A 72,089-nucleotide genomic window follows, 5' to 3' on the forward strand; every position below is an offset into this window, starting at 1 on the left:
TACTTTTTTCTACTGCAATGATGCTAAGGATATTACACATGTTAATATTTAATTTCCTTTTCATAACAACTGCATGTTATTTCCCATTTCTACAGAAACAATGCTTGCATTGTTACTCTTGTTCAAATTTTCAAAACTTACCTATCAGTCCCAGATTTCAAATTCAAATCACAAGCTATTTCTACTACACAAGTGGTTTCAGAGTGTTATTTATGTATTTATTCTTTTATTTAGGATTTATTTTTTCTTATTGGTGTAATTCTTCTTTTTCTTTTTTCTAGTATGTTGACCTCTGATACAAAACACAACAAACCAACAGAAGAAAAGCTGTTCTGGTTGAAGGTGGGTTGAGGAACCTAGAGACCCACCTGTCCCCCTTCATCTGCAGGTAGCCCCTGAAATCTCTCCACAGATCACCTCCTCCCCTCCAGAAGCCAGGTATACACTCACCAGAACAGAACCACAAGGAAATTAGGGCCTACACACAAGACTCAACTGCAACCAGCCTTGGTTTTCCATTCTTTATCTTGAGACAATAAAAGTCCCCACTGCTAAATGCTAAGTCAGGTCTCCTGGAATTCACCAGGTAGAAAAGTTTTTAAATGCGACATCAGAATGATTAAATGAGTCACAGTCATTAAATGTTCTGCTAGATTCTGAGAGTAATATGGTAGTTACTAAATACCTCCTGGAAGTCCTCACTTCCAAATGGGTTCCAACAGTCATGAGCTTCCTCACTGAATACAACTTCACAACCAGTTTATAGGTCAAGGATGAAACATTGGTCCATTTGTTTTACTTCAGTTCTTGACTATCCTTCTTAATAAGATTTGGTACCTATTACGACTTGACTGTTTCTAAGATTTAAACTCGTCTTACAGAATGAAGTTAAAAACTGTTGGCACATTCAGGCCACCAGTGCACAGGCTGGAGTTAATTCCCAAAAGGTTTCCAGAAACACTGTGAGCCATGCCAGCAGCTCTGGTGAAAGTGCTCTGGCCCCAGGAGAACCTACTGAAGGAGAGGCATCCATTGGGGTGCAAAGGGTTTAGGATGTTTATTAATAATCATTAATTTTTTACAGTGCCAGCTGTGAGAATGTTACCCCAAATACTCCTTCTCATATATATGAACACAATAGTGAAAAAGCAAATCGGTGAGAAAGGAACTAAAGATATTTATCTTTTTTTCTCGAGAATTGATAAACCAAAGTGATGCCTTAATCTAGAGTAAAAGGTTGAAGATTTGAAGTCACGGGGGAAGACTAACCTTATATGTTTTACAACCACTTTGGAGATTTCTTTTGTTGCCCCAACTGAATGCCCCTAACTGGCTAGCCCTCCTCATGTGTTAATTTCTGACGGCATGAGGGTTTTATTGAAAAAGGACATTAAGCCTACTCCAGGCTTATTCCATTTTCCCTTGCTCACAGACTGGCTCATTTCCAAGTTAAAACAGCATTATCTCTGTGATGGTTAATCATGTGTCAACTTATCTGGACCTCAGGGTGCCCGGATATTATGTCAAACATTTTTCTGGATATGTCTGTGAGGGTGTTTTGTGATAAGATTAGCATTTAAATTGATAGGCTAAGTAAATCAGATTGCCATCCCTAATGTGGATGGGTCACATCCAATAAGGTGAATACCTGAGTAGAACAAAAAAAACAATCCTCCCCAGAGTAAGAGGGAATTCTCCAGCAGAGAGACTTCACCCACCCCACTTGCTCTGCTGAGTGGACCTGCCAGCCTCCATAATCAAATGAGCCAATTTCTTACAATAAATAAATAAATCTGTGTGTGTGAGTGTGTGTGTGTGTGTGTGAGTGTGTGTGTATCCTATTGGTTCTGTTTGTCTGGAGAACCCTGACCAATATACACCCCTTTGCCAAGACTGAAGCACAGTGAAGCTACCACTTTGAATCAACTTGCATTGTTGATATCCTGCCATATCCATGAAATGGAACCAAGAGAACATAAACACTTAACACAAAATTCTCCTTTTTCAATGAAATGACATTGGGAGCTGGCCAGAAATGATTCTTTAATTTGTCTGCTGTGTTTTTGTCATTGAAATCCCAGGGTTTTGGCAAAATGAAATTTCCAGAGCCCATGATAAAATAGGTTATTATCTCCAGGCTTGAGAAGTGATTCCAAGATCACTTCTTGGAAACGTGTCTTTTCTGAAAAAAACTGTTAAGTATTTGGAAGTGTAACTGCTCATTCATGCTCATAACAACAAGAATACATATTGGTCTTTGGGCATTAACACAGTAGCCTGACTATTTTCTCACTAATTTTAAAGGTACATTGATGACAAGGAAACCAAAAGAGCAATTGCTTCATTGAGGATTTTTCCAGACTAGTTCATCCATAACCTAATCAATTCCCTGGCATCCAGATACGAACAGGCCCTCGTGATATTAATGTGACGAGTAGCTTCAGAGTGATGACAAAGACGTGATTCTCCCATGCGTGCCTCTCGATGGGCAGGAGCACAGAGGGCAAAGCATTTCCTGAAACTTCTGGCATGGAGCCTTTAGGACTCACTGTGCACAAATATTCCTTATGGGCTCCAAGGTCCAGTTTACTTTCCTTCATAAGAATCCTCTACAATCTGACCAGTGTTGACCGAAATGCTTGAATAAACGTGTTTGGGAAACAATGATTTTTCTGGAAAACTACAAAGAAATACAAGCACTTTTCCTGAGAAAAGGGAAAATGGATTTCTTCCCTCAAAACCTTTCCTAGTTTCTATGAACTGCTACCAGTTGGTATATGTATACTAAAAGTTTGGGTTTGTATTGACCACTTGGTACTTCAGGTCACCGTGAGTGGCAATTGTCAATGGAGAGAATTAGAAATACATCAGGAGGTCTACATCAGGAGGGTGATTGAAAATTAACTTGAGAAGGGAAACGTGTTCATACATACATTGCACATGGTCACCTAATCTATGACAAAGGAGGCAAGGATATACAATGGAGCAAAGACAGCCTCTTCAATAAGTGGTGCTGGGAAAACTGGACAACTACATGTAAAAGAATGAAATTAGAACATTTCCAAACACCATACACAAAAAATAAACTCTAAATGTATTAGAGACCTAAATGTAAGACAGGACACTGTAAAACTCTTAGAGGAAAACATAGGAAGAACACTCATGACATAAATCACAGCAAGATCTTTTTTTACCCACTTCCTAGAGTAATGGAAATAAAAACAAAAATAAACAAGTGGGACCTAATTAAACTTAAAACTTTTGCACAGATTTAGGAAGCAAGTTAGCAGAGTAGAAGGACGTGCTCTCACTCCCTCTTGTGAAAACACCAGAATCACAACTAGCTGCTGGACAATCATCAACAGGAAGACGCTGGAACTCACCAAAAGAGACACCCCACATCCAAAGACAAAGGAGAAACCACAATGAGATGGTAGGAGGGGCACAATCATAGTAAAATAAAATCCCATAACTCCTGGGTGGGTGACTCACAGACTGGAGAACACTTATACCACAGAAGTCCACCCACTGGAGTGAAGGTTCTGAGCCCAACGTCAGTTTCCCAACCGGGTCCAGCAACGGGAGGAGGAATTCCTGGAGAATCAGACTTTGAAGGCTAGTGGGATTTGATTGCAGGACTTCAACAGGACTGGGGGAAACAGAGACTCCACTCTTGGAGGGCACACACAAAGTAGTGTGCACAATGGGACCCAGGGGAAGGAACACTAACCCCAGGGAAGACTGGACCAAACCTACCTACTAGTGTTGGAGAGTCTCCTGCAGAGGTGGGCAGTGGCTGTGGCTCACTGTGAGGACAAGGACAATGGCAGCAGAAGTTCTAGGAAGTACTCCTTGGTGTGCACTCTCCCAGATTCTGCCATTAGCCCCACCAAAGAGCCCAGGTAAGCTCCAGTGTTGGGTTGCCTTAGGCCAAACAACCAACAGGGTGTGAACCCAACCCCACCCATCAGCAGTCAAGTGGATTAAAGTTTTACTGAGCTCTGCCCACCAGAGCAACAATCAGCTCTACCCACCACAAGTCCTTCCCATCAGGAAACTTGCATAAGCCTCTTAGGTAGCCTCATCCACCAGAGGGCAGACAGCAGAAGCAAGAACTACAATCCTGCAGCCTGTGGAACAAAAACCACATTCACAGAAAGATAGACAAGATGAAAAGGCAGAGAGCTATATACCAGATGAAGGAACAAGATAAAACCCCAGAAAAACAACTAAATGAAGGGGAGATAAGCAACCATCCAGAAAAAGAATCCAGAATAATGATAGTAAAGATGATCCAGGACCTCTGAAAAAGAATGGAGGCAAAGATTGAGAAGATGCAAGAAATGTTTAACAAAGACCTAGAAGAATTAAGGAACAAACAAACAGAGTTAAACAATACAATAACTGAAATGAAAACTGCACTAGAAGGAATCAATAACAGAATAACTGAGGCAGAAGAACGTATAAATGACCTGGAAGACAGAAAGGTGGAGTTCACTGCTGCAGAACAGAATAAAGAAAAAAGAATGAAAAGAATTGAAGACAGCCTAAGAGACCTCTGGGACAACATTAAACACAGCAACATTCGCATTATAGGGGTTCCAGAAGGAGAAGAGAGAGAGAAACGGCCTGAGAAAATATTTGAAGATTATAGTTGAATACTTCCCTAACATGGGAAAGGAAATAGCCACCCAAGTCCAGGAAGCACAGAGACTCCCATACAGGATAAACCCAAAGAGAAACATGCCGAGACACATAGTAATCAAATTGGCAAAAATTAAAGACAAAGAAAAATTATTGAAAGCAGCAAGGGAAAAATGACAAATAACATACAAGGGAACTCCCATAAGGTTAACAGCTGATTTCTAGCAGAAACTCTGCAAACCAGAAGTGAATGACATGATATACTTAAAGTGATGAAAAGGAAGAACCTACAACCAAGATTACTCTACCTGACAAGGATCTCTTTCAGATTCAAGGGAGAAATCAAAAGCTTTAGAGACAAGCAAAAGCTAAGAGAATTCAGCACCACCAAACTAGCTCTACAACAAATGCTAAAGGAACTTCTCTAAGTGGGAAACCCAAGAGAAGAAAAGGACCTACAAAAACAAACTCAAAACAATTAAGAAAATGGTAATAGGAACATACATAGTGATAATTACCTTAAATGTAAATGGATTAAATGCTCCAACCAAAAGACTCAGGCTTGCGGGATGGATACAAAAAGAAGACCCATATATATGTTGTCTACAAGAGACCCACATCAGACCTAGGGACACATACAGACTGAAAGTGAGGGGATGGAAAAAGATATTCTATGAAAATGGAAATCAAAAGAAAGTTGGAGCAGCAGTACTCATATCAGATAAAGTAGACTTCAAAATAAAGAATGTTACATGAGAAAAGGTGTGACACTACATAATGATCAAGGGATCTATCCAAGAAGAAGATATAACAATTATAAGTATATATGCACCCAACATAGGAGCACCTCAGTACATAAGGCAACTGCTAACAGCTATAAAATAGGAAATCAACAGTAACACAATAATAGTGGGGGATTTTAACACCTCACTTACAACAATGGACAGATTATCCAGACAGACAATTAATAAGGAAATACAAGCTTTAAATGAAACAATAGACCAGATAGATTTAATTGATATTTATAGGACATTCCATCCAAAAACAGCAGATTACACTTTCTTCTCAAGTGCACACGGAGCATTCTCCAGGATAGATCACATCTTGAGTCACAAATCATGGCTTGGTAAATTTAAGAAAATTGAAATCATATCAAGCATCTTTCCTGACCACAATGCTATGAGACTGGAAATCAATTACAGGGAAAAAACTGTAAAGAACACAAACACATGGAGGTTAAACAATACATTACTAAATAACCAGGAGCTTACTGAAGAAATCAAAGAGGAAATCAGAAAATACCTAGAAAAAATGACAATGAAAACACGATGATCTAAAACCTATGTGATGCAGCAAAAGCAGTTCTAAGAGGGAAGTTTATAGCAATGCCATCCTACCTCAAGAAACAAGAATAATCTCAAATAAATAATCAAACTTTACACCTAAAGGAACTAGAGAAAGAAGAACAAACAAAACCCAAAGTTAGAAGAAGGTAAGAAATCATAAAAATCAGAGCAGAAATAAATGAAATAGAAACAAAGAAAACAATAGGAAAGATCAATAAAATTAAAAGCTTGTTCTTTGAGAATATATACAAAATTGATAAACCTTTAGCCAGACTCATCAAGAAAAAGAGGGAGAGAACTCAAATCAATAAAACAAGAAATGAAAAAGGAGAAGTTACAGCAGACACCACAGAAATACAAAGCATCCTAAGAGACTACTACAGGCAACTCTATGCCAATAAAATGGACAACCTGGAAGAAATGGACTAATTCTTAAAAGGTATAAACTTCCAAGACTGAACCAGGAAGAAACAGAAAATATGAACAGACCAGTTACAGTAATGAAATTGACACTGTGATTAAACGTCTTCCAACAAACAAAAGTGTAGGACCAGATGGCTTCACAGGTGAATTCTATCAAATATTTAGAGAAGCGTTAACACCCAGCCTTATCAAACTCTTCCAAAAATTTGCAGAGGAAGGAACACTCCCAAACTCATTCTATGAGGCCACCATCACTGTGATGCCAAAATCAGACAAAGTTACTACAAAAAAAGAAAATTACAGACCAATATCACTGATGAGTATAGATGCAAAAATCCTCAACAAAATACTAGCAAACAGAATCCAACAACACATTAAAAGGATTATACAACATGATCAAGTGGGATTTATCCCAAGGATGCAAGGATTCTTCAATATACACAAATCAAGCAATGTGATACACCATATTAACAAATTGAAAAATAAAAACCATATGATCATCTCAATAGAAGCAGAAAAAACTTTTGTCAAAATTCAACACTCACTTATGATAAAAACTCTCCAGAGGGGCTTCCCTGGTGGCGCAGTGGTTGAGAGTCCGCCTGCCAATGCAGGGGACACGGGTTCGAGCCCTGGTCTGGGAAGATCCCACATGCCGTGGAGCAACTGGGCCCGTCAGCCACAATTACTGAGCCTGCGCGTCTGGAGCCTGTGCTCCACAGCAAGAGAGGCCGCGATAGTGAGAGGCCTGCGCACCGCGATGAAGAGCGGCCCCCACTTGCCGCAACTAGAGAAAGCCCTCGCACAGAAACGAAGACCCAACACAGCCAAAAATAAGTAAATAAACAAAATGACGGAGGAATTACGTTTAAAAAAAAAAAAAAAAAACTCTCCAGAAAGTGGGCATAGAGGGAACCTACCTCAACATAATAAAGGCCATATATGACAAACCTGCAGCAAACATCATTCTCAATGGTGAAAAACTGAAAACATTTCCTCTAAGATCAGGACAAGGCAAGGATGTCCACTCTTCCCACTATTATTCAACATAGTTTTGGAAGTCCTAGCCACAGCAGTCAGAGAAGAAAAAGAAATAAAAAGAATCCAGATCAGAAAAGAAGAAGTAAAGCTGTCACTGTTTGCAGAGGACATGCTACTATACATAGGGAATCCTAAATATGCCACCAGAAAACTACTAGTGTTAATCAATGAATATGGTAAAGTTGCATGATACAAACTTAATGCACAGAAATCTCGTGCATTCCTATACACTAACAACAAAATATCAGAAAGAGAAATTAAGGAAACAGTCCCATTCACCATTGCAACAAAAAGAATAAAATACCTAGGATTAAACCTACCTAAGGAGGTAGAAGACCTGTACTCAGAAAACTATAAGATACTGATGAAAGAAATCAAAGACAACACAAAAAGTTGGAGAGATATACCATGCTTTTGGAGTGGAAGAATCAATATTGTGAAAATGACTATACTATCCAAAGCAATCTACAGATTAAATGCAATCCCTATCAAATTACCAATGGTGTTTTTTATGGAACTAGAACAAAAAATCTTAAACTTTGTATGGAGACACAAAAGACCCCAAAGAGCCAAAGCAGTCTTGAGGGAAAAAAATGGAGCTGGCAGAATCAGACTCCCTGACTTCAGACTATACTACAAAGCTACAATAATCAAGACAATATGGTACTGGCACAAAAACAGAAATATAGATCAATGGAACAAGATAGAAAGCCCAGAGGTAAACCAACGCACCTATGGTCAACTAATCTATGACAAAGTAGGCAAGGATATACAATGGAGAAAAGACACCCTCTTCAATAAGTGGTGCTGGGAAAACTGGACAGCTACATGGAAAAGAATGAAATTAGAACACTCCCTAGCACCATACACAAAAATAAACTCTAAATGGATTAGAGACCTAAATGTAAGACTAGAGACTATAAAACTCTTAGAGGAAAACATAGGAAGAACACTCTATGACATAAATCACAGCAAGATCTTTTTTTATCCACCTCCTAGAGTAATGGAAATGAAAACAAAAATAAACAAATGGGACCTAAAGAAACTTAGAAGCTTTTGCACAGCAAAGGAAACCATAAACAAGATGAAAAGACAGCCCTCAGAATGAGAGAACATATTTGCAAACGAATCAACAAAGGATTAATCTCCAAAATATATAAACAGCCCATGCAGCTCAATATTAAAAAACAAACAACCCAATCAAAAAATGGGCAGAAGACCTAAATAGACATTTCTCCAAAGAAGACATACAGATGGCCAAGAAGCACATGAAAAGTTGCTCAACATCACTAATTATTAGAGAAATACAAATCAAAACTATAATGAGGTATCGCCTCACACCAGTTAGAATGGGTTTCATCAGAAAATCTACAAACAACAAATGCTCGAGAGGGTGTGGAGAAAAGGGAACCCTCTTGCACTGTTGGTGAGAATTTAAATTGATACAGCCACTATGGAGAACAGTATGGAGGTTCCTTAAAAAACTAAAAATAGAATTACCATATGATCCAGCAATCCCACTACTGGGCATATACCCAAAGAAAACCACAATTCAAAATGACACATGCACCCCAATGTTCATTGCAGCACTATTTACAATAGCCAGGTCATGGAAGCAACCTAAATGCCCATTGACAGACGAATGGATAAAGAAGGTGTGGTACATATATACAATGGAATATTACTCAGCCATAAAAAGGAACGAAATTGGGTCATTTGTTGAGACGTGGATGGATCTAGAGACTGTCATACGGAGTGAAGTAAGTTAGAAAGAGAAAAACCAATATCATATATTAACGCATGTTTGTGGAACCTAGAAAAATGGTATAGATGAACTGGTTTGCAGCGCAGAAATTGAGATACAGATGTAGAGAACAAACGTATGGACACCAAGCAGGGAAAGCGGCAGGAGGGTGGTGGTGGTGGTGTGATGAATTCGGCGATTGGGATTGACATGTATACACTGGTGTGTATAAAATTGATGACTAATAAGAACCTGCTGTATAAAAATTTTTAAAAAAGAATTATATGCCTGTTGAATGCTATCCTAGTCACCAGCTAACTTCTGGTGTGAAGGTCAAGGTGATGTTAAAATATTCCTTTATAACACTTTCCCTCTGAGAGAGAAGTTCGCAGTGGAATATTTTGACTTAAACATTTTTGATGAATATCGTCTCCTTTTCTGTTACTGAATAAGATTACATAAATAAAGAATAATACTATTTGTTCTATTCTTTGAGCACTAGCTTTTTGTACTAGTTTCCTGGGATGATCAGACAATGCTAGGATATTTAGGGTAACAGCACAGATATCTCTGACTCTCTAAGGGTTTATTGTCTCTCTCCCATTTCAGTCCAACCACATAACTGCCAAGTTGTCTCCTGCTGTGTTTTCTTACTCTTTCATTCGTTCATTACATATTTATTATGTGCCTCCTGCATGCCAGACAATGTTCCAAGCAATGAACAATACAAATTCCCTGCCTCTAAGAAGTTTTCATTCTGGTAAAGTAGACAAACAAAACAAAACAAAACAAAAAACATTTGCACAGCAAAGGAAACCATAAAGAAGATGAAAAGACAACCCTCAGAATGGGAGAAAATATTTACAAATGAAGCAACTGTTAAAGGATTAATCTCCAAAATATACATCATTGCACAGTGCCTGACACCTAGTAAGAGCCTACCACATGAGGGTTGATAGGGCTCCTATTTCCAGTATTTTCAAAGCTAATTGTCTCTTTTGGTTACCCCTACAGCCCAATGAGAAGATAAACTGTACTCATACTGATTTATCAGATAAAAATTCTTTCCCACATCTGTTACTTCAGGTTGCTTTTACTGATGAGGTGCCTGTCTTTTAAAAGCATAGTGTTACAATGTTTTATTTTGGTCTATTGAAACTACTGGTTCATTGGGTTTTATTTATTTATTTATTTTTAACTTTAAACAAAATTCACATTTCATTTAGGTTGAAATAAACTCTACAAAATTGATTTTCTTCACCAAAAATAACAGCAATATTTTCTGTATTATTCCTAGATAAATCACAAAACTCTTATTTTTTGTAGGTTTTCTAGGGTTCACTTGTAAATCAAGATGAGGCAGTAGATGCAGTCATGGAAAAAGACAGAAGAAAACAGACAAATCAGTTGTCAGTATCCATTGCCTCTGATCTTGTGTTGACCATGAAACAGAAATGTTCAACATATACCTGCCAAAAAGCTTATGAAGATGTAGGCTCAATAAAGGAATGTAAACAGCAACAACCAGATGTGGAACAACAATGGCAGGCTCTTCCATTCAAACTTTAACTATAACTTATTCCTTTAATTTCATTTGATAAAACAATCTACACTGAAATCCTTGTTTGGCGTGCTCACATGTTTCTCTTACAGTCTGATAATTTCCTTAACTGTCCCTTACAGATTTTTTTTTTTTTTCCGGTACATGGGCCTCTCCCTGCTGTGGCCTCTCCCGTTGCGGAGCACGGGCTCTGGACGCGCAGGCCCAGCGGCCATGGCTCACGGGCTCAGCTGCTCCGCGGCATATGGGATCTTCCCAGACGAGGGCACGAACCCGCGTCCCCTGCATCGGCAGGTGGACCCTCAACCACTGCGCCACCAGGGAAGCCCTCCCTTACAGATTTTTAACAGCATACTTAAAACTACTACTATTCAAAGGTCAGTTGTGAGCTGCATTGTAACACTTTATAAATTGTATTCCTTCCTCCCATAGCTCCTCAAAATTTATTTCTTCAAAGAACTGATAATTCAATACCTGGCAATTGGATCCACAGTGATAAATGTTATATCTAAAATGACTTACCTAATACAATTCCAAAGTGCCATTAGCAAAGATCACACAGAAGTGTAACGTGGTACTTTCAATGCTATCTTCTGGAAGAACAGTTAGGTCTCCAAAGCATGGGAATTCAAATGGGCCATTTAAACAGGCAGATCATCAATGACTAATGTACTCAATGGGAGGCCTACAGGTCAAGATATTCAGTTATTAAGTGGCCTACGTACACCTTACAACTATCCTGTAAGATATTTTCAAAGTTCTTACAGATTTTTTCTAATATCAAATATAAGAGAAAGCCTATTTTAAAAGTCTCTTAGGTATTTTGAATTGTTTCTAAATTATCTGTAGGAAGCTCTGATTTACTTATATAGAGTTTGATATATGTATCCACCATTAAATCCAAATTGTGTTTTATATCAAAATTTATGTTAAGCAGTGCCAAGTTACTTGACCTTTGGTCTGTCAAAGTGGTTTTTAGATATCCATGGAAATATCTGGAGAACAAATAATAGGAAAGAAACAAGTCTTTTGATGAAAACTTTTTAAAAAGTGAAAGTGGGGGCTTCTCTGGTGGCGCAGTGGTTGAGAGTCCGCCTGCCAATGCAGGGGACACGGGTTCGTGCCCTGGTCCAGGAAGATCCCACATGCCGCGGAGCAGCTGGGCCCGTGAGCCATGGCCGCTGAGCCTGCGCGTCCAGAGACTGTGCTCCGCAGCGGGAGAGGCCACAGCAGTGAGAGGCCCGTGTACCACAAAAAAATTAATTAATTAATTAATTTAATTTAATAAAAATAAAAAGTGAAAGTGTTATACTGGGGTCTCTACATATATCCTCCTGCCTAATCCTCACTATATTTCTACAAGGAAATTAGCAGCCACAAGTAGTTAAAGTATGAGGTGTTTTCTTGGTTGACTCTATGGATGTCATCACTATTTCACTGTTAAAAGTAAATTTACACATATTCCAAGGGTATAATTACATCTATAGAGAAGAACAATGCATAAGGTAACTGGTGAAAAGTGTGTTTTTAAAAGATGGAAAGTCCTACATCCATTCTCTTTGCATTTTATTCAACCTGCATTTCATTTCAGGAAACTATAAACTCCTAAAGGAAAACAAATGTTTTGTGACATTGTAACATTACTGAGAAATTCAACCACAGAAGTAATAAAAGAAATGCAAATAATAATGAAACTATTTTCCACCCATTGGATTGGGAATATTTAAAAGACTGACCACACACAGTTTTGATGAGGCCTGGACAATGCCCACTCTCACCGCTGATGGGGCGAGTGTCAGCTGCATAGCAGTTGGAGATGGCAAGTTGATAATAAGTGTCAAAATTTTGCCAGGAATCAATTTTGATCCAGATGATCACTTCTAGAATTTATTCTAAAAAGATAATCAGACAAATCTGGAAAAAAGTAGATAAAGTAATTTTCATTGTATGTTGTTTTACAATAATCTTAAAAATGGGAGAATGTTACCCTTAAAACTGTCACTTTTTCTCTAAATACCATACCACTTTATTGGTCTAAGCCACACGTTCATCCCTTCCTCACCAACAACCAATTTCAAAGTCCTTGAAAGACCAACAAGGCCACATCTTGTCTGGTCCCTCCTGTGTCTCCAGTGCTGGCCATTAGCCATGGTGAGTTTTCTCTGCTCCAAGAAACAGACCAGGTCCTTTACAACCTCAAAGCCTTTTCTGTCCAGAAGGCTCCTCCTCTTTTCCATTTCAGGTCAACTCTGCATCCCCTTTAGGTCTTTATGAACACCATCTCCCCCAGACCACTCTAGCTCTTTGTGCATTATGGCCTTATAGCACCTTATATTGTTCCTACAAAGCACTTACACGTTTCATGAAGCCAGGAGACTATGTCCTCTTGTGTTATATCTATACCCTTCAAGGCTTCTACAAGAACATAGTAAATGTTCAATAAACACTTGCTAAAATAATGGCTAAATTGTAGAACCAGGCTTAAAAATAATCTTAGCACCAGCCGTAATCCAAGCAGGAAGAAGAGGCTCAGGCAAAGGCCACATTCCCTCTGTAGCCTCAACCCCATGGCTGTTCTCAGTTGTGAAGGCTCTGCAAGGTAAGTTTTTATCTTTGCAGCACCTGCAGCAGATAAAGGAGAGCAAAATGTCAATATTCTGTAATAACCTATATGGGAAAAGAATTTGAAAAAATATATATACATGTATATGTATAACTGAATCACTCTGCTGTACACCTGAAACTAACATAACGTTGGTAATCAACTATACTCCAATATAAAATAAATTTTAAAAAATAAAAAGAGCAGTCTTCCCTGGTAGCGCAGTGGTTGAGAGTCCGCCTGCTGATGCAGGAGACACGGGTTCGTGCCCTGGTCCGGGAAGATCCCACATGCCACGGAGCGGCTGGGCCCGTGAGCCATGGCTGCTGAGCCTGCGCGTCCGGAGCCTGTGCTCTGCGACGGGAGAGGCCACAACAGTGAGAGGCCCGCGTACCGCAAAAAAAATAAAATTAAATAAATAAATAAAAAGAGCAAAAAGGGATCGAAAATCAAAACTAAAGCTTCTATATCCACCTTCATCTACCACACAGAAATAAAAATACAAGGACATGTATGATTCCAACTTCTTGACATTCTAGAAAAGGCATAACTATGGAAAGAGTAGAAAGATCAGTGTTTGCCAGAGGTTAGGAGAGAAAGATAAAAGGCAGAGAATGGAGGATTTTTAGGGCAGTGAAACTCTTCTGTATGACACTATAATGATGGACACATGTCATTATACATTTGTCCAAACCCATAGGATATACAACACCAAGGGTGAACCCTATGTAAACTATGGACTCTGAGTGATTATGATGTGTCAGTGTAGGTTCATCAGTTGTGACAAATGCACCTCTCTGGTGAGGGATGCTGATAATGGAGGAGACTATGCATGTGTGAGGGCAGAGGGCAAGTGAGAAATCGGTGTATCTTCCTCTTAATTTTGCTGTGAGCCTAAACTGCTTTTTAAAAAATATATTTTTTTAAACTGCGAGGACATAAGCATTTAATGCAGCACTGTTCATACTGGCAAAAGAGAGGAACTCAAATAAATGCTTATTAACAAAGTAATGGTCGAATAAATTCTCGTTCGTTCACACCACAACCATCCAAAAGGATGAATTAGAGCCATATTTAATGACTTTGGAAGATGTCTATGAGCAATTACGGAGTAAGTAAGACCAAGTGCAGAATAGTGTATAGGTTTTTAACCCATTTTTTAAATAATGAAGAAAAACCCTCTGCATCAGTGTATATAAACACAGGTAAGCACATGTGCAATGAACAATAGCTGTGTACAATTTCATGTGTGCGATGAAAAACAAAGGCCACATCCTGTTGTCACACCTGTGCAGGAGGCAAGGAGGGAGCTTGACAAGGGAGTAAGACAAGAAAAACACAAAAAGAAAAATTTTGAAAAATAACATTGTGTGATCCATTAATGTGTTGATTTAAAATACATACATGTGTTATATGTATAAAGGGGGAACTTCAACTTTATATATTGTCTTCCCCTGTCTGTCACATCAGCCTTACAAGACAATGGCAAATTCCCACTTGTTTTGATTCCTCAGAAAATGTCCTCTCTCCACAAAGTGGACAGAAATTGGCCAGATATCATTTCATAAATGGACTTCCTATGACTATTCTGGATAAGAAAATGTATCTACAGTTGAACAGCCAGTGCTATTTGAATTTCATCAAATGAAATTTTTGTTTCTCTTTCTAGCTTGTGCTTTCCCTTGGAGAAATAACTCTATAAATGTTTAAAATTTGCACTACTTTTCATGCTGAATAAAGTATGGTTGCATAGAAAATTGAGCCCAGTATATTAAAAATCAATATACTTTGAGAACTAAAATAGGATGGAAATTTTTGTGCTGTCTGATATTGAGATGTCCAGACAATGCTAAACAAAAAGAATCACTATCATAAAAGAAAATTACAAGAGAGAACATTTGTCATTCTTGCATGAGAAATGCAATTGAGTGAAAGAGAAAAATTAACCTTGCCTGTGTCTTATTTAAGGAGCCATGGATGCAACTCAGTGTTAATTTGCCTCCTTTGAATTTACCATTCTTAGTGGCAAATTGTTTAGGATCATCCCAGCCTGAGGACATACTCTTCTAATTAAAGATCCTCACTGAATGTTCTGACTTGTCTTCGTTTCAAAGTTACTTTAGTTTTAAAGCTTGATTCAAGATCTCCAATCATATCTTAAAGAGTTTAAATACACTTTATGTTTCTGTTATTAACTATGCAAACTAAAGGATGTTTAAATAATAGCTAAGCCCATGGTTTTAAAAAGCTATACTAGTGCTTATCTCTGGCTCTCACTTCCCAAAAGGGACATGCAAACCTTTGAAAGACAGTTTACCAGCTCCCACCTAGGGCTGCCCCCAGACCCAGATTCCAGGCTTAGGGAGTTAGTGTTGAAGAAGCTACCCCACCGTCAGTCCCGACTGGTGATTCCCTCTCTGTGAGAGGACAGGCCAGGCAGGGAGTGAAGCACTCATCTGCCTTCGTAATCCCTAAACACGGCCTTCCTTTCTGGAGCCCTCTGATGTCCCCTTGAATCGGGACAAAGACCCAGTTGTGGCCCCCACTCTTGGTAAAAGCCCCCAGGGCCTGAGTGGTAGCTGCCTTAAATACACAATAGAAGGCAGGTGGCCTTAGCTGCAAGGAGTTGGATCAGGGCTAAGCCCATGGGGTAGGCTGCCCCCTGGTGGCTAGTCTAACCAGTCCACAGTAATCTTGCATCTTGGCAAATGGAGAAGTTAGGAAATGTGATGATGTGTGTTCTTGCATTTATCATAACTACCTGTGTCCCTGCTAGAGAGAAAGCATCTCTATCTCCTTTGTTCACTGAGGTGTCCCAAGCACCTAGACAATTCCAGCTCATAGTGGGTGCTGAGTAAATGTTTGCTGGTTAAATAGCCCATTGGGACACACAGATAAGCTTTGGCCAGAGATGACCAGCCAAGGACCTCTGGCCTCAGGGCTGGACATAAATATTCAGAATGCCCTATAACTACTTTACAGTGCCATTGGTGGGTTTTCTGCTGCCCTGTGCTTCCAGAAAAATGGTGGGTCAGTCCGTCCCCAAAAGATCCAGTCTGTCCAACAGTGACAATGAACCCCCTACTTATCCATGCACTTAAGATACACAAGATATCTATTTCCTGTAGTGGGGCATCACCCAGGGTGGTTGATTAAAGGGAGACATGAATAAACAATAATGTGAACTCTCAAGGTCTTCTCTCCTAGGCTTTAGATGAACTATTATTAAATGGGTATCATCTTAGATGTTAGATAATGGGTTTAGATATTCTCAAATCTTTGCCTTGGCTCAAATCATTAGATGCTTTGATTATACTTTGGCCATAATAGGAAAACACCATTTTTTGTTGACAATTCAGAGAACTGACATCTCCCCAAATGTACATTTTGTTAGGCTGGGCCACACCAACATGGAAGTGAAAACAAGGTCATATAGAGCAAAGTGTAGAATCTCTGACTTGACCTTTCCCAGCTCTCCAAGTCCTGATGCTTGCCTACATTTCCACACAGATAATCAAGGACCCAAGGACTCAAAATTCAGTGTCCTCACTTTCCCAGACACAAAGCCCACAACTCCTCCAGGCCAGAGTCATGCAAAACTTTAAAGATGTTCCCATCAAGGGAACTCAATAAATGTTGAACATTAACTGCGTGGCGAAAAGTCACTCTAGAGATGATTCATAAGGTTTGGACATCACCCAAAATGTACAGAGTGCATGAAGGCCCAGATAAAGGGTACATTTGCCTTGCCCCAAGTTTAACTTTAGGATTGAGGAGACCTATTTATTGAACCCAACTTTCTCCCCTGTGGTCCAGAGTTTGGATTTCACACGTTCTTCAGAAGCTCAAAATGAGCCTGCACTGACTCTGCCTTACCTCCTCCAGCTTCACCCTACATCTGTAGGCTGACTGAAGGGTGATTTTATCAGCGGAAGCTAATTTATCTTCTGGTTCTACTTTCATTGTACTGGTCCCTTTAATTACTCTGGAAAACTACTAGATTCCCATGTGCAAGCTCCAGGTAAAGAGCATTCAACTCTTTATCCATGGAAATTTTAGAGATGGAATGTGTAGGTGAGCCATTTATTCCTTATTTTTAAAGAATCTGGGGGTACCTAACATTCAGATGACAGGGTCTTCTGTGGGTCGTCTCCTCCCCATACCTCCTCTTGACACACCATGACTATCTCCTTGAGGTCAGCCAATAGCCGGCAGAGGCTGTCTTTCCTTCTGTTTCAGAAACCCATGGCTTGTGCAACCTAGGAAAACTTGCCCACAATTGTCTTCCAAGAGCATGAGTGAGTCAGCCCTCTGCCTCCCTCACCAACTGCCTGTTCTCAAACAAGACACCCTGTCTAGTGGCCGGCTCAGTGCCAAGGTCATGGGGATCAGAGGGAAGGTGAGGCAGACAAACATCTAACAAACACACAGCCCTAACAGGAATTTACCAGAACTGAGGTTATGTAGATGGAGCAGATCTGAGTTTCCCTTCAAGGCTATTGACTAAAGACTTCCATTATGTTATCACATTGAACTTTGATGAACATTTTCCAAGAATGAGCTAAAAGAGTTACCTGTTCCTCTTTACACTGAGAATTGTAGCATATTTTAGGCACATAAAAGTCATTTTCTTTTTCATAAAAACATATCTACATTCATTGTATATCTGTCCTAACTTTAAAAACATTCCTTATTCTAATCGTTGAGGCTCAGATGAGGAAACAAAGGCACCCACATGTGAGTGATTTGCCCAAGCTACATCAGTAGAAAGGGACAGAGTTTTGTGTCTAATCCCAGAAGTTCACCTCTTTGCTACCCCACATCTAATTGACTAGTGGTTCTCACAGTAGTTTCCAGGCCAGGGACATCAGCTTTGCCTGGGAACTTGACATATTCAATAGATGAAAAATCTCGGGCTCCAACCCACACTTACTAAATCAGAAACTCTGGAGGTTGGGCCCAGAAATCTGTGTCATCAGGTGACTCTGATGCAACTAAGTTTTGAGAGCTATTGAACTAAGCCTTTGGAATGAAATTTTCCATTATTGAGTGTTTCAGGGGAATTCTTGGACAAATATCAGAAGAGAGTTGCTAGAATCCTTTCCAGGAACAAGTTAATAAATAGCTTCCCAATCAGGGTACTGTGTGCAATGTTCATAACTCTAAAACTAGATATATATTTATGAGCATTTTAATAAGAAATGTACTCACTATATGAAAATAATATTTCCCTTAGAAAGAGGTTTACATAAAGTTGGTGATTGATCTGATGAAATGCAGACAAGAAGGATACAAGAATCACACTACATTTGTTGTCTCAGGTCAGCCCACCTCTTTCCATCTCACTCCTACTATGGTACAAACCAAGCTTGTCTCTCACTCAGAAATGTACCCTTTGTTCCTAACTTATCCAATCCCTCCCAAGAAACCCCACTCAAGGTGTTCTCCACATTGAAGCCAGAGTGATTTTTCTGAAAAATCTGAACTTGCTTAAAACCCTTAAAAGATTACAATCCCTCACTGGATAAGGACCAAAACGCCTAACAATTGTATGGAACCACAAAATATCTTGAATAGCTAAAGCAATCTTGAGAAAGAAGAACAAAGCTGGAGACATCACACTTCCTGATTTCGAACTACATTTCAAAGCTATAGTAATCAAAACAGTGTGGTACTGACATAAAAACAGACACATAGATCAATGGAACAGATTAGAAACCCCAGAAATAAACCTGTGCATACATGGTCAATTAATTTCTGACAAGGAGCCAAGAATATACAATAGGAAAAAGAGGGTGGGAGGGAGACACAAGAGGGAGGAGATATGGGGATATATGTATAGCTGATTCACTTTGTTATAAAGCAGAAAATAACACACCATTGTAAAGCAATTATACTCCAATAAGGATGTTAAAAAAAATAGGAAAAGGAAAAGGACAGTCTCCTCAATAAATGGTGTTGGGAAACTGGACAGCCACAAGCAAAAGAATGAAACTAGATCCCTATCTTAAACCATACACAAAAACCAACTTAAAATGGATTAAAGACTGGAAATAAGTCCTGAAACCATAAAACTCCTAGAAGAAAACATAGGAGATAAGCTCCTTGACATTGGCTTGGCAATGGTTCTTTTGGATTTGACACCAAAGCAAAGGCAATAAACAAGTGCGGCTCCATCAAACTAAAAGGCTTCCACACAGAAAAGGAAACCATTAACAAATGAAAAATCAACCTAAAGAATGGGAGAAGATATTTGCAAATCATATGTCTGATAAGGGGCTAATACCCCAAATATATAAAACACTCACACAACTCAATAGCAAAAAAAAAAAATCTGTTTGAAAAACAGGCAGAGGAGCTGAATGGATATTTTTCTCAAAGAAGATATAAAAATGGCCAACCAGTACATAAAAATATGCTCAACATCCTCAGGGAAATGCAAATCAAAATCACAATGACATATTAATCACACCTGTTAGAATGGCTGTCATCAAAAAGACAAGAGATAAGTTTTGGCAAGGATGTGGAGAAAAGGGAACTTTTTTGCACTATTGGTAGGAAAGTAAATTGGTGCAGCCACTATGGTAAACAGTCTGAAGATTCCTCAAAAAATTAAAAGTAGGACTACCATATGATATAAGCAACCCCACTTCTGGGTACACATCCAAAGGAAATAAAATCAGTATCTCAAAGAGATATCCACACTCCCATGTTCATAGCAGCATTATTCACAAGAGCCAAGATATAGAAACAACCTAAATGTCCATCAACAGATGAACGAATAAAAGAAGATGTGTGTGTGTGTGTGTGTGTGTGTGTGTGTGTGTGTACGAATATTATTCAGCCATGAGAAAGAAGGAAATGCTGCCATTTGCAACAATATGGGTGGACCTTAAGGGCATTATGCATTGTGAAATAACTCAGACAAAGACAAAGACTGCATGGTATCACATATATGAGGAATCTAAAAAAAAAGTCAAACTTCTAGAAATCAAGATTGTAAAAGTAGTTGTCAGGGGTTGGGTGCAAGGTGGAGAGTGGCGGCAGATAGGAAGAGTTTAATAAAATGGTACAAACTTTCAAATTTAACATGACTACGTTCTGAAGAGATAATGTGTAACATGGTGAGTATGGTTGATAATACTGTATTGTGTAATTGAAATTTGTTAAAAGAGTAGAACTTAAATGTTTTCTCTCTTTCTCTCTCTCTCTCTCTCTCTCTCTCTCTCACACACACACACACACACACACACACACACCACACAAATAAATATATGAGATGATGGATGTGTTAAGTAGGTGGAGAAAATTCCTTCACACTGTATATGTATATAAAATCACTACAATGTACACTTTAAATATCTTACAATTTCATATGTCAATTATACCTCAATAAAGCTGAAAAATTTTAAATGTCCAACAAGACCCCTGAAGAAAGCAGGGAATGATCTGCCCATGCCTTCACCCCCAAAGACACTTAATATAATTATTCTTTTTATTTATTTGTTCCAACCACACTTGCATTCTCTTATTTTCTCAAAAATGCAAAGACTTATATACTCAGGTCCTTTGCATATGCTGATCTCTCTTCTTTAAATGCTTTCTGTCTCATTTAACTCTTTAATCCATTCATATCCTTCAACATTCAGCTCAAATATCACTTCAAGAAACCTTCCTGGATTCACCGGGAAATTTACAGTGTCTGACATCCAATCAAAGATACTAGGCATGCATGGAAGCAAGAAAATATGCCCATAATGAAGGTAAAAATCAACCAAGTGAAACTGACATGAGTGTTAGAATTAGCAAACAAGAACATTCAGCAATTGTTGTAATGTATTCCATATGTTCAAAAAACTAACTAGAGATATAAAGATATTTTTCTAAAAGACCTAAACTGAACTTCTAAATATGAAATCTAGGATTCTGTGATTAAAAAAATACACTAGAATAGATTAGTGGCAATTAGGTATTGAAAAAGAAACTTAAAGACATAACAATAGAAACTATTCAAAATGAAACAAGAGAGAAAAATAATTTAAAAGAAGAAGAGCACCCATGGGTAGTTGGGCACATTAATTAACCTTCATGTTTCTTGTGTGAAGAGCTCATTAAGCTTCTTTCATCTGGCGTTTATAGTTTCATCAAATTTGGAATTTTTTCAGTCATTATTTCTTCAAATATTTACTCTCCCTCCAACTTATCCTTTCTAGAGACTCCCAATATTTATCTATTAGATTATTTATTTGTTTGTTTAATAAAAAATGTAAAGGAAGTCTTCCAGACAGAAGGAAAATGACACCAGATGAAATATGAATTTACACAAAAGAATAAATAGCACTGGGAGTAGTAGCTACACTGGAAAATTTGTAAGATATTATTCTTATCATTTAAATCTCTTTAAAATAAAATTGTTTAAGCAAGACTAATACCAATGTATTATGGTGTTCATAACATACATAAAAGTAAAATGGATGACAACAATGTCATAAAAGTTGGGTGAGTGGAAAGGAGCAGCTAGAAGTCCACTATTGTGAGCTTCTTATACTACAAGGTAACTTAATATCACTTGGAGGTATAGTATTATAACCCTAAAACAACTAGTAAAATAACAAAACAAGGAGTTATAGCAACTAAGCCAACAAAGGAGATAAAATAAAATCATAAAAAATTCAAATAATTCAAAAAAGTCAAGGAAAAAGGAATAGGGTAACACAGAACAAATAGTGCAAATAGAAAACAAATGGCAAGATGATAGGCTTAAACCTAACCATAGCAATAATAATATTAAATGTAAATGGTTTAAACATCCCAATGAAAAGGCAGAGATTTTCAGATGTCAAAAAGCAAGACCCAAGAAACACAAGAAATTTTCTTTAACTATAAAAACATAAAATAACTAAAAGTAAAAGAATCAGAAAGGATATAACATGCTAACACTAGTCAAAGAAGACTGGAGTGGCTATATTAGTATGAGGTATAGCAGATTTCAGAGTAAAAAATACTGTCAGGGATAAAAAAGGAGGAAATAGAAATGACTGTATACACTTTTATATTGTTTGAATTTTTTCAATGAGCATGTACTTACTTGGTACTTTAAACATTCAATAACTTTTCATAAAGCTTCCTTCTATGCCTAGCACTGATTAGGTATTGAGAAGGAATAAAGAAATTAAACAAGGTTCTAGGCTTAATGGGCACACAATATTAGAGAGACAACATACCAACTTTTTTTAAGCTAATAAAGGATGTGTCAAATATTGATTGCAGAATGGGAGTTCAGAGAATCAAGTATTTCTGGCATCACAGCAATTGGGGAAGCTTTCTAGAGGAAAGCAGTGTTGTCTTCAGTTGTAGAATGGGGTGATAATACCTCTTACTAGATCTGTGTGAGGATTACAGATATAACATATTGAAGAACTTACATGACTGTCAGCCATGGGAAGGGCTCCCCTGTAGACATCCAGTCCCCCAATCTTCACTGTGTGTTCAAAGCAAAGCTTTGCAAATCGACCTCACTCAGTGAATGATGATCACACCAATGAGTTCAGGGGAGGCAAAAAACCACTAGTCTGGATTCCAATGCAAGAAGTTACAGAATTCAGAGTCCTCCAAACTAAGAATGTTTCATTGCACTAGCATAGTGGGTGTCAGCCTGTCAAGGAAAATCAGGTGAGCATGTGGAATAGTCAAGTGGAATATATTTGCATGAGTAAATTTGTGAGATGGTTTGGCAAAAAGGAGGGCAGGGGTTTATACAGGCTTCTGAGCAAAGGGGAGATGAGGGTAGGAAGGACAGACATCTTCTGGCAGGATTCCAGGTTCATGGCAGAACAGTACACAGACAAGATCTGAAGAACAAATGCAGGTTCAAGGACCCTGGGAAAGTGGGTTACAAAAAGTGCTTATCTGGGGCTCAGGTAATTAAGTGTGACACAGGGAGGGGCAGCCAGACTGGTAACTTCTCATCTAGGAATATTGCATGGTTGGGAATATATGATTTGAAGGTGCTCAGAGATGTCACCTCTGGCATCAGTTTTCTCTAGGACAAGCCCCACCCTCAAAGGGCCTCTCAGGTGGCAGAGCACAATGAGTGTAGGTGGGAGAAAGAAAAGGGTGGTCCAGGGCCACATGATGGACACCCTCTGGGGTGGGTGGTACAATGGAAAAGGGGTGAAGTTCTGTGGTATAAAGACATGTGAAAGAACCAAAAATATATATATTTGTCTTGAGAGTCAACCTCATTAATACCCTCAGTCTGGAGACATTAACAAAGATTGGAGAAGTAAGATTGGAGAAGCATAAAGAAGTAGGACCATGTTATCTTGCCCTTTCATCATAGCTTTCCACAATGCTTTGTACTGATTTAACCATGGTGGAGAGCCTTAGTAATTTCCCAATGAAATGCTCCAGTTGAGTAAGCTTATTTGCCCCTTAGTAAATGCTCCCTTCAGTCACCCATCTGTGGGCAGGATCTACCTAGACAGGGAGAATCCCGGGTGACTGAGGCAAGAACCCACCATGACTTTTTTCCTCCTCAGATGGAGGCATTGTTTGCATTGGTGACAAAGGAAGCATACCTTCATATTCTTCTTGAATGATGCCACTGGATTCATACATGATTCTGAGTTTATTTCATATTAATTAAGACCTCCTGGCATTTCTCTATTTTGAAAATGTTTGAAAATGACAGAAGTGCTGTCATATGGTTCTCATGGTCTAGTCCAAGCTTTCTGTCAATCCCTCTCTTAAAACATACACCGTGGTTTGTGGGCACTCCCGTCACCTCCTCTTTTCACTCTGGGTGCTGTACTGAAACAGGCATAGTAGTATGTAAGCAGCACCTCTCACAGTCCTCGGACTTTCTGCTCCTCCCTTCTCCTTTCCTTTCCTCTCTCCCCTGCTTTCTTTTTCCTTCTTCTCCACTCTTTTCTTTCTCTTCTGTAATCTTTTTCTTTGCTTTTATTTTGTTTCTAGTTTTCAAACTATATTTATAAAGAGCACACCCCCCTGAGCCAAAATTAACAAAACTATTTCACATGCTTTATCTGGTAGCAGACTGACATCTCAATAGCATGATAGACACTTCAGACATTCCTTTCTTAATATGCCTGCCTGATGCTCAATTTTAAGACATCATTAGCCCTAATGAGTGCTGGTTTCCCCCTAGAAACTAGCAACTAATATAAATTATGTAATATTAATATTAACACCAACAAACTGCCTTGTATTTGCAACATGAATGAATCATCTATCATCTTATAATCTTCAAGGAGAAAGAAAGAAAAACATAAAATATATGATGAAGTTATAAAATGTTTTCTAATAACATCTGATTTAAAATATTCAGTTTTGCTTATTTCTCATTTTGCTTAATACACCAAGCTAGTAACTGAGTCAACATAGCAAACAGAGGAAAGCATGTTACAAAGACCAGATCTGTTCCTGGGCAGACAGGAAGACTATATTTCCCAGTCTCCACAGCAATAGGTTGAGACATGTGACTGAGATCTGACCAATGGAAGCTGGGTGAAAATTGGGTACTTCCAGAGGTGATTTTTAAAAACAACTCTCATGGGCTTTGCTTACTCTATGTAGCTACAAGATGTAGGAGGATTGTCCAATCCATACTGTATGTGTGGTAAACAATATGTAATTTTTATTGTGTTAAGTTACTGAGATTTCAGGGTTTGTTACTGTAAAACAGTCTAGACTCACCAAGATAGCTGAGGAGTGGGAGGATGTGGAGTTCATCTCTCTCCACAAATGCATCAAGAATACATCCATGATGGAACAATTCTCACAGAACACTGGCTGAACACTAGCAGAAGACATTGGACACTGGAAAGGACAATAAAGATCCCCACATAAACGAGTAGGATGAAAGAAAGAAGGGAAAAAGAAGAGGAGAAGAAGCGGGATGAGATCTACGTCCCTGGGAGGGAGCTGAAGCAGAAGCTAGGCTCCCGCATCTGGGGAAGCCCCCTCACCAACGGGGAAATCAGTTGGGACAGAAGGGGAGCATCTGAGGCTGTAGGAGGAGGGTGAAACAGCTGGTCTGTGGCAGACAAGATAGAGTGAGACCTACACAGATGGTCCGCACCACAGCACTGCATGCCCCAGACTGGGACTTGCGTCTGCCAGTGCACATAGGGCCTGAGAGCTGGAACATAGGTATTGGACAGCAAACCCTGGGGTAGGACTGCTGTTGGCTGTGAGGAGAGAGCTTGAGGGGATGGGAAGGAGGACATTCATAATTGGGAATACCTGTGGAGGAAACCCAGACTGCCATAGAAGCAAGGTGCCACAGTTGAGTTACTTGCAAGACACCATTTTAGCCTCTCTCTTCATGCACTGGCTCCCTGCCCCACCAGGCACTAAAAACAGCCCTCAACAGTGCTGACCTTCTTGTGCTGGCCACCAGGCTCTAAGGCCAGATCTATTGCACCTGTAACTTCTGGATTTTCCATGTACCTGTCACTGCCAGAGCCCCCTCAACCCAAGCAGTCATGCCACCTCCGCACCTAGTTCTCACTGGGGCAGAGCAAAGTGCTCCAGGGCAGCCTCGGGAGCAGACTCCTGTGTGTGACCCACATGCAGAGGTGACACTAAAGCTACAGCTAAGTCCCAGGGGCAGGGCGACTAAGGAAGTGGAACAAAAATGTTCCCATGAAGCTGCACAAGCTGCAGATTAAATCCCCTTGATCAGCTTTGTAAACCCTGCATCTGGAGTATCTAAATGGACAATAAGTATTCCCACAAATGAAACCAGTCTAGCTCTAGCCGCTGTGGACTTTGGGGACTAGTACATGAAGGAGTTGGGCCAGGTAAGAGTCTGAGCTGCCCCCACGGTGCCTACAGGGGTACCAGAGAACTACCAAGAGGTTTTGGAGAGCCTGCTGGGGAGGCATAGGTTGGATGTGACTCATGGTGGGGGCAACAACACTGACAACAGAGACTGCAGGAAAATATAATTATTAGTATTTTTTTAAGTTTTGTTTTGTTCTGTTGTTGTTTTATTATTATATGTTTTATTTTTATTTAGTTTTTTTATATTTCTATTTCTTCATTATTTTTTGTTCTGTGATTTTTCCTTGTTTTTTTCTTTTTTCTTTCCATTGCTCTACTTTGTTTATATCTCTTTTCTTTGTTCTATTTGTTCTTATCTTTTGTATCTTTTTTTAAATCATTTATGTGTTTGTTTTGTTTCCTTTGCTTTTTCAGTCAGTTTGCATTCTGCTTTTGCTTTGTTTTTTAATTTTCTGTTTTGTCAGTTTTATTTTTAATTGTTTGATTTCATTTTGGTTTTTCTTTTCTTTGTCTGGTTGTTCTCTTGTTTTTTGTTTTCCCTGTTTTTGTACTTGTTGCTTTTTGTGTATGTGTGTATGTGTTTCTTTGTTTTTGTTTGGTTCTGCTTTTACCATCTGTCTGGGGTTTTGTATCTCTGTTCATTTGTTTGTTCTTCATTGTGTTGTTGCTGTTTGCTTGTTTTTGTCTTTGCTATTTGTCTTGGGGGTATTTTGTCTGTTCATTTTTATTTCTTTTCTTCCCTCCATTTTTTTCTTTTTCTTTTTTTTTGTGGTATGCGGGCCTCTCACTGCTGTGGCCTCTCCCATTGCAGAGCACAGGCTCCGGATGCGCAGGCTCAGCTGCCATGGCTCACGGGCCCAGCCACTCCGCAGCACGTGGGATCCTCCTGGACCGGGGCACAAACCCATGTCCTCTGCATTGGCAGGCGGACTCTCAACCACTGCACCACAAGGGAAGCCCACTTTTTTCTTTTTTTCTCTTCTTTTTCCCTTTTACTGCCAAGCCATGTGGCTTGTGGGGGTCTTTGTTCCCAGGCCCAAGGTCAGGCTTGAGCCTCTGAGGGGGAAGAGCCGAATCCAGGACTCTGGAAAGCCATAGAATTCCCAGTACCATGGAATATTAAACAGCGAGACCTCTCCCGGAGGTCTCCATCTCAACTCCAAGACCCGGCTCCACCCAACTGCCTACAGGCTCCAGTGCTGAGTGCCCCATGCCAAACAACAAGTGAGACAGGAACATAAACCCACCCATCAGAAGACAGGCTTCCTAAAGTCATACAAAGTCCACAGATACCCCAAAACACATCACCTGATGCAGCGCTGCCCATTAGAGGGACAAGATCCAGCTCCACCCACCAGAACACAGGCACTAGTCCCTCCCACCAGGAGGCCTACACAAGCCACTGGACCAAACTCGCCCCCTGGAGGCAGACACCAGAAGCAAGAGGAACTATGACCCTGCAGCCTCTGGAAAGGAGACCTCAAACACAGTAATTTAGACAAAATGAGAAGACAGAGAAATATGTTGCAGATGAAGGAGCAAGATAAAAACCCACAGTACCAAATAAGTAAAGAGGAAATTGACAGGTTACCTGAAAAAAATTCAGAGTAATGATAATAAAGAAGATCCAAAATCTCAGAAACAGAATGGAGAAAATACAAGAAACGTTTAACAAGGACCTAGAAGAACTAAAGAAAAAACAAACAGTGATGAACAACACAATAACTGCAATTAAAAATACACTAGAAGGAATCAGTAGTAGAATAACTGAGGCAAAAAATGGATAAATGAACTGGAAGATAGAATGGTGGAAATAACTGACACAAAGAAGAATAAAAAATAAAAGAATGAAAAGAATTGAGGAAGTCTCAGAGACCTCTGGGACAACATTAAATGCACCAACATTTGAATCATAGTGGTCCCAGAAGAAGAAGAGAAAAAGAAAGAGTCTGAGAAAATAATTAAAGAGATTATAGCTGAAAACTTCCCTAACATGGGAAAGGAATTAAACAAGTCCAGGAAGTACAGAGAGTCCCAGACAGGGTAAACCCAAGGACAAACACACCGAGACAATTATTACTCAAACTAACAAAAATTAAATACAAAGAAAAAATATTAAAAGCAGTAGGGAAAAGCAACAAACAAGGGAATCCCCATAAGGTTATCAGCTTATCTTTCAGCAGAAACTATGCAGGCCAGAAGGGAGTGGCAGGATATATTTAAACCGATGAAAGGGAAAAACCTACAACCAAGATTATTCTACCCAGCAAGACATTCAGATTTGATGGAGAAATCAAAAGCTTTACAGACAACAAAAACTAAGAAAATTCAGCACCACCAGACCAGCTTTACAACAAATGTTAAAAGAACTTCTCCAGGCAGGAAACAGAAGAGAAGAAAAAGACCTATAAAAATGAACCCAAAACAGAAAAGAAAATGGTAATATGAACATACATATTGATAATTACCTTAAATGTAAATAGATTAAACGTTCCAACCAAAAGACATAGACTGGCTGAATGGATACAAAAACAAGACCTGTATATATGCTGTCTACAAGAGACCCACTTCAGACCCAGGGACACATACAGACTGAAGGGATGGAAAAAAGATATTCCATGCAAATGGGAATCAAAAGAAAGCTGGAATAGCAATACTCATATCAGAAAAAATAGACTTTAATATAAAGACTGTCACAGGAGACAAGGAAAGACACTACATAATGATCATGATCAAGGCATCAATCCAAGAAGAAGACATAACAATTGTAAATATTTATGCACCCAACGTAGGAGCACCTCAATACATAAGGCAAATGCTAACAGCTGTAAAAGGGGAATTTGACAGTAACACAATAATAGTAGGGGACTTTAACACCCTCCTTTCACCAATGGGCAGATAAACCAAAATTAAAATAAATAAGGAAACACAAGCTTTAAATGACACATTAAATAAGATGGACTTAATTGATATTTATAGGACATTCCATCCAAAAACAACAGAATACACTTTCTTCTCAAGTCCTCATGGAATATTCTCCAAGATAGATCACGTCTTGGGTCACAAGTCAAGCCTTGGTAAATTTAAGAAAATTGAAATCATATCAACCATCTTTTCTGACCACAATGCTATGAGACTAGATATCAACTACAGGAAAAAAAAAAGCTGTAAAAAATACAAACACATGGAGGCTAAACAATATTCTACTAAATAACCAAGAGATCATGGAAGAAAACAAGGAGGAAACCAAAAACAACCTAGAAACAAATGACAATGAAAACACAATGACCCAAAACCTATGGGGTGCAGCAAAAGCAGTGCTAAGAGGGAAGATTATAGCAATACAATCCTACCTCAAGAAACAAGAAAAATCTCAAATAACAACCTAACCTTACACCTAAAGCAACTAGAGAAATAAGAACAAACAAAACCCAAAGTTAGTAAAAGGAAAGAAATTATAAAGATCAGAGCAGAAATAAATTAAATAGAAACAAACAAAGAAACAAACAATAACAAAGATAATAAAACTAAAAGCTGGTTCTATGAGAAGATAAACAAAATTGATAAACCACTAGCCAGACTCATTAAGAAAAAAGGGAGAGGACTCAAATCAATAAAATTAGAAATGAAAAAGGAGAAGAAATACACTGCAGAAATACTAAAGATCACTACAGGCAACTATATGCCAGTAAAATGGACAACATGGAAGAAATGGACAAATTCTCAGAAAAGTAAAACCTTCCAAGACTGAACCAAGAAGAAATAGAAAATATGAATAGACCAATCACAAGTAATGAAACTGAAACTGTGATTAAAAATCTTCCAACAAACAAAAGCCCAGGACCAGATGGCTTCCCAGCTGAATTCTATCAAACATTTAGAGAATAATTAACACCTATCCTTCTCAAGCTGTCTCAAAAAATTACAGAGGGAGGAACACTCCCAAACTCATTCTATGAGACCACCATTCTGCTGATACCAAAACCAGACAAAGATGTCACAAAAAAGAAAACTACAGGCCAATATCACTGATGAACATAGATGCAAAAATGCTCAACAAAATACTAGCAAACAGAATCCAACAGCACATTAAAAGGATCATACACCATGATCAAGTGGGGTTTATCCCAAGAATGCAAGGATTCTTCAATATATGCAAATCAATCAATGTGATGAACCATATTAACAAACTGAAGGATAAAAACCATATGATAATCTCAATAGATGCAGAAAAAGCTTTAGAGAAAATTCAACACCATTTGTGATAAAAACTCTCCAAAAAGTAGGCATAGAGGGAACTTACCTCAACACAATAAACATCATATATGACAAACCCACAGCAAACATCATTCTCAATGGTGAAAAACCAAAACAGTTCCCTCTAAAATCAGGAACAAGACAAGGATGCCCACTCTCACCACTATTATTCAACATAGTTTTGGAAGTTTTAGCCATAGCAATCAGAGAAGAAAAAGAAATAAAAGGAATACAAATTGGAAAAGAAGAAGTAAAACTGTCACTATTTGCAGATGACATGATACCATATATAGAGAATCCTAAAGATGCTACCATAGAACTACTAGAGCTAATCAACAAATCTGGTAAAGTAGCAGGATACAATATTAATACACAGAAATCTCTTGCATTCCTATACACTAATGATAAAAAATCTGAAAGAGAAATTAAGGAAACACTCCCATTTACAATTGCAACAAAAAGAGTAAAATACCTAAGAATAAACGTACCTAAGGAGACAAAGACCTGTATGCAGAAAACTATAAGACACTGATGAAAGGAATTAAGGATGATACAAACAGATGGAGAGATATACCATGTTCTTGGATTGGAAGAATCGATATTGTGAATATGACTATACTACCAAAAGCAATCTACAGATTCAATGCAATCCCTAACAAACTACAATGGCATTTTTTGCCAATATAAAACAAAAAAAATTACAATTTGTATGGAAACACAAAAGACCCAGAATAACCAAAGCAATTTTGAGAAACAAAAGTGGAGCTGGAGGAATCAGCCTCCCTGCCTTCAGACTATACTACAAAGCTACAGTAATCAAAACAGTATGGTACTGACACAAAAACAGAAATATAGATAAAAGGAACAGGATAGAGAGCCTGGAGATAAACCCATGCACCTATGATCACCTAATCTATGACAAAGGAGGCAAGAATATACACTGGAGAAAAGACTGCCTCTTCAATAAGTGGTGCTGGGAAAACTGGACAGCTATATGTAAAAGAATGAAATTAGACTACTCCCTAACACCATACACAAAATTAAACTCAAAATGGATTAAAGACCTAAATGTAAGACCAGACACTATAAAACTCTTAGAGGAAAACGTAGGAAGAACACTCTATGACATAAATCACAGCAAGATCTTTTTTGACCCACCTCCTAGAGTAAGGGAAATAAAAACAAAAGTAAACAAATGGGACCTAAAGAAACTTAAAAGCTTTTGCACAGCAAAGGAAACAATAAACAGGATGAAAAGACAACTCTTAGAATGGGAGAAAATATTTGCAAACAAAGCATCTGACAAAGGATTAATCTCCAAATATACAAGCAGCTCATGAAGCTCAATATCAAACAAAACAAACAAACCAATCAAAAAATGGGAGGAAGACCTAAATAGACATTTATCCAAAGAAGACATACAGGTAACCAACAAACACATGAAAATCTGCTCAACATCACTAATTATTAGAGAAATGCAAATCAAAACTACAATGAGGTATCACCTCACACCAGTCAGAATGGCCATCATCAAAAATCTACATCAATAAATGCTGGAGAAGGTGTGGAAAAAAGGGAACCCTCATGCATTGGTGGGAATGTAAACCGATACAGCCACTATGGAGAACAGTATGGAGATTCTTTAATAAAACTAAAAATAGTGCTACCATATGACCCAGCAATCCCACTACTGGGCAGATACCCAGGGAAAACCATAATTCAAAAAGACACATGCACCCCAATGTTCATTGCGTCACTATTTACAATAGCCAGGACATGGAAGCAACCTAAGTGTCCATCAATAGAGGAATGGATAAAGAAGATGTGGTATATGTATACAATGTATTATTACTCAGCCATAAAAAGGATCAAGATTGGGTCATTTGTAGAGATTTGGATGGACCTAGAGACTGTCATACAGAGTGAAGTCAGAAAGAGAAAAACAAGTATCGTATATTAATGCATATAATGTAGAATCTGAAAAAAATTGGTATAGACAATCTTATTTAACAAAGCAGAAATAACAACACAGACATAGAGAACAAACATATGGATACCAAGGGAGAAGAGGGGGTAGGATGAACTGGGAAACTGGGATTGACATATATACACTATTGATACTATGTATATAGTAGATAACTAATGAGAACCTACTGTACAGCACAGGGAACTCTACTCAGTACTTTGTGGTGACCTAAATGAGAAGGAAATCCAAAAAAGAGGGGATATATATATACCTATAGCTGATTCACTTTGCTGTACAGTATAAACTAACACAATATTGTAAAGCAACTATACTCTAATGAAAAAAAGCAAAAAAGTCTAAACTATCCTGACTTGTACCATGGAAAACTACAATTTGAACATCTAATAAAAATCTTAGAAGAAAGCATAAGGATAAATCTTCATGACCTTCAATTTGACACTGGATTCTTAGACACAAAAACATGAACAACAAAAGAAGGAAAACATAAATTGAACTTCATCAAATCTAAAAACTTTTGTGCATCAAAGCACATTATCAAGGGACTTCTTTGGTAGTCCAGTGGTAAAGAATCCACATTGCAATGCAAGGGACATGGGTTTGATCCCTGGTTGGGGAACTAGGATCCCACATGCTGTGGGGCAACTAATCTTGCACATCACAACTACTGAGCTCACGCACCTAAACTAGAGAGTCCACATGCTGCAAACTACAGAGCCCTCATGCTCTGGAGCCTGCACGCCACAACTACAGAGCCCACGTGCTCTGGAGACTGCACACCACAACTAGAGAAGAAGAAAAAACCCACATGCCACAACTGTAGAGAAACCCACATGCCACAACTAGAGAGAAGCCCACACACCACAATGAAGAGCCTGCACACAGCAACGAAGATCCCGCATACCACAGCTTAGACCAGATGCAGCCATAAAAATAAATACATTAATTAAATAAAGAAAGAAAGAATATAACTGAAAAATAAAAAAAATATATGCAAAGCACATTATCAACAATATGAAAAGAAAACCTACAGAATGGGAGAAGACATTTGCAAATAATATATTTAATAAAAGCTAGTACCTATATTTCATTTATATTTCTTTTTCTCTTGCTATTTACATATTGAAGAAATTGGGTCATTTGAGATCCAGTTGGGAATTGGGAATACATAAAGAACTCCTATAACTTAACAACAGAAAGACAACAATCTAATTTAAAAATGGTCAAAGGACTTGAATAGACAATACTCCTAAGAAGACATACAAATGGTCAATAAGCACATGAAAAGATGCTCAATATCATTAGTCATTAGGGAAATACAAATCAAAACCACAATGAGATACCACTTCATACCTAGTAGGATGGCTATTAACAACAGCAACAAAAAAATAACAGAAAATAACAAATGTTGAGGATGTGGAGAAATCAGAATGCTCATACATTGCTGGTGGAAATATAAAATGGTACAGGGCTCTGGAAAACAGTTTGGTGGTTCTTCAAAAGCTAAACAGAATTACTATGTGATCTAGCACTTCCTGGTATATACCCAAAAGATTTGGACAAAGGGACTCAAACAGACACTTATACGCCACTGTTCATAACAACATTATTCACAATAGCCAAATGGTGGAAACAACTCATTTGTCCATCAACAAATGAATGGATAAACAAAATGTTGCTTTACATACAATGGAATAGAATTCAGATATAAAATGGAAGGAAATTCTGATACATGCTACGATATGGATGAACCTTAGTGAAAGAAGCCAGACACAAAAGGACAAATACTGCATGATTCCACTTATATGAAGTATCTAGAACAGGCAAATTCATAGAGACAGAAGGTAAATTAGAACTTACCAGGGGTTAGGGGAGGGGAGAATGGGAAGTTACTCCTTTAATGGGTAGTTTCAGTTTGGGGGGGGATGAAAAATTTAGAAAATAGATAATGGTGATGGTGACACAACAGTTTGAATCTAAATTAATGTGACTAATTGTACCCTTAATATGGTTAAAATGACAAGTTTTATGTTATTTATATTTTACCACTCTAAAAAAAAGTGGAATAAGTCCATGATCTTGATTTTGAAGTAGCAGTATGGATTCATGATGTACTTAATCTTTATATTTTATCTTTATATTCCTAGCTCTGTCTACTGAAAGGGCCAAATAACAAATATATCAACACAACAGCAATGTGTACTCCTAGAACCTAAATTGTCTTTAAACACCATTTTCCTAAAAAAGGAACTAGACATCCTTGGAGAAATGGCCAATTCAAGGTATGCGGCACAAAATGTATAGGATGAATCTGGAACATCTTGTTACAGAAAGCTAAAAACCTCTCATTAGATCTGTTAGAATTTTGCCAGATCAACTCTGGAGGCAACTTGTCAACCTCCCATTCACCAAAGGTGGGGCAATCTGAACACTCATAAGAATAAAAAAATGAAATTGATTGAAGTACATAAAAGATACTTAATCCCGTGAGTTCATAATAATACTAAAAAAAACTTCATTGTCACATTTAGAGGGTACTAAGAAACCAGTTCATTATTTTGAATACCAGCAAATAGAAAGAATCAAGCATTTTTATTCTGCCTTTCCTATACCTTTACGTATACCTCAGCAGCTTTCCCTATTCTGATGTCTCAGAATAACGAAAAGTTGCTGAGGGAAGTTTCTCTTTATAGAATTATTACAGCTTTAAAAAAAGAAGAGAAAAAAGAACGAGAAGAAACGATAGGACACATATTTCTATATTGCAGTAACAAATGAATTGATGGATCTGGGCAATGATCATCAAAGGCCACTGACATCACAGAGGTACAATCAGGTATTATGTGCTGTATCTCCTGATGGAAAGACACATGACCACTTTGAAAGATTCTTCCCAAAACATTGAAACTGAATCTGTCTTGGACATAATGATCAACAGGAAACTAAGACAAGATGTTGAACAACACCATTAGGACACAATTAGCAAAATCAAGACTGTTGACAACAACCCTATTTCTTCAACAAATAAATAGAAAGAAAAAATGTAAAGGAAATCTAAATTAAAAAATACTTCAGAGACATATGAACTAACTGAAATTTCATTTGGACTCTGATTCAGCCACATAAGTTATTTTTTTAAATTACATAATCAGGAAGATATAAACATTTGAATTGTGATATTAAAGAATTATAATTACTTAGTATAATAAAGGTATCAAGCAAATGGTTTATTTTAAAGGGTTTCTTATTTCTTTAAAATATGAAATATTTACAAAAACTATGATGTGACATCTGAGATTTGCTTCAAAAATAATTCATAATTTGACACAGGCATTAGGAAAGTGGGTGGGCAGCAGATAAAACAATGTTGGTCATGAGTTGGTAGTTGTTGAAGTTGGGTGATGACTACATGGAAGCTTATTATACAGTTCCCTCTACTTTTGTGTATGTGTAAAAAATTTTCATAATAAAAAGTAGAAAAAAAAAGGAAAAATCAGTGCTTCTATCCAGGGTTCCCTCCCCAGAAAGGAACACCCCCAGTGCAGTCCCCCAGGGCTCTTGCTTGGGCAGGTTGCCCCCTTCCTTCCTGTGCCTCCTTACACAGCCCTGTCTCAATGCCAGCAAGCCAGAATTTCCCTCGCCTGGTTTTTTGCATTTTTAAAACTCCCTGAGGCAGCCTCCAGGCACACTGAGTTGCCTGCCTGGAGTGTCTATGTTACCTCCAGATGCACAAAGTATTGTGTTCATCTGTGCTTACTTACATAGTTACATAGGTTTGGAGTTGTCTGCCCCTAACCTGAGTTTCCCTATAATCTCTGTTATTTTTAATGTGTGATTTTGAAAGAAAGCAAGATCTTTAGGGGAATACATAGAGGGTGTTATAGCAGAACCATCAGCATGTGCCTAGAATTATTTCAGAAATTAGGGGCTGGAAGAAGCCAAGCAAAGGAAATGAAGAGGTGGGCCCCGCCCTTAAGACTTTTACAACCTCATGATGGTAGCATCAAAGAAGCAAATGTGCTTAGTCCTCTTCATCCCTATTATACCCCAAATTTGGGGACAGTGTTGGAATTTCATTCATTAATCCAGGATACATTTTAAAACATACACAGTGCTACATCCTGTAGTGAATAAGACCAACACAACCCAGGCCCTCATATACCTTTCAGACTAGTGAGGGGACATGCAATACTTTTCAAAATTAAACAATTTGTTGTAAAATCACAATTAATGCATACTGTGAGCACAAATACCAGAGAAATCTCACTTCATCAAATAGAAAGGCTTCCCTGAAAAAGTGGCATTTCAGGAACAAAATCAGTTGAGGTTGCTTCATGGTTGAGTATAAAGAATGGCATTAAATAAAGTTTTAGACTAGGAATAACTACAAGAAAATGAGTTAAAGGGGCATTGTAATTATCCCAGTAAAAGTTGTGATTGCTTGAACCAAGGTAATGACCCCAGAGACAAAGAGAAATGAACAGATTTGAAACCTAATTTGGAGGATGAATCAATAGAATTTGGTGTTCATTTGGCTCTGGAGGGTACTGGAAAGTCATGCATCTGGCAAGATTCCCTCACTTCCACCAACAACTGAGTGGGTGGTGACACCATATACTGAAAACGGGACTCACTAGAGGAGAAACGGGATGGAAGGAATGCATGAGTTTTGTTAAAGACTATATTAGTCAACTCAGGCTGCCCTAGCAAAGAGCAATAGACTGGGCAGCTTAAGCAACAGAAATTTATTTCTCACAGTTCTGGAGGCTGAAAGTCCAAGGTCAAGGTGTCAGCAGACTGGTTTCTTCTGAGGCCTCTCTCCTTGGCCTGTAGATGGTCATCTTCACCCTGGTTTTCATGTAGTCTGTGTCCTCATCTCCTCTTCTTATAAGGACACCAGTTACGTTGGATTAGAGCCCAATATAATATGGCCTCATTTAATTTAATCATATCTTTAAAGACCATATCTCCAAGTATGGTAATATTCTGAGATATTGGGGGTTGGGGCTTCAACATATGAATTTGGAGGGAGACACTATTCACCCCATAACAAGACATACTTGCTTTGAGATGCCTGTGAAATCTGAGTGGAAATGTTGAGCAGGCTGTTTTGTGATCAGGCCTGGATTCAGAAGAGAGAGCTGGGCTGGGAGTGAATATAGAGCTGGAGAAGGAAAGTTGAGTAAGAGATACACATGGCTGTTGGAAGCCCCATCTACAACAAGCGAGAGTGGGCCAGGACATCCAGATCCTGGCTTCTCAATACCATTGTCCAGTGAGAAGAGTGAGGGCTCTTTGGAGAAATGGCTGGGCAGGAAAAGTATAAGTTGAGCTTGGAGTATCATGTAGTACCAGAAAGTAAGGAAGTATCCCCAAAAAAGGATGGAAACATGTCAAAAGGATACAGGGGCAAGGTTGAAAAGGTTCTTACTGACCAAACTTGGAATACTTTGAGCAATTAAGTAGTGATGATAAAGGATTATAACCCACAGCATAGAATAAGAATACATGTACTCACACAGATGTAAGTAAATAAATAGGGGAGAAGGAACGGCTCTTCCTTACAGTGGAGTGCCAACTCATACATACAGAAGAAATGATAGAATCAGAAAATCACCATTTGGCACCCACCACTGTCATGATTGTTTCAGACAAGAATCATCAATAAATGCTAAAATTAATGGGTAAAAGTATGATGAGAAGCAGGATATTTTCAGTCTCAGAGTTTTACCTCACCAGATCCTTATTAATGACAAAGGGGGAAATGGTAACTCAAGAGTGGAGAAACCTGGCAGACACCAGTTTAACCAAAGGTTCAAAGTTACTATCACCAGGAATAGGACAAACCAAAATCATGTGCCTCCTGATCTAATACAGCATCACTTCTGTCGTATTTCTGTCCAAAAACGCACGAACTGTATCTAAACATGAGGAAACATCAGACAAACCCTACCTGAGGAATGTTAACAAAATAGCTGAATACTACTCTTCAAATATGTCAAGGTTGTGAAAGATTAAGAAAGAGGAAGGAAGGAAGGGAGGAAGGGAGGGAGGGAGGGAGGGAGACAAGAAAGACAAGATAAGACAAGAAAGACTGAGGAATTAGAGGTGAGTAAGACTAAATACAAGGTGGTTTCCTGGATGGGATCTTGGATCAGAAAAAGGACATTAGTAGGACAGTTGGCAAAATTTGAATAAGGTCTATAGATTTAAATATTCTTAAATTGTCCATGTTAATTTTTGTTAATTTTGACAACTGCACTACAGTTATTAAAAAAAGATATCTTTGGCTTTGGGTTATGCAGACTGAAGCCCTGGATGTAAGGCACCATGTCTGCAACTTATTCTCAACACTTAAGAAAAATGCTACAGACACACACACAGAGGAGAGGGCAAGGGAGAAGCAAATACAGTAACATTGTTGTACTATTTTTTGCAAATTTTTGTAAATCTAAAATGATTCCAAAACAAACTTTAAAAAAAAAAAAGAAACAACAAAACAGTTGGGAGAAGATGTTCTGATGGGACTGAGGAGGATACCTAAGCCTGCCCCTCTGAACTTTAATGTCAGCTGTCACCACACCCTCTCTTGACGCCTGTGTCCCAGGACAATTGTGCTGTTTCAGTGGAAGTTGCAAATGCCCCACTGATGTATTTAGGAGTACCCAGTTCTCTTTCGTTGCTTCAACTTGGGACTAAATTTATCATGTGTATGGAGCTATAATGAAACAAAGAATTTAAATGAAATTCGGTCTCAATTATTCAATGGCAGGTCTTTGGCAGTCTCTCTCCTTCCTGGAATAGTATTCAAAAACCCAACCATTCCTCACTGGACAGAAAAGTGAGACAATAGCAGAAGTATCTGGAGGCTGATGCTCCTGGCCTGGTGAACCTGAGTAACAGAAGTTTCTCGAGCATTGATTTTTTTTTTTCTAAGCAGCTGGTTAATCTCTACCACATGCACTCCTGAGAATGAAAAGAGATGAACAATTGGACAACCAAGACTGATGATATATTTTCCCAGCTTCTGATTATCCACAGTCCTGCTGGATCAATCAGAGGAGCTTCTGGTCATGTGACCATGACCAGGACCATCCAGAAACCAAGTTCCCTTCTTTGGACAAAGAACTGGAAAGTTTGCAAAGGTGAATTTGAATGTCACCTCCATCCTCCTCTTTCCATGGACTGCTTAGATGGGTAGAAGTTACAAGCTGGTTATATAATTAATAAAAGGATTTGGAGAATCATATAGTTCTCAAACAAAACACCCTCATATTATATGGTCCAACTCTCTCATTATTCAAATAAAGAAACTGGAAGCCCATTGGAGCAAAAGGACTTGTCCAAAGCCATATAGCTGGTTGGTGGGACAGGACCGAGCTAAGAGACCCTGTCAGGGTGCCATAGAGCACACCACAGGGACACCTGCTCCAGGTTTTTAAAGAAAAATTCCTGGAGAAAGAACACAGTGAAGCAGAATTCTGGGGGATGGGTGAGAATTAGCTGATTAGGAGGCAGCAGAAGCGGGTTCCAAGGAAACAGACTCATGGCAGCCCAGAGCTGAGAGAGCAAGGTGGCCAGGCACTCGGGCCCTCTGAATGTGACCAGCAGGCAGATGGGCTTGCCAAGGAGCTGCGGAGCATGGTGAGTCCCAGAGGAGTTTACATTTGATCCTGAGGGCACAGGGAGACTTTGAGGACATTCCGGTCAGGACTGTCCTTCTCGCCACTCTTCACTTCAGCCTATGTTTCACATAGTGCTCCTCCTTCCTTCCTCCTCCTTCCCTCCACCTGCAGCTCAGATGTCTGTGACACCAGTTCTAAACCAGGACAAGAGGTCAGCAGGAACAGCAGACTGGGACAAGTTCTGGGCCCTGGGCCTGGTGGGTCTGTCTCACTGTTGGAGGAAGGGAGGATTCTCTCTTTCTCTCTCTGCCTGACTTCTCTACCTGGGACATGATCTTCTCCTGCCCTCAGACTAGGACTTACACCATTGGCTCTCCTGGTCTCCAGACACCATTGGCTCTCCTGGTCTTCAGGCCTTTGAACTTGGACTAGAATTTATATCACTGGGTCTGTAGCTTGAAAACAAGAGACTATGAAACTTAGCCTCCATAACTACATGAGCTAATTCCTTATGATACACACACATATACACACACCTTATTGATTCTATTTCTTTGGATAACCCTAATTAACATGAGGTCTTCTGCCTCCCATCTGGGTGTACCCTTCCAAAGGCTGGGCCTCAAGTGGCCCCTCCCATGGTGCCAACTCTTGAATTTTGGATTTTTATTTATATACAGACACACCACACATACACATTCTCTCTCTCTCTCTCTCTCTCTCTCTCTCTCTGACTTTTTCACTCACTTTTTCATTTCCCCTCTCCCTACTAGTTTCTTTTACTTTTATAATGAGTCTTTTCATTCTCTATAAGGGGGAGTATTTACAGAGAGATATACCAGGCAGGTCCACACCTGCCTGCCTCCTTCCTGGCTATTCATGCTCTTTGAGACCCACCACCTTTCTGAGGCTGAGTGACCAGCACTGCCATGACACCAGTGAACAGTTGAGGTTGGTATGGGTCTCTTCTCCTGGCTGAGAGTCAACGTTGCTAATATCCCAAACCCAACCTCACACTTGTGCCGTTCACTGACTCACTGGGACTCAAAGCCATTTTGTATTCCTCCCTATAGGGAAGCACGGTGGTAAGAGATTCTCATGTGCTGGTGCTCAAGGAGCAATACTAGAGTCACTCCTCCAACCATCCCTCACACAGGGACACCAAACCAGCCAGCTCCTCCTCTCAAGCAAGGAAAATCCCAGCCTAACAAGATGCTCAGTATGGACACCTGAGGCTTATTGAGACTTTGAGTTAATGTTAAATTTTATTTATAAGTAATATAGACAGATGTAAATGTACATATGCATGTTCCATTGTTCCTGAGTCTATTGATGGGAGCGCTCTGGTAGGAACGCCTGTGGCAATAGCCCAGGCACACATCACTCATATCAAGCTCCACAGACATCTCCCCCATCAGAACCCCTATTTATCTCTGGGCCTGCTCCTATGGTTCTTATTATAACTGCAGGATGCACTTCAGAAAGAAATGTTAGGAAGAAGATTTATTATTCACAGGTCCTGGAGAGCACAGGGCATCCCCAAGGGCCATATGGTGAGGTCGTGTGCAGAGAGAGGGAGAGAAAAGGGGCCTGGGGCTCTGCCTTTATTAGGGTCTGAGGGTGGGGTGTCTAAGGTTTTGCAGGATCACTCTTTGTTGGTGAATTTAAAACATAAGAACAGAGATTAGGGCAGGGGAAAGGAGAAGCAGGGTCAGTTACCTAAGGCTTTCTGAAAAGAGGAGCTCCATAGGTGGGGGAAGCTTTGTTCCTTAGCTGGTTGTTTTGCTACTAGTTGTGTCACAAAGCAGGCAGTATGTTTATTTAAGATGGGTGTCTCTGAAGTGGATGCTCCTGCAATCAAAAGCTTAATGTCAGGCACTTACACTATGATGTATGTACTGTATACATATAGCCTATATGTAGGCTTAGAAAGATGATTGGAAGGACATCTACTAAAATGTTATGTTTGGGTGGTTGTAAGTGTACAGGTGATTTTTAAATATCCTGTCTTATCAAATTTTGATAAATCTGCAACAGTTTTAGAATCAGAAAAGACTTGGTATAGAAAGTGTTTACAAATTTAATTTTAATTTTAAAGAAAATCATGTTGTAGTTTAAAAGTTTATTTTAAGGAAAACGTTGACTATGACATTATCTTCATTCCATAAAGGTTCAGTGAGAGGGTAATGACCATAAAAATGTGGCTATGTCTAAATAATATCTGGATCATTGGTATCACAATCTGGTACTTTTCCAAAATATTTCTGAAAACTGTGCTGGGATCAGGTCTTGGTGAAAAGAAAATGTTGATCTTTTAGAGGATTCATTCCAAATAAAGGTTTTGATTTATAAGAAGGATATTATAAAATTTTGCATTACCATTTTAAGCAGTAGTTAGCTTCTTGATAAATATGTTCATATTTTCTGGAAGAAGAGTTTTATTTTATAATCAACTTTTTTAAAAAATAATGCTTGAAAAAGACTGGAAAAATATTTTGAGGCACATGAAAACCTCAGTGATAAATAGACAATGGTGCAATAATTTGTTTTTTTAGTCTCCTAGGAAGGGAAGGGTCAGGGGCATTGAAAATGGGTAAATATCCACAATGAGATCATTTCTCCCACTCAGGACTTCTTTGACCACTGTGTACAGCTTCAGGGAATGCATTGAAACTGGTTCCAGAACCCAGTGAGACTGCTCGGAAGGCTGGCCTCTTCTGAGACATACAAGTAACTCCAGACCTTCATCTGTCTCAGCAAACTGACGGTGAAGGTCTGTGAAGCAAACTCCAGGAGCGCTCCCTTCCGTCCTCTTTCTTCCTGTCCCTGTTCTTTCCCTAGCTGTGTCTCTCTTTCTAATTCTATTACCTCTTATTAGTAGTATCTGCAGAGACAAAATGAAGTAGAATATTGTCATGAATTTTTGGAATTGTAGGGAGAAGCACCTCGTTTACCCAAATAATTGAGCCGTGAGCAGGTTACCTGGACTCCAGTTATGAGATAATTGCCCCAGTTCTTCCCTTGTGGATAAGTGTGATCCAGCCACCCTTGAGGAGTTTCCAAGATCCTTTCAAGGGGTTCATGAAGTCAAAGCTATTTTCATGATAACACTAAGGTGCTATTTGCCTTTTTTCACTCTTATTCTCTTATAAGTCTACAGTGGAATTTTCCAGGGGTTACATGATGAGTGAAATCTCAACAGATTAAATTCAGTATGATTTGAGAATCCAACTGTTTTCTATTAAGGTAGGCATTAAAGGTATTTGAAAAATATAAAACAATGTCTCTCCTCACTATTTTTTTTAATGTTGGAAAATGTAGTTATTTCTATAAAAAGATGTTACTTATATTAACATGTAATGGTTTATTCTTATTTCTAAATAAATTAATATTTTTCCATATTTTGTTTTAATTTCTAAAATGATAAATATCAATAGTTATAATCCATATAAACAAAAGATCTGAGAGATCCACAAAAATTTTAAGACTGTAAAAGAGGCCTGAGATAAAAAACTTTGAGTACTGCTGTTTTAGTACAATTAACAGAAAACAAATTTCTTTTGGTGGGCTTATTCATTTTGGTTTGTGTGATATAATCTGTTTGGGGGCTAGATGTGGTGGTTTTGTAAGGTGTCACTGTCTAGGCTGGACTACATTTCCTAGGATTCCCTTTCCTGTGTGTTTCTGGTCAGGGCAGGCCACAAGAGAGGTTCTCCTGCAGTATCTTGGGGACAGAAGTTGAATGGCAGCCATCTGTAGCTCACTCATATCCCTCACCTTATTGACTCACCTCATTGTCCCGAGACTGAACCAGACAGGCTGTTACTCACCTTTCCCTGAATCCCCTTTCAGTTTCTCTGACTTCTTGGCCAGAGGTGTACATTTAGTTCATTGATGAAAGGCCCTGGTTTCTACAAGATGTGCGTACCAGCAAAGTCAGAGGAAACGAGAATGGACTTGTGTTTTAGTCTGCTCTCATGGGCTCCAGGTTCTGCTTCTTTTCTCACATTATAACTACCTTCCCTTCCAGCTGCATTCCTTGTGAACTCCATCACTGGGGAGTCACTGGGGACCATCATGGAAGCTGGTTTTCATAAGGAATCATCATCTTATGACTCAGGGAGAAATTGAATAATGAATACACAGACCTCAAGCAAAACAATTAATTATCCTTTATATTTATTCATTAGTTCATTTGACTTTCTTGGAATAGAATTGTAATCTCAACAGGGAAATTATCACCATCCCTAATTTGCAGACAAGAAGAGTGAAGCAAAAGAGACCTTTGGCTTGCCCCAAGTCACCAGGTAATGGCGCAGCTAAGTCGGGATCTAGAACTCTTCACTGACTGGATTTTCCTCTTTGTCTCCCCATTATAGGGTGAGGCAACAAGAGTCCATAAAAGAGCTCCCCATGCAATAGAATAAAGAATAGCCAGCAGGCAGAAATAAAGATTTTGGCCATTTGAGGAGAATTTCCTACATAATCCTCCCCACTGACTTTCAGGCTAGTGGCTTCCAAATAATACATCCTCTCCCTGCCCTGAACAACATGCCCTGCTGTTAAAATTAAATGATGCCAATTTTTTACACATTCGTATGCATACACAAATATTAGATAGAATTTTCTTAATTTTGAAATTAATTTTACCCTTAATTTTTATCCTCTAAATTTTTCCTAGACTTTGCAGCCTGATACCAATTATCTAGTAAGAGCTGGTAGAAAACACAATGAATAAGGACCAAATTGACTATTAGAAAAAAACAGGTACAGCCAAGTATGTTTTGTTAAATGCCTTGTGGTATTTTTAATATATTTTCACACGTGCTTGAGATTATCTCATGTTATGCAAACATATTTTCCTAATTATTCCTAAATTGTGTTTCATTAAATGAATTGGTGTTTCCAGTGACTCACCCAGGAGATTTAAGACTAAGAGGCAGCCTCTCAGATAGTTCTGAAAGACTGCTCCAAATAGCTAAGGAAGGAGCCAGGATATATAGGGTGTTTTGCTTAAAATAATAATAATAATAACAATTTTTTTAAAAAACAGGTAGTCGAATATCAAAATGTTGCTGCTATTTAAGAAAAGCAGACATTTCAAGTTAGTGAATTTAATGCTCTTCTATTTATGGGAGGAGGCAAGAGTCTGGGCTCACTGAAATCATTCCTTTAATATGCACTTTAACTATCTAGGGCCACTGTCTTGTTTTTCTCCATCCTGAATCACCTCAGGATGCACAGTCTGGGGTGGCTGCAATGACTGATGGCTTGATGGCCGCAACATCCTTTGCTTACTGAGATAACAAATGACATTTTTCATCCACACCACTGAAGATGAACTCATTCTAACTCATCCCCTCTCCTGGTCAGTATAAAAAGCTGATCTTTGGCTTTCATAAAAAATATATCAGAAGAAACTTAAAATTTTCTGCGCCAGAAGAATACAGATTTGGGAAATGTCTGTCTAGTAGCACCCAGCCAGCTGAACTTTTTAGAACCACTATTCTCTCTTCTTAGTCAGACTTCTGAGGGGAAGAAAAAGAGTCCTTCTTGCCACCAGGAAATCTTGTATCTTCCTCTCTGATGATGTCATGTGAAACCTGTCATTAGCAACCCCTGAGAGGCTTTTAGCTCCTCCAGCATAGGAATCCCACATCCTTGGCTCTGCACAGTATTTGTCATAATACTGACCTGGTCATAAGAGGCAGCCAATAATGATCTGTTGAAGTAATGAACACCTCAGAAGTCTCAGATGGCCTTGTCCTGTTCCCCAAGCTTTCTAATTACAGCCTTTTTCAATCAGGATTCCATAAGACAATTAGCATAAAGATGAGTGATTTAAGTGACTATTTTCTCAGTTCTACCAAGAATGCTACATAATTGTTAGTCATTGTAGTTAGAGAGCAGATAAGCTAATTTATTACATATGTAGGTTGCCTTGGGGAATTGGGGATTTATTCTATCAGGAATTTTTGCTGGGAATGGTCAACTGAGGTTTCCTTGCTAACTTGGCATACGGTGGGAATACACAAGGTGGATGTGGGATCTGCAGCTCTGCCTGGGAATAAACACCTACATGCATTTGAGTTCCTTCAATGAGCACAAAACCTAAATTTCATGAGCACAGAAAGCAGATTAGTGGTTGCCAGGGACTAGGAGAAAGAGAGGAGGAGGGTGACTGCAAATGGACCTGAGGAATCTTTCTCAGGCAGTGGAAATGTTCTAAAACTGGATTGTGGCAACAGTTGCACAGCTTTATAAATAAAAATCATTGAATTATACACTTAAAACAAATGAATTTTATGGCATTCAGATTATACCTCAAAAGAGGTTTTGGGGTTTTTTTGCAGAAGAATGTATGTAGATTTTTATCATTCACATACTTGTTTTTATACATATAGAATCTCTCTGAAAATATATACAAGAAACTGGTGATACTAGTTGACTCCAGGGAGAAGAACTGAATGAATGAGGAAGGAACTCTACTTTCTATATCTTTTAATTTTACAACTTGTGAATATTTTAAAAATTAAAATATTTTCAATGCTTCTCCTCCAATTTCCTTTATTCTCTACTTCTGGTCCTCCCTTTAAATGTCTTTTGGAACCTCTCAGTCTTGACAGGTTCCTCCTTGTCTCTCAATTGCTTTTTCGTATTTTAAAATCTCAGTCACCGGCCTACTTTTGGGTGAATTCTTCCATGCTGGCTTCCAATTCTTTAATTTTCTTTTTAACTATGTCCAGTCTAGAGTTCATACCCTTTGTTGATATTTTTAAGAATTACAATTATTGTATTTTTCACTTCCAAGATTTTTAATTGGTGTTTTGCCTGTTCATCCATTCTTTTTTAGTTGTGCATGTTTTTATTTCAAAGTGTATTGCCACTACTTCCATCTTTTTGAAAATAAATATTATTCTTACTGATTGCTCTGAGTGCCCTAAACATACTTGTTTTAAACTTTTGTCAGACTGTTCAACAAAATTAATTTAATCTTGGAATGAAGTAATGTTCCAGTTATTGCTTTGGTTGGCTGTTTCTCATCATTTGATTTCTGTGTGTATTTTCTTTTTTTTCACACCCACACACTGTATTTTATAAGAGTTATTTTTTTAAGAAACCCATTTACCCATAAACATCTACTATAGGAACAACTAAGGAAACAGGCATGAAAAGAAAGACCTCACGTTGAGATGAACCACAGGCTGATTTAGAATCACAGTGTCACACTATTGTTAAGAATAAAAATGGTGAACACAGCCATGTGTTAAATAAAGATTTTTAAACTTTCCCTCCAGTGATTTCTTTCCCACATAATATAAACATGTTCAATTAAAAAAAAAAACCTCCTTCAAAATTACTCATTTTCTAGGTACCTTATGTCTACTTGCAATCATAGCCAAACTTTTCATCTGTCTCCATTTTAAACTCCTATTGATGTATGCATATATTCATGCAAAGAATATATAATAAACATCTATCATGCAACCAACAGTTTGCTCAGCACATGTATAAATAAAATACAGGACGTATCTACTCTTAAAAATGATCGCAGAGGGCTTCCCTGGTGGCTTGAGAGTCCGCCTGCCGATGCAGGGGACAGGGGTTCGTGCCCTGGTCTGGGAGGATCCCATGTGCTGCGGAGTGGCTGGGCCCGTGAGCCATGGCCGCTGAGCCTGCGCGTCCGGAGCCTGTGCTCCGCAACGGAAGAAGCCACAACAGTGAGAGAGGCCCGCGTACCGCAAAAAAAAAAAAAAAAAAAAAAAAGATAGCAGAGACTTCCCTGGTGGTCCAGTGGTTAAGACTCCATACTCCCAGTGCAAGGGGCCCGAGTTCGATCACTGGTCAGGGAACTAGATCCCTCATGCCGCAACTAAAATATCCCACAGGCCTCAAAGAAGATTCCACGTGCCCCAACTAAGATCCTGCACAGTCAAATAAATAAATGTTTTTTTAAATGATAGCAAAAATGACAGAGGAAGGGGCTCCAAAATTCCACATCTCCATAAAAGCAATGAAAAGGAAAAAAAAAAACAGGCAGAATCAACATTTTTGGAACTCCGGAAAATACCCAAAATCTTGCACTAACCTGGGGAGCACTTCCAGAAAAATGTTTGAATCTTGGTAAGCCTTGTGGCATTTTAACTTAGCATATCCCATCACCCATGACCCAGCTGAGGATCAGACTTAAAAATAACAATCTTCATTCCTGGTACAGGTACCAGAGGGAGAAAAATGAAACTCATTTGCAAAGAGTCACCATTATTTGATTTGTCTGATGGTTTCCTAGGGGATATGCTCAAAAGGCTTGGATTTCTGGCCTCGTGCAAAAGCTGTTACCTGGTGGCCATTTGTCAAAAACATTTGTGGGCAAATGTGTTAGTCACTGATGCATGAGGCAATGATTAACAGTACACAGTAAACTGGACACAATTATGGGGAGGAAATGCAAGGTAATGAGGAGCTTTGGGAAATAAGGGCTTTGAAAAGTTCCTACATATTTATGGGAAAAAATAAAAACCTCTTGAAAACCTCATGCATGCCCAGAGCTGTGCATATATGCAAGAAAGACCTGAGAAGACCATAAGCTCTCACTTCTGGCTGGTCTGGGGGCTCTATGAAAGCTAAGTTAAGGCTAAGGCAGAGTTGCAAACTGCCTAGTTGAGAGTTGGAGGTATGCCCCAGCACACATAGACACAAATACACACACACACACACACACACACACACACACACACACACACATAACACTTCATCAAAGACTGGGAGATTTTTTTAGTCCCAGTCATTTAAACAATGTCTGTCAAATTACTAGCTGACCACTAAGCTAATGGAACAGAGACTTCAATAGGCATATATGACAAAGAGCATAGACTACAAAATTTGTTCAGAAAAAATCACTAAAAGAACAAACTACTACTACTACTACTACTACAAGAAGCAATAAAAACAAACTCTTGGGAAGAGGAAGAATTAAAAGTTGTCACATTGTAATATACAAAATGTCAAGTTTTCAATAAAAAAGTATGAGGCATGCAAAGAAACAAGAAAGTATAGCCCATACGCAGAGGGGGAGAAAAGTAATTAATAGAAACTCCCTGACAGTCAGCTATTTTAAATATGCTCAAAGAAATAAGGGAAACACTGTGTAAAAAAAAAAATTAAAGGAAATTGTGGGACTGGTGTCTCAAAAAATAGATAATATCAATGAGAGAAATTATAAAAAGAAACCAATTAGAGAGAGAAAACGAGATCAAGATGGTTAAGAAGGAGGACATGAAACTCACCTCCCCTGAGAAACACATCAAAAATACATATGCATGTGGAGCAATTTTCACTGAAAACTAACTGGAGATTGGCAGAAGGACTCCTGTACAACCTAAGCTTTAAGAAAGATACACATGTAATCAGATAGGAAGGGAAGAGAGGTAATCAGGTTGGGGCCTGTGCCCCTGGGAGGAGACACAGAAGAGGGGTGATTACACAGGCTCCTTGGGGTGTGGATGGTTTGAGCCACATATTGAGTGCCCCAGCTCTGGGGGTTAACACTGGGAAAACAAGTCCCCTTAGCTGGTTAGAAAACCATGGGACTAAGCGGAAGGCTGTAAGAAACCTAGACTCTGCTCATGAAGATCATGCACACATTTACTCAGTCCAAAAACAAGGTAGAAAAAACAGACTGAAACTGCACAGGGCTCAGGCTAGTTTCCTACAACTATTCCAGTGCACAACCTGGCCTCAGCTGAGTGCCCACTGCACTCCACTTGTTTCATGATGCAGTGCCACACTAGAGTGAGGGCTAACACAGCCAAGTGGAGTCCTCAGTTGTGAGGGATGGTGCCAGCCTGGACCTGGAACAATATCTGAGGTGGGAAGGGGCAGCTATTACTGGTACTTACAGAGGGAGCACATCAGAAGTGATTCAGTACCATGACTGGGTCCAGGGTCACCACAGCCTGAGCCCAGACCCACACCAAGTGCCTGATCCAGCCACTCTTGCTCCAGCACTGCTCCCCTCTGGGGCAAATGTGCCAGTGCTGGGATGGGGGAGAGCACACACTTAGAGAACAGAACCAACTTGGACCCAACCCCCAGAGCTTCTGCTCCAGTAACTTGGGACCCCACCTCCACCCCCAATAAGGTAGAGTTGGCCACTAAGCAAAGGAAAAACACTGACTCACACCTGACTCTAGCTTTAGCCACTCCATCTCCAGCCCCACCTCTTACTAAGGTGAGAGCTGCCAGCACACCCTGGGGAAAGATGTGACTTGTGCTCATGTCATATCCAGCTTTCTCACCCAAGTCCCTGGGTACACACAGACTGTATAGGGATGGTTCCACACAGGACACCCATTCAAGATGCAAATAGGTAACTTTCACCTAATTTCATAGAGACAGAGAAAGTTAAGCAAAATGAGAAGACAGAGAAATTTGTTTCAATTGAAAGAACAGGAGAAAGCATCTGAAAAAAACAACTCAGGAAATAAAAATAAATAATTTACCAAATAAAGAGTTCAAAGCATTAGTAATAAAAATGCTAACTGAGTTAAGGAAAAGTATAGATGAACACAGTAAGAATTTTAAAAGGGAGCTAAAAAATATAAAAAACAAACAGCCAGAATTGAAAAACACAATAACTGAAATGAAAAACACAATGGAGAGACTTAACAGCAGAGTAGGTAATACAGAAGAACGCAAAAGTGATCTGGAAGATAGAAGAATGTAAATAACTTAATCAGAACAGCAAAAAGAAAAACAAATTTTAAAAAATGAGAACAGCTCAGGGGACCTATTGGACAACATCAAGCATACCAAAATCCACATAACAAATGTGCCAGAAGGAAAAGAGAGGAAAGGGTCACAAATGTATCTGATGAAATGATGACTGAAAATTTCCAGAACCTGAAGAAAGAAAGCAATATCTGGGTACAGGAAACACAAAGGGTCCCAAATAAGATAAATCCAAACAGACCACACTAAAACATATCATAATTAAAATGGCAAAAGTTAAAGATAAAAAGAGAATTCTAAAGGCAGCAAGAGAAACATGAAGAGTAAAGGGAACCGCCATAAGGCTAATAGCTTAATTTTCTGCAGAAACTTTGCAGGCCAAAAGGGAGTGGCCTGATATATTCAAGTGCTGAAACATGAAAACCTGCAATCTAGGATATTCTACTCAGCAAGAATATCATTTGGAATTGAAGGAGAAATAAAAATTTCTCAGACAAGCGAAAACTAAGAGTTCATCAATGTTAAACTGAATTTACAAGATGTGTTAAAGGGTCTTTTCTAAGTAAAAAAGAAAAGCCTACAACAAGAAGTAAGCATATATAAGGAGGTAAAAATTCCACTAGTAAAGGCAGATATATGTAAAGGCTGAGGATCAAAACTTAGGTAAACTTGTACAATGATTAAAAGACAAAATATTGTAAATCAGCTATAACTATAATAAATATTGAAGGAAAAACATGAAGATGTAAAATATGACATCAAAAAAACAAAATGTGGGGGAAGGGAGTAAAAAATGTAGATCTTTAGAATATGTTTGAACTTAACTACCAGTTTAAAACAAATAGATATACTTATAGGTCAACATATAGAAAACTCATGGTAACCACAAATGGAAAACCTACAATAGATACACAAAAATTAAAAGAAAGGAATACAAGCATACCACTAAGGAAAATCATCGAACTACAAGGGAATAAGCTAAAAGAAGAAGAAAAGAACAGAGAAAAACTACAAAAACAACCAGAAATGATGTAACAAAATGGCAATAAGTACATGCCTGTCAATAATAATTTTGTCAATGGACTAAATGTTCCAATCAAAAGACATAAGGTGGCTAACTGGATAAAAAACAAGACCCATCTACATGGTACTTACAAGAGACTCACTTCAGAGCTAAAGATACACAAAGACTAAAATTGGAGAGATAGAAAATGATATTTCAGGCACATGGAAACAACAAGAAAGCAGAGGTAACAATAATCATATCAGACAAAATAGACTTTAAAACAAAGCCTATAATAAGAGATAATGAAGAACATTATACAATGATAAAGAGATAAATACAAGAAGAGGATATAACACTTGTTAACAGATAGGCACCTAATACAGGAGCACCTAAACATATAAAGCAAATATTAACAGGCATAAAGGGAGAAAGTGACAATACTACAATAATAGTAGGAGACTTTAACACCCTGTGTACCTCAATAGACAGATCACCCAGACAGAAAATCAATAAGAAAACAGTGGTCTTAAATGACACAATAAACCAGTTGAACTTAATAAATAGCTATAGGACATTCCACCCAAAAACAGTAGAATAGACATTCTTTTCAAGTGCACATGGAACTTTCTCCAGGATAGATCACATGTTTAGGCCAAAAAACAAGTCTCAGTAAATTTAAGAGGACAGAAATTATAACAAAATAATTTTTTCCAACCACAACAGTAAGAAAATACATATAAATTACAGGGATAAAAGTGGGGAAAACACAAGCATATAGAGATTAAAGAACATGCTACTTAAAAACCAATGGATCAACAAAGAAATGAAAAAGGAAGTCAGAAAATACCTCAAGACAAATAAAACTGGAAACACAACTTTCCAAAATCTCTGTGATACAGCAAAAGCAGTTCTAAGAGGGTATATTTTAGCATTCAGGTCTACCTCAAGAAACAAGAAAAATCTCAAATAAACAACCTAACCTACCATCAAAAGGAATTAGAAAAAGAAGAACAAACAAAGCCCAAAGTCAGCAGAAGGAAGGAAATAATAAAGATCAGAGAGGAAATATAAGATATACACCAAAAAAATAGAAAAGGTCAATAAAACCAAGAGCTGTTTTTTTGAAAAGACAAATTTGATAAACCTTTTTTTTAAATAAAGTTATTTATTTATTTACTTTTGGCTGCATTGGGTCTTCGTTACTGCACACAGGCTTTATCTAGTTGCAGCAAGCAGGGGCTACTCTTCATTGTGGTGCACAGGTTTCTCATTGAGACGGCTTCTCTTGTTGCAGAGCACTGACTCTAGGAACATAGCTTCAGTAGTTGTGGCACATGGCCTCAGTAGTTGTGGCACACAGGCTTAGTAGTTGTGGTGCATCGGCTTAGTTGCTCCGTGGTGTGTGTGATATTCCTAGACCAGGGATCGAACCCATGTCCCCTGCATTTGCAAGTAGATTCTTAACCACCGTGCCACCAGGGAAGTCTCCAAAATTGATAAATCTTTAGCCAGGCTCATCAAGAGAAAAACAAAAAGAGAGGATCCAAATAAACAAAATAAGAAATGAAAGAGGAGAAATGACAACTGTTATCATAAAGATTTAAAAAATTACAAAAGAATACTACAAACAGTTATATGCCATAAATTGGACAACCTAGAAGAAATGGACAAATTTCTAGAAATATACAACCTTTCAAGCCTGAATCAGGAAGAAACAGACAATCTGAACAGACCAAGCACTAGTAGTGAAATTGAATTTGTTATTTTAAAATTCCCAGAAAACAAAAGTCTAGGACTAGATGGCTTAACAGGGGAATGCGACCAAACACATAAAAAAAGAGCTAATGCCTATCCTTTTCAAACTATTCTAAAAAATTGAATAGGACAGTGCACACCCAAATTCATTTTATAAGATCAACATTACCCTGATACCAAAACCAGAGAAAGAAAGAAAGGAAGGAAGGAAGGAAGGAAAGAAGGGAGGAAGGAAGGAAGAAAGAAAGAAAGAAAGAAAGAAAGAAAGAAAGAAAGAAAGAAAGAAAGAAAGAAAGAAAGAAAGAAAGAAAGAAAGAAAAAGAAAATTACAAGCCAAAATCTCTGATGAATATAGAGGCAAAAATACTCAACAAAATATTACCAAATAGGGGCTCTCCTGGTGGCGCAGTGGTTGGGAGTCCACCTGCCGATGCAGGGAACATGGGTTTGTGCCCCAGTCCGGGAAGATCCCATGTGCCACGGAATGGCTGGACCCGTGAGCCATGACTGCTGAGCCTGTGCGTCTGGAGCCTGTGCTCCACAACAAGAGAGGCCACAGCAGTGAGAGGCCCGTGTACCACACACACACACAAAAAAATTACCAAATAGAATTCAAGAATATAAAAAGAGATCATACACCATGATCAAGTGGGATTTATTCCAGGGATGCAAGGATGGTTCAATATCCACAAATCAATCAATGTCATACATCACAATAACAAAAGGAAGGATAAAAATGACATGATCATCTCAATAGATGCAGAAGAAACATTTGACAAAAATCAAACTTCATAATAAAAACTCTCATCAAAATTGCTCAACATATTAAAAGTCATTTATCACAAACTCACACCTAACACCATACTCAACAGTGAAAAGATGAAAGTTTTTCTTCTAAAATCAGAAACAAGTCAAGGATGCCCACTCTCACCACTTCTATTTAACACAGTATTGAAAGTCCAAGCCATAACAATCAGACAAGAAAAAGAAATAAAAGGTATCTAAATTGTAAAGGAAGAAGTAAAACTGTCACTATTTACAGATGACATGATGCTATATATAGACAACCACAAAGTCTCCACCAAAAAAAAAAAAGAACCCACTATTAGAAATAAAAAATGAATTCAGTAAATTTGCAGGATACAAGATTAAAATACAGAAACCTGTTGCTTTTCTATACACTAATAAACTATTAGAAGGAGAAAGCAAAAAAAAAAAAAAAAAACAAGTTTAAAATCACATCAAAAAGAATAAAATACCTGAAAATAAATTTAACCAAGGAGGTGAAAGACCTATACTCTAAAATCTATAAAACATTGAAAAAGGAAATTGAAGATGATACAAAGAAATAGAAGGATATCCCATGTCCATGGATTGGAAGAATTAACATTGTAAAAATGTCCATACTACCAAAGCAATCTTCAGATTTAATGCAATCCCTATCAAAATACCCATGACATTTTCACAGACCAAGAAAAAATAATCCTAAAATTTATATGAAACCATAAAAGACCCTGAACTGCCAAAGCAGTCTTGAGAAAAAAAGAACAAAGCTGGAGGTACTGCACTACCTGGCTTTAAACAATAGTCAACCTATAAGCTACAGTAATCAAAAGAGTATGGGACTGGCACAAAAACAGATGTTTAGATGAATGAAACAGAATAGAGAGCACAGAAATAAACCCATGAACTTTTGGTCAATTAATCTATGACAAAGAAGGTAAAAATATACAATGAAGAAAAGACAGTCATTCAATAGTGGTGCTGGAAAAACTGAACAGCTACATGTAAAAGAATGAGATTAGAACATTTCCTCACACCACATGCAAAAATAGACTCAAAATAGATTAAAGACATAAATGTAAGACCTAAAACCATATTAATCAGAGTGAGGCCTCCTGAAGGTCATCATCTCAGCACCAAGACCCATCTCTACCAACTGCCTGGGAACTCCAGTGCTGGACACCTCAGGCCAAACAACCAGTAAGACAGGAATACAATCCCACCCATCAAAAAAAAAAAAAATGAAATGACAAAAAAAAGCTTAAGATGAAGGAACACAGTAAAAACCTACAAGACCAAATAAATGAAGACAAAATAGGCAACCTAACTGAAAAAGAAATCAGAGTAATGATAGTAAAGATGATGCAAAATCCCAGTAACAGAATGGAAAAAATACAAGAAACCTTTAAAGAGGATCTAGAAGAACTAAAGAGCAGAAAAACAGTGATGAACAACACAAAAATTGAAACGAGAAATACTCTAGAAGGAAACAATAGCAGAATAACTGAGGCAGAAGAACAGATAAGTGACCTGGAAGATAAAATATTGAAATAACTACTGAAGAGCATAATAAAGAAAAAAGAATGAAAAGAATTGAGGACTGTCTCAGAGACCTCTGGGATGACATTAAACACAACAACATTCGAATTATAGGGGTCCCAGAAGGAGAGAGAAAAAGAGAGAAAGGGTCTGAGAAAATATTTGAAGAGATTATAGTTGAAAACTTCCCTACCATAGGAAGGAAATAGTCCATCAAGTCCAGGAAGCACAGAGAGTCCCATACAGGATAACCCCAAAGAGAAACACATTGAGATACATATTAATCAAACTATCAAAAAATTAAATACAAAGAAAAAATATTAAAAGCAGTAAGGGAAAAGCAACTAATAACATATAAGTGAATCCCCATAAGGTTAACAGCTGATCTTTCAGCAGAAACTCTGCAAGCCAGAAGGGAGTTGCAGGACATATTTAAAGTGATGGAAGGGAAAAACCTACAATCCAGATTACTCTACCTGGCAAGTATCTCATTCAGATTTGATGGAGAAATCAAAAGCTTTACAGACAAGCAAATCTAAAAGAATTCAGCACCACCAAACCAGCTTCACAACAAATGCTGAAGGAAATTCTCTAAGCAGAAAACACAAGAGAAGAAAAAGACCCACATAAACAAACCCAAATCAATTAAGAAAATGGTAATAGAAACATACAGATCGATAATCACCTTGAATGTAAATGGATTAAATTCTCCAACCAAAAGACACAGACTGGCTGAATGGATACAAAAACAAGACCCTTTTATATGCAGTCTGCAAGAAACCCACTTCAGACCTAGGGACACATACAGACTGAAAGTGAGGGGATGGAAAAAGTTATTCCAGGCACATGGAAATCACAAAAAAGCTGGAGTAACAATACTCATATCAGATAAAACAGACTTCAAAAAAGACTGTTATAAGAGATAAGGAAGGACATTACATAATTATCAAGGGATCAATCCAAGAAGAAAACATAACAATTATATTTATTCACCCAACATATCAGCACCTCAATACATAAGACAAATGCTAATAGCCATAAAAGGAAAAATCAACAGTAATACAATAATAGTCGGGGGCTTTAACATCCCAATGACACCAATAGACAGATCATCCAGACAGAAAATAAATAAGGAAACACAAGCTTTAAATGACACAATAGACCAGACAGACTTAATTGATACTTTTAGGACATTCCACCACAAAGCAGAAGAATACACTTTCCTCTCAAGTGCACACGGAAAGTTCTCCAGAATAGATCACATCTTGGGTCACAAGTCAAGCCTTGGAAAATTTAAGAAAACTGAAATTGTTTCAGTTTTTTGGTTTTTTTTGTATATTAAGGAATAATTTATTTTTTTTACATCTTTATTGGAGTATAATTGCTTTACAATGGTGTGTTAGTTTCTGCTTTATAACAAAGTGAATCAGTTATACATATACACATGTTCCCATATCTCTTTCCTCTTGTATCTCCCTCCCTCCCACCCTCCCTATCCCACCCCTCCAGTTGGTCACAAAGCACCAGGCTGATCTCCCTGTGCTATGTGGCTGCTTCCCACTAGCTATCTACCTTACATTTGTTTGGTAGTGTATATATGTCCATGCCTCTCTCTCGCTTTGTCACAGCTTACCCATCCCCCTCCCCATATCCTCAAGTCCATTCTCTAGTAGGTCTGTGTCTTTATTCCCGTCTTACCCCTAGGTTCTTCATGACATTTTTTTCCCTTAAATTCCATATATATGTGTTAGCATACGGTATTTGTCTTTCTCTTTCTAACTTACTTCACTCTGTATGACAGACTCTAGGTCTATCCACCTCACTACAAATAGCTCAATTTCGTTTCTTTTTATGGCTGAGTAATATTCCATTGTATATATGTGCCACATCTTCTTTATCCATTCATCCGACGATGGACACTTAGGTTGTTTCCATGTCCTGGCTATTATAAATAGAGCTGCAATGAACATTTTGGTACATGACTCTTTTTGAATTATGGTTTTCTCAGGGTATAAAATTGAAAGCATCTTTTCCAACCACAACACTATGAGATTAGAAATCAATTTTAGGGGAAAAAACTGTAAAAAACATAAATACATGGAGGCTAAACAGTGCACTGGTAAGTAAGCAAGAGATCACTAAAGAAATCAAAGAAGAAATTTAAAAATACTGAGAAACAAATGACAATGAAAACACAACAATCCAAAACCTATGGGATGCAACAAAAGCAGTTCTAAGAGGGAAGATCAATTCAAGCTCACCTCAAGAAACAAGAAAAATCTCAAATAAAAAATATAACCTTACACCTAAAGGAACTAGAAAAAAAGACAAAGAAAACATAAAGTTAGTAGAAGGAAAGAAATCATAAAAATCAGAGCAGAAATAAATGAAATAGAAACAAAGAAAACAACAGCAAAGATCAATACATCTAAAAATTGGTTCTTTGAGAAGATAAATAAAATTGATAAACCTTTAGCCAGACTCATCAAGACAAAAAGGGAGATGACTGAAATCAATAAAATTAGAAATGAAAAGGAGAGATTAAAACTGACACCACAGAAATACAAAAGATCATAAAAGACTACTACAAGCAACTATATGCCAATAAAGTGGACAACCTGGAAGAAATAGACAAATTCTTGTAAAGGTACAACTTTCCAAGATTGAACCAGGAAGAATTAGAAAATATAAATGGACCAATCACAGGCAATGAAATTGAAACTGTGATTAAAAATCTTCCAACAAAGGAAAGTCCAGGCCCAGATGGTTTCACAGACGAATTATATCAAATATTTAGAGAAGCATTAACACCTATCCTTCTCAAACTCTTCCAAACATTTGAAGAAGGAGGAACACTCCCAAACTCATTCTACAAGACCACCATCACCCTGATACCAAAACCAGACAAATATATCACAAAGAAAATTATAGAACATAATGAACATATACAACAGATGAACATAGATGCAAATTCCTCAACAAAATACTAGCAAACAGAATCCAACAGCACATTAAAAGGACCATACACCATGATCAAGTGGGATTTACCCCAGGGATGCAAGGATTCTTCAATATACACAAAACAATCAGTGTGATATACCATATTAACAAATTAAAGAATAAAAACCATATGATCATCTCAATAGATGCAGAAAAAGCTTTTGACAATATTCAACACCCAAGTATGATAAAAACTTTCCAGAAAGTGCACATAGACGGAACCTACCTCAACATAATAAAAACCATATATGACAAACCACAGCAAACATTATTCTCAGTGGTGAAAAACTGAAAGCATTTCCTCTAAAATCAGGAACAAGACAAGGGTGCCCATTCTCGCCACTATTATTCAACATAGTATTGGAAGTCCTGGCCACAGCAATCAGAGAAGAAAAGAAATAAAAGGAATACAAATTGGAAAAGGAAAAGTAAAACAGTCACTATTTGCTGATGACGTGATACTATACATAGAAAATCCTAAAGATGCCTCCAGAAAACTACTAGAACTAATCAATGAATTTTGTATGGTTTCAGGATACAAAATTAATGCACAGAAATCTCTTGCATTCCTATACACTAACAATGAAAGGTCAGAGAGAGAAATTTTTAATATAAATTTATTTATTTAATTTTTGGTTGCATTGGCTCTTTGTTGCTGCATGAGGGCTTCCTCTAACTTCAGCAAGCAGGGGCTACTCCTCACTGTGGTGCATGGGCTTCTCATTGTGGTGGCTTCTCTTGTTGCAGGGCATGGGCTCTACATGCACAGGCTTCAGTAGTTGTGTCATGCAGGCTACGTGCATAGGCTTCAGTAGTTGTGTCATGTGGTTTGCAGGCTCTGGCGCACAGGCTCAATAGTTGTGGCTCATGGGCAGAGTTGCTCCACGGCATGTGGGATCTTCCTGGACCAGGGCTTGAACCCATGTGCTCTGCACTGTCAGGTGGACTCTTAAATACTGCACCACCAGGGAAGTCCCCAGAAACAGACATTAAGGAAACAATCCCTTTTACCATCGGAACAAAAAGAATAAAATACCTAGCAATCAACCTACCTAAGGAGGCAAAAGACCTGTACTCAGAAAGCTATAAAACACTGATGAAAGTAATCAAAGATAACATAAACAGAGGGAGAGATATACCATGATCCTGGATTGGAAGAATCAATGGTGTGAGAATAACTATACTACCCAAAGCAATCTACACATTCAATACAATCCCTCTCAAATTACCAATGGCATTTTTTACAGAACTAGAACAAGAAATTTTACAATTTGTATCGAAACGCAAAAGACCCTGAATAGTCAAAGAAGTCTTAAGAAACAAAAACGGAGCTGGAAGAATCAGGCTCCCTGACTTCAGATTATATGACAAAGCTACAGTAATCAAGACAGTATGGTACTGACACTGAAATATAGATCAATGGAACAGGATAGAAAACCCAGAGATAAACCCACACACATATGGTCACTTTATCTTTGACAAAGGAGGCAAGAATATACAATGGAGAAAACACAGTCTCTTCAATAAATGGTGCTGGGAAAAATGGACAGATACATGTAAAAGAATGAAATTAGAACACACCCTGACACCATACACAAAAATAAACTCAAAATGGATTAAAGACCTAAATGTAAGGCCAGACACTATAAAACTCTTAGAGGAAAACATAGGCAGAACATCTATGACATAAATCACAGCAAGATCCTTTTTGACTCACCTCCTAGAGAAATGGAAATAAAAACAAAAATAAACAAATGGGACCTAATGAAACTTCAAAGCTTTTGCACAGCAAAGGAAACCATAAACAAGATGAAAAGACAACCCTCAGCATGGGAGAAAATATTTGCAAATGAAACAACAGACAAAGGATTAATCTCCAAAATATACAAGCAGCTCATGCAGCTCAATATCAAAAAACAAACAACCCAATCCCAAAATAGGCAGAAGATCTAAATAGACATTTCACCAAAGAAGACATACAGATGGCCAAGAAGCACATGAAAATCTGCTCAACATCACTAATCATTAGAGAAATGCAAATCAAAACTACAATGAGGTATCACCTCACACTGATCAGAATGGCCATCATCAAAAAATCTACAAACAATAAATGCTGGTGAGGATGTGGAGAAAAGGGAACCCTCTTGTACTGTTAGTGGGAAGGTAAATTGATACAGCCACTATAGAGAACAGTATGGAGGTTCCTTAAAAAAATACAAATAGAACTACCATATGACCCAGCAATCCCACTGCTGGGCATATATCCTGAGAAAACCATAATTCAAAAAGATACATGTACCACAATATTCATTGCAGCACTATTTACAATAGCCAGGACATGGAAGCAACCTTAATGTCCATCAACAGTGAAATGGGTAAATAATATGTGGTATGTATATATACAATGAAATATTACTGAACAATAAAAAATAATAAAATTTTGCTATTTGCAACAATGTGGATGAACCTAGAGGGTATTATGCTTATTGAGATGCCAAGCAGAGAAAGATTAATGCTGTATTCTATCACTTATATGTGGAATCTAAAAAATAAAACAAATGAATGAATATAGAGAAACAGAAACAGACTCACAGATATAAAGAAAAAACAATGGTTACCAGTAGGGAGAGGCAAGCAAGGAGGGGCAATTACAGGAAGGGGATTAAGAGATACACACTACTATTTATAAAATGAATAAGCTACAGGGATATATTACACAGCACAGGGAAATATAGCCATTATTTTGTAATAACTTTAAATGCAGTATAATCTATAAAAATATTGAATCACTGTGTTGTACATCTGAAACTAATATAATATAATCAACAATACTTCAATTAAAAAAGGAAACCAACTAGAAATTATGGAGCTAAAAACTACAACTGAAATTAGAAATTCAGTTAGAGGAGTTCAATAATAGATTTGAATAATCAGAATAAAGAATCAGTTGAAGAAAGGACAAATAAAACCATCTAATCTGAGGAAAAGACAGAAAAAAATGTGAAGCAAAATTAACAAAACCTCAGATACCTTTGGGATACCATCAAGGATACTAAGGCATGCATACTGAGATTCCCAGAAGGAGAAAGGAGAGAGAAAGAGGCAGAAAGAATTGGGGGACAAATAATTGTTGAAAACTTCCTGAATTTAATAAAATACATAAATCTACATAGCCAAGGAGCTCAAAAAAATCCAAGTAGAATAAACTGAAAGACAGCCACACAAGACATATCATAATCAAATTATTGAAAACCAAAGACAGAATTTTGAAAGCAATGAGACAGAACTGACTTACAATGCACAAGGAATCCTCAATGAGGTTAACAACTGGTTATCATTAGAAATCATAGAGGCCAGAAGATTGTGCGATGATGTGTTCAAAGTACTGAAATTAAAAAACTAAAAACAAAAATCCTATACCCAAAAAAACTATCTTTCAAGAGTGGAGAAGTTTCAGTTTCTGATCCTGAATATAAGGAACGTAGAAGCTATTACAGCTATCCTCACAAGAAGAGACTTGATAATCAACATCTGTTCTTAGATCAATCAGAGAACTGAGGTCACAGGACAAAACATTGTTCAAAAAATTCAGATAGTTGGGCAGGCAGATACAAAATATCATAACCTACTGGAGCAAAAACCTAGGAGCAGAAACTTTCACAGGGACCAGCAGCAGAGTAAGAAAACATGCTACAATTGACAAATTTCTGGAGGCTTCATGTGAGCAAGTTCAAGAGTTAAAAATTCCAGGGGACCTAATCTTAGAGAGGCCCCCACACTTTCTTGAGCTTTATCTCCAGGAGACACTCGGCTCTTACAGTGAAGATCAGAGGAAAATCACCTCATACTTACGGCAAGAAGAAGAAGTGGCCATTTTGAAATATACTCAGAGCATTCTCTCTTTTTTTTTTTTTTCTGCCTTCCCTTCAAGAGAAGGGACTATTTTATCAGAGATTAACCATCTGGTGATTTACCAGAGCATAAAGAGCCCCTCTAGCTTTCCATACAGCAGAAGGGAAATACCCAACTCCAGCCCTTTCTAGCCTGCCTATCTCATCTAAGGAAGGAAAAACCCTGAGAAGCACATGTGAAGGTTACAGCCCAGGAGATATAGGCTCACTAAAAGACTAAGACCCAATCATAGGACTATAAAAATGCTTCCCCTCCTCTCAAATCTTGTGACCACATCAACAGAAGTCTTGTGTACTAACAGAGGAATACAACTGAAAGAACTGTACATCTTAAACCTTATTTTTTAAGTCTCTAGGGAAACCCAATACACGGGGAAGATAACAAAAACACCACAGGAACTTTTACCCTCTGACAGCTACAGCAACAGCAAACAATAAACACAGCCTGACTTCTAGTCAGATAAACATAAAGCCTCACACTTAAGACATGTTTACCTCAGTTCCATTTCTTCAATATATGTCCAGTTTTCAGAAAAAAATTACAAGGTGTACAAAGATCAACACAGCGTAAGGAGACAGAGAAAGCCTCAGAACTAGACTCAGATAAGAAAGAGATGTTGGAATTTTCAGACTGTGAATTTTAAAACAACTATGAATAACATGCTCAGAGCTATAATGAAAAAAGTGGGCAACATGCAAGAACAGATGGACAATGCAAGTAAAGAGATGAAAACTCTAAGAAAAAGTAAAAAAGTAGTAGAAACCAAAAACAACACTGTAACAAAAAATTAATGTTTTGATTAGCTCATCAGTAGACTGGGAAGAATAACTGGAAAAGAAAAGAATAAATGTCAGTAGAAAATTCAAAATTGAAATGCCAAGAGAAAGAAGAATAAAAAGGGTGAAACATAAGGACTTCCTTGGTGGTCCAGTGGTAAAGGATCTGCCTTACAATGCAGGGGATGTGGGTTCGATTCCTGGTTGGGGAACTAAGATCCCACATCCCGTGGGGCAACTAAGCCCATGCACCACAACTACTGAGCTTCTGCACCTCAGTGAGAGAGTCCATGTGCAGCAAATTACAGAGCCAACCTGTCCTGGACCCCATGCCACAACTAGAGAAGAGAAAACCTACATGCTACAACTAGAGAGAAGCACGCATGCCGCAACAAAAGATCCCGCACACCTCAGAGAAGACCACATGTGTCACAAGTAAGACCGAATGCAGCCAAAAAATATAAAGAAAATAAATAAATAAAATAAATTTCTTTCTTTTAAGTGGAATATATATCTAAGAACTGTAACACAATTACAAAAGGTATAACATATAAGTAATAGGAATGCCAGAGGAGAAAAGGAAAAGGAACAGAAGAAATAATGAAGAAATGAGGACCAGGATTTTTTCAATATTAAGGATAGACACAAAACCATAAATCCAGGAAGCTTAGAGAATATCAAACACAATATATTCTTTAAAAAGCTATACCTAGGCATATCATGTCCAAACTTCAGAAAATCAAAGGCAGAGAAAATCTTGAAAGAAACCAGAGTGAGGGAAACCTTACGTATAGAAGAGCAAGAAAAAGAATTACGTTTGACTTCTCTTCAGAAACTATACAAGAAAGAAGAGAGGAATAAAATATTTAAAGAGTTAAAAGATAGAGACCCTAACCTAAAATTCTATATTCAGCAAAATTATCCTTCACAAGTGAAGGAGAAATAAGGGCTTTCTCAGGCAAACAAAAATTTTGGAAATTTGGCACCACTAGACCTGCCTGGCAAGATGTTAAAAGATAATCTTCAGAAAGAAGGAAAATATAGATCAAAAGCTTGTGTCTATGTCAAGAACAGTATTAGAGAAGGAATAAATAAAGGTAAAATAAATTATTATTCTTAATTGATATAACAGAAAACACTTTGCTCAAAACAATAGCAACAATATATTTGGTGATTATAGCTTATGGATAGGTGAAATGAATAACAGTAATAGGACGGATGGAAGGAATGGGCTTTAAGGTACTTGCACTACCCAAGAAGTGGCATAGTATTATTTGAAAATAGACTTGGATTAGTTGTGAAAGCACACTGCAAACTCAAGGAAAACTACTAAAAGTAATAAAAGTACAATTGATATGCTAAGAAAGATTAAATATACAAAATGCTGAATTAAAACCAGATGGTAGAAAAAGAGTGGAAGACAAAAAAGAAACAAAAAATGAAAGCAACAAAAAAAGTAATAAATATGGCCAAAATTAATCTAACTATATCAATTACTACTTTAAACATCAATGATCAAAATATATCAACTAAAATACAGAGACTGTCACAGTGGATAAAAAAATGAAAAATAAGACCCAACTACAATGAACATTGTGGTACATGACTCTTTTTGAATTATGGTTCTCTCAGGGTATATGCCAAGTAGTGGGATTGCTGGGTCGTATGGTAGTTCTATTTTTAGTTTTTTAAGGAACCTCCATACTGTCCTCCATAGTGGCTGTATCAATTTACATTCCCACCAACAGTGTATGAGGGTTCCCTTTTCTCCACACCCTCTCCAGCATTCATTGTTTGTAGATTTTTTGATGATGGCCATTCTGACCGGTGTGAGATGATACAAGACATGGAAGCAACCTAAGTGTTCATCGACATATGAATGGATAAAGAAGATGTGGCACATATATACAATGGAATATTACTCAGCCATAAAAAGAAACGAAATTGAGTTATTTGTAGTGAAGTGGATGGATCTAGAGTCTGTCATACAGAGTGGAGTAAGTCAGAAAGAGAAAAACAAATACCGTATGCTAACACATATATATGGAATCTAAAACAAACAAACAAACAAACAACAACAAAAAAAAAACAGGTCATGAAGCGCCTAGGGGCAAGATGGGAATAAAGACCCAGACCTACTAGAGAATGGACTTGGGGACACGGGGAGGAGGAAGGGTAAACTGAGACAAAGTGAGAGAGAGGTAGTGTATATATGGACATATATACACTACCAAATGTAAAATAGATAGCTAGTGGGGAACAGCTGCATAGCACAGGGAGATCAGCTTGGTGCTTTGTGACCAGTTAGAAGGGTGGGATAGGGATGGTGGGAGGGAGGGAGACACAAGAGGGAAGATATATGGGGATATACGTATATGTATAACTGATTCACTTTGTTATAAAGCAGAAACTAATACACCATTGTAAAGCAATTATACTCCAATAAAAATGTAAAAAAAAAAAAACCCAACTACATGTTGTCTATAAGAAACTCACTTTAAATATAAAGACACAGATTGCATAAAAGAAAAAGTGTGGGGCTTCCCTGGTGGCATAGTGGTTAAAAATCCACCTGCCAATTCAGGGGACACGGGTTCAAGCCATGGGCCGGGAAGATCCCACATGCTGCGGAGCAACTAAGCCCATGTGCCACAGCTACTGAGCCTGCGCTCTAGAGCCTGTGAGCCACAACTACTGAAAGCCGCATGCAACAACTACTGAAGCCCATGCACTTAGAGCCTGTGCTCCACATCAAAAGAAGCCACCGCAATGAGAAGCCTGCGTACCGCAACGAAGAGTAGCCCCCACTCACCCCAACTAGAGAAAGCAACAACGAAGACCCAGCACAGCCAAAAATAAATAAATAAATTTTTAAAAAAAGAAAAGAAAAGGGGTGGATAAAGATATACTATGCTAACACTAATCAAAAGAAAATCATAGTGGCTATAATAGTTTCAGACAAAAGGAATTCAGGAAAAGTAAAATTATCAAGAGAAAGACGGGCATTATATGATGATAAAATGGTCAATTCTCCAAGAAGACATAATAATCCTTAACGTGTATGCATCTAACAGAGTCAAAATACATGAAGCAAAAACTGATAGAACTAAATGGAGAAATAGATGAATCCACTCTTATAGTTGGAGAATTCAACATGCCTCTATGAGTAACTGACAGAACCAGCAGGCAGAAAATCAATAAGGACATAGTTGAGCTGAACAACACCATCAATAAACTGGATCTAATTGACATTTAAGGAATACTTTACCAAAAACCAGCAGAATACACATTCTCCACAACTAGATATGGAATATATACAAAAAATTAGCTAAAATCATACTTAATGGTGAGAAACTACATACTTTCCTACTAAGATCAGAAACAAGACAAGGATGTTCCCTCTTGCCACTCCTATTCAATATTGTACTGAATATTCTAGCTAATTCAATATGACCAAAAAACGGAAATAAAATGGATACAGATTAAGAAGACAGTTGAACAGAGTAGAGACCCCAGAAATAGACCCACATACATAAACTGATCTCTGACAGAGGAATAAAGACATTTCAATTGAAAAATGATAGTCTTTACAACAAATTGAGCTGGAAAAAATTAGAAATGCACATTCAAACAAACAAAAAAACAAAAAGAATCTAGACATAGACCTTACACAAAAATGAACTCAAGATTACAAAACTCCTATAAGATAACAAAGGAGAAAATGGAGAAAACCTAGGTAACTTTTTTGAACTTTATTTTATTTTTTTATACAGCAGGTTCTTATTAGTTATCTATTTTATACATATTAGTGTATATATGTCAATCCCAATCTCCCAATTCATCACACCACCACCACAAGCCCACCCCCGGTTTACCCCCCTGGTGTTCATACATTTGTTCTCTACATTTGTGTCTCTCTTTCTGACTTGCAAACTGGTTCATCTGTACCATTTTTCTAGATTCCACATATATGTATTAATATACGATATTTGTTTTTCTCTTTTTGACTTACTGCACTCTGTATGACAGTCTCTAGGTCCATCCACGTCTCTACAAATGCCCCAATTTCCTTCCTTTTAATGGCTGAGTAATATTCCATTGTATATGTGTACCACATCTTCTTTATCCATTCATCTGTCGATGGGCATTTAGGTTACTTCCATGACCTGACTTTTGTAAATAGTGCTGCAGTGAACACTGGGGTGCATGTGTCTTTTTGAATTATGGTTTTCTCTGGGTATATGCCCAGTAGTGGGATTGCTGGGTCATATGGTAATTCAATTTTTTTTTTTTTTTCGGTATGCGGGCCTCTCACTGTTGTGGCCCCTCCCGTTGCGGAGCACAGGCTCCAGACGCGCAGGCTCAGCGGCCATGGCTCACGGGCCCAGCCACTCCACGGCATGCGGGATCCTCCCGGACCGGGGCACGAACCCGCGTCCCCTGCATCGGCAGGTGGACTCTCAACAACTGCGCCACCAGGGAAGCCCGGTAATTCTATTTTTAGTATTTTAAGGAACCTCCATACTGTTCTCTATAGTGGCTGTATCAATTTACATTCCCACCAACAGTGCAAGAGGGTTCCCTTTTCTCCACATACTCTCCAGCACTTTTTGTTTGTAGATTTTCTGATGATGCCCATTCTAACTGGTGTGATGTGATACCTCATTGTAGTTTTGATTTGCATTTCTGTAATAATTAGTGATGTTGAGCAGCTTTTCATGTTCCTCTTGGCCATCTGTATGTCTTCTTTAGGGAAATGTCTATTTAGGTCTTCTGCGCACTTTTTATTCGGTTGTATGTTTTTTTAATGTTGAGCTGCATGAGCTGCTGTATATTGTGGAGACTAATCCTTTGTGCGTTGAGTCGTTTGCAAATATTTTCTCCCATTCTAAGAGTTGTCTTTTCGTCCGGCTCATGGTTTCCTTTGTTTTGCAAAAGGTTTTAAGTTTCATTAGGTCCCATTTGTTTATTTTTGTTTTTATTTCCCTTACTCTAGAAGGTGGGTCAAAAAGGATCGTGCTGTGATTTATGTCAAAGAGTGTTCTTCCTATGTTTTCCTCTAAGAGTTTTATAGTGTCTGGTCTTATATTTAGGTCTTTAATCCATTTTGAGTATATTTTTGTGTATGGTGTTAGGGAGTGTTCTAATTTCATTCTTTTACATGTAGCTGTCCAGTTTTTTCCAGCACCACTTCCTGAAGACACTGTCTTTTCTCCATTGTATATCCTTGCTTCCTTTGTCATAGATTAGTTGATCATAAGTGTGTGGGTTTATCTCTGAGCTTTCTATCCTGTCCATTGATCTATACTTCTGTTTTTGTGCCAGTACAATATTGTCTTCATTATTGTAGCTTTGTGGTATAGTCTGAAGTCAGGGAGTCTGGTTCCTCCAGCTCTGTTTTATTCCGTCCAGATTGCTTTGGCTATTCGGGGTCTTTTGTGTCTCCCTATAAATTAAAAAAAAATTTGTTCTAGTCCTACTAAAAATGCCATTAGTATTTTGATAGGGATTGCATTGTATCTGTAGATTGCTTTGGGTAGTATAGTCATTTTCACAATGTTGATTCTTCCAGTCCAAGAAAATGGTATATCTCTCCATCTGTTTGTGTCATCTTTGATTTCATTCATCAGTGTCTTATACTTTTCTGAGTACAGGTCTTTTACCTCCTTAGGTAGGTTTATTTCTAGGTATTTTATTCTCTTCATTGCAATGGTAAATGGGAGTGTTTCCTTAATTTCTTTTTCAGACTTTTCATCATTACTGTATAGGAATTCAAGAGATTTCTGTGCATTAATTTTGTATCCTGACACTTTACCAAATTCATTGATTAGCTCTAGTAGTTTACTGGTGACATCTTTAGGATTCTATATGTATAGTATCATGTCATCTGCAAACAGTGACAGTTTTACTTCTTCTATTCCAATTTGTATTCCTTTTATTTCTTTTTCTTCTCTGATTGGCGTGACTAGGACTTCCAAAACTATGTTAAATAATAGTGGTGAGAGAGGACATCATTGTCTTGTTCCTGATCTTACAGGAAATGCTTTCTGTTTTTCACCATTGAGAATGAAGCTTTTTCTATATTTTAACATCTTTATTGGAGTATAATTGCTTTACAATGGTGTGTTAGTTTCTGCTTTATAACAAAGTGAATCAGTTACACATATACATATGTTCCCATATCTCCTCCCTCTTGTGTATCCCTCCCTCCCACCCTCCCTATCTCACCCCTCCAGGTGGTCACAAAGCACCGAGCTGATCTCCCTGTGCTATGTGGCTGCTTCCCACTAGCTATCTACCTTACGTTTGGTAGTGTATATATGTCCATGCCTCTCTCACGCTTTGTCAAAGCTTACACCTCTCCCTCCCCATATCCTCAAGTCCATTCTCTAGTAGATCCGTGTCCTTATTCCTGTTTTATCCCTAGGTTGTTCATGACATTTTATTTTCTTAAATTCCATATATATGTGTTAGCATACGGTATTTGTCTCTCTCTTTCTGACTTACTTCACTCTGTATGACAGACTCTAGGTCTATCCACCTCATTGCAAATAGCTCAATTTCGTTTCTTTTTATGGCTGAGTAATATTTCATTGTATATATGTGCCACATCTTCTTTATCCATTCATCCAATGTTGGACACTTAGGATGTTTCCATCTCCAGGCTATTGAAAATAGAGCTGCAATGAACATTTTGGTACATGACTCTTTTTGAAGTATGGTTTTCTCAGGGTATATGCCCAGTAGTGGGATTGCTGGGTCATATGGTAGTTCTATTTGTAGTTTTTTAAGGAAACTCCATACTGTCCTCCAGAGTGGCTGTATCAATTTACAGTCCCACCAACAGTGCAAGAGGGTCCCCTTTTCTCCACACCCTCTCCAGCATCTATTGTTTCTAGATTTTTTGATGATGGCCATTCTGACTGGTATGAGATGATATCTCATTGTAGTTTTGATTTGCATTTCTCTAATGATTAGTGATGTTGAGCATTCTTTCATGTGTTTGTTGGCAGTCTGTATATCTTCTTTGGAGAAATGTCTATTTAGGTCTGCCCATTTTTGGATTGGGTTGTTTGTTTTTTTGTTATTAAGCTGCATGAGCTGCTTATAAATTTTGGAGATTAATCCTTTGTCAGTTGCTTCATTTGCAAATATTTTCTCCCATTCTGAGGGTTGTCTTTTGGTCTTGTTTATGGTTTCCTTTGCTGTGCAAAAGCTTTGAAGTTTCATTAGGTCCCATTTGTTTATTTTTGTTTTTATTTCCATTTCTTTAGGAGGTGGGTCAAAAAGGATCTTGCTGTGATTTATGTCATAGAGTGTTCTGCCTATGTTTTCCTCTAAGAGTTTTATAGTTTCTGGCCTTACATTTAGGTCTTTAATCCATTTTGAGCTTATTTTTGTGTATGGTGTTAGGGAGTGATCTAATCTCATACTTTTACATGTACCTGTCCAGTTTTCCCAGCACCACTTATTGGAGAGGCTGTCCTTTCTCCACAGTACATTCCTGCCTTCTTTATCAAAGATAAGCTGGCCATATGTGCGTGGGTTTATTTCTGGGCTTTCTATCCTGTTGCATTGACTTTTCTTTCTGTTTTTGTGCCAGTAGCATACTATCTTGATTACTGTAACTTTGTAGTATAGTCTGAAGTCAGGGAGCTTGATTCCTCCAGCTCCGTTTTTCGTTCTCAAGATTGCTTTGGCTATGCGGGGTCTTTTGTGTTTCCATACAAATTGTGAAATTTTTTGTTCTAGTTCTTTGAAAAATGCCAGTGGTAGTTTGATAGGGATTGCATTGAATCTGTAGATTGCTTTGGGTAGTAGTGTCATTTTCACAATGTTGATTCTTCCAATCCAAGAACATGGTATATCTCTCCATCTATTTGTACCATCTTTAATTTCTTTCATCAGTGTCTTATAATTTTCTGCATACAGGTCTTTATTCATTCTTTCACCATTGAGAATGATGCTTGCTGTGGGTTTGTTGTATATGGCCTTTATTATGTTGAGGTAGCTTCCCTCTAGGTCCACTTTCTGGAGAGTTTTTATTATAAATAGGTGTTGAATTTTGTCAAAAGCTTTTTCTGCATCTATTGAGATGATCATATGGTTTTTATTCTTCAATTTGTTAATATGGTGTATCACATTGATTGATTTGCCTATATTGAAGAATCCTTGCATCCCTGGGATAAATCCAACTTGATCATGGTGTATGATCCTTTTAATGTGTTGTTGGATTCTGTTTGCTAGTATTTTGTTGAGGATTTTTGCATCTATATTCATCAGTGATGTTGGTCTGTAATTTTCTTTTTTTGTAGTATCTTTGCCTGGTTTTGGTATCAGGGTGATGATGCTCTCATAGAATGAGTTTGGGAGTGTTCCTTCCTCTGCAATTTTTTGGAAGAGTTTGAGAAGAATGGGTGTTAGCTCTTCTAAATGTTTGATAGAATTCACCTATGAAGCCATCTGGTCCTGGACTGTTGTTTGTTGGAAGATTTTTAATCACAGTTTCAATTTCTTTACTTGTGATTGTTCTGTTCATATTTTCTGTTT

This window comes from Orcinus orca, chromosome 6, assembly GCF_937001465.1.
Source record: "Orcinus orca chromosome 6, mOrcOrc1.1, whole genome shotgun sequence".
Classification (NCBI taxonomy): domain Eukaryota; kingdom Metazoa; phylum Chordata; class Mammalia; order Artiodactyla; family Delphinidae; genus Orcinus; species Orcinus orca.